Raw genomic sequence first — 72,089 nt, 5'->3', positions numbered from 1 at the left:
TATGCATATTTCCATTCAAGAGTAAGACATTTGTGTGTGTGTGTGTGTGTACTTGCGGGCGTGAGTGCGTGCATGGATGGATTATGAACTTTCGGGCCCCTGGGCCCAGATGTATTAAGGGCCCCCCACTAATTGTTGCGGGGGGACATTTTTAATTTATTTGATGTGATTTCCTGTATTCTGGTGCATTTTGGGGATAGACAATACTTTAAGTCAATCAGATTCATAGCCTACATCCTGATGTGTTGATATTGAAGCAATCATTCCATGCAATGACTTGGGCTTGAGGGCCCCCTGACTCCTTGGGCCCCTGGGCCCGGTAGGCCCATGCAGTAATCCATCCCTGAGTGCGTGCATGTGTGTGTGTTGGTAGTGGGACAGTAGGGCATGTATTCATTAGCCTACTCAAGTCAATGATTGGCTGGTGTTCAGTAAAGTACCGGTAATGAGGAGTGTGTAAATAAGTGGTGAATAATTGTGGCATTTTGATAGGTTGTGCTTGAAGAAGGAAATCAAGTAACATCCTCTTAGATATTTGTGTGTTAGGTAAAGAGTTGTGGGTGGTGTTTTGCAAACAGTGTTAGGGGCAACACATTTGTTTTACAGTTTTTTTCTGAATGCTTAAACGCTAACCGTGATTCTCATAGCACAATTTTCTAAAACTATTAAGTTGTCTAGCAAAACCACTCACTGAGTTTGCAAAACTAAAAGCACAAACACTGCTTTGCACTCAGTTTGCAATTTTGTAACACACACTGTAGGTACAATCCACTGCACAGCACTCTTTTTGCAGAACTGTAAACACAACTCACTGCTTTAATTTCCAAATGATCAACACACTCCTAGCAAAACTATACACGTGTATGTCTATTATTTACACTATTTTGCCAACTGTCTGGCACACTGTCACATCATGAAAACGGTTTTAGACAATTAGTTCACTTTGCAATCAGCCGTGCAGCCGTGGCCTACTGGTTAGCGCTTCGGACTTGTAACCGGAGGGTTGCCGGACCGAACCCCGACCAGTAGGAACGGCTGAAGTGCCCTTGAGCCCCCACCACTGCTGCTGTAGTGCTGTTGTTGTAGTTGTGTGCTTCACCTCACTGTGTGTTTATTGTGTGCTGAGTGTGTTCCACGGATTGGGATAAATGCAGAGACCAAATTTCCCTCACGGGATCAAAAGAGTATATATACTATACTACTACTATACTATACAGCCTAAGCAGTGTAAATAAGCCACAGGTAAGCTGTCCGTGTGGAGTACAATGGAGGGAACAGGAAAAGTAAGAAGAGTGAGAATTAGAGGAGGCCTAGGAAGAGAACGTGCAGGTGAAGAAGTAGGAAGAATAGGAGGAGGAGGAGCACACGGAGGTGAAGAACCGAGAGGGAGAGGATGACGAGGACAAGGAGGTGAAGAACCGAGAGGGAGAGGATGACAAGGACAAGGAGGGGGAAGAGGAGGGATAAGAAGAGTAAGAAATAGCCCTTTTACAGGCAAAAAAAATCAGTCTACATTTGTAGATATTGACCAGGCATTATACGGCATTCCAGAATATATTTTCCCCGGTGCCTTGGACTAGTGGACATTGCATGTGATGTAGACACAATGTTGAGATAGACGACACGATGTTGACTGATGCGTGTGTGTGTGTGTTGTGTGCCTGTATGTGGGTGGAGTGGATCCACTAACGCCCACACTGTGTGTGTGTGTGTTGTGTGCCTGTATGTGGGTGGAGTGGATCCACTAACGCCCACACTGTGTTTGTGTGTGTTGTATGCCTGTGTGTGGGTGGAGTGGATCCACTAACGCCCACACTGTGTTTGTGTGTGTTGTGTGCCTGTGTGTGGGTGGAGTGGATCCACTAACGCCCACACTGTGCGTGTGTGTGTTGTGTGCCTGTGTGTGGGTGGAGTGGATCCACTAACGCCCACACTGTGTGTTGTGTGCCTGTGTGTGGGTGGAGTGGATCCACTAACGCCCACACTGTGCGTGTGTGTGTTGTGTGCCTGTGTGTGGGTGGAGTGGATCCACTAACGCCCACACTGTGTGTTGTGTGCCTGTGTGTGGGTGGAGTGGATCCACTAACGCCCACACTGTGTTTGTCTCCCTCCCAGACAGCCCTGAAAATGCCTTAAGTATTTTGGTCCTTGGACTTTCCTTTTGTTGAATAGAAAAAAAGCAATTCTTTAGAATTTCTTTGTAATGAAAAGAAAACAAAAAGCTGACTGACTTTTTTTATCAGTGAAATTGCTATTTTGCATTTTGACTTGGAAAACCACACTTGTGTTTGTTTTGATGTGTGTAAATAAGCACCAATACTTGAAGTTTGGATCCCTGTATGTTTACAGAACTATGACAAAAGTATGACCTCAAACTGACATAGCCTACCTTTGTGTGAGAAAGCAAAAGCCAGATGTGTTTTCTATTCATACCATCAGTGTGTAGTCGGCACATTGTATGCTTATTATTGTGATGGCTTGGGTTTACTGTTTGATACGAAAACACATTTTTTACGAAGGTGTGAAGAGTTAAGCAAGGTGTGTTAGCTTTTGCAAGAGAACTACAATGTTTTGCTGATTTGGTGAAAGGTTTTCCTATTTGTGTGTAGTTTTACAAAAATAGCCAATAGCTAAATGTGCTTAAGCAATCAGAAAAAACTGTAAGAGTGTATTAGGCCATAAGGGCAAGGTCAAACAGGAGCCAAGATAGGATTTGTACATGTGTATTTTGTTTCCTATGTGCCGTTAAGTTGAAAAGGATGTTTGCATTGTATATGTTAGTCTCCTCCCTGTTTTTTTCCTCTTGTCTCTCTTTCTTTCTCTCTCTCTCTCTCTTTCTTTCTCTCTCTGTGTGTGTCTGTCTTGCTGAGATAATGGCCTATCACAGAGAATGAAGGCTCTGAATGAAAAGGACGTGGGGTCTGTCTCAGGGACTCAATCTTGGTCCAAGGTGCCAGAGAGTACCCTGCACCCAAAATGTCAAAAAGCCCTAATCGAATAGACCCCCAGCAGCATCACTTCAACCAACCATTATCCGTGGAACATTGGCATCGACAGCCCCAACTATATTTTGTCATCAAAGCCTCATATGAACATAACAGTAAAAGGCTGAAAAGCAGCACTCATGAAACTAACTGTTTTGTCCCTATCTGGACACAGATGTGTGTTAAAAACAACACAGTTTGCTTTGCTTTTGTTATTCGTTACACAGTTTGTGTTGAAAAATAACACCACTTGCATGAAAACATGACTTTTTTTTTCAGACTTTTATATGTTCCTATGAGGCTTTGATGTAGTGTTATCAACCTCATAGAATGTATGAATACACAGGTAGAGTGATTTTTTTAACATTCTGAGCTAAAATGCTCATCATTCCATATAATAATATTCAGGACCACATGCACTCACAAATGAATTAATGCACTATAATATAGTCAGCATATGGTCAGGCAAATACTATCAGCATGTGATTATTTTCTGCAATGACAGCAACAATCATGCCACTTTTGTGTAATTAAGCTATTGGCAGTGACTGCTACAAAATATATCCTGCAATAATGTATTTTAAAAAGTATCTTTTTTTCCAGAAAATTATGAAATAATATCTGGGAAACAAACATAACTTTGTGACAGGCTTTTACATTTTGTATGACTTGGAGTCTGTAAATTGATGTTGCTTACACACAGGCTTGGAATTTCACCATTTTAGGGGCAAGGCCACTTGGCCTTCAGTTGGGCATATTTGGTGGGGGGCACAAAGGCCAAAGTTAACTATACAGTAGTATGCTATAAAAATGATCAAAGTTGTATTCACTGCAGTAGACCTGCATCACTGTATGAAACATTACAAAAACATGAAACATGACATATTACATATAACTGTAAATCATCTGATCATCTAATATTTTCAGATATCTAGGCTATATATAACATTTATTTTATATTTGGCCTGTTATGAAATCATGTATTGAACAATTTAAGCACAGCTCAGCTTTAAGAAACTCAAATAGCCTAGATGCATGCTTAGCATTTTGTGATCATTAAGGCTACTTTCACAAACTCTTATAGTCAGCTGTCCTCTGATTTACCGATATCTAGGCGACATTTGTAATATTTATTTTGTATTTGGCCCGTTATGAAATAATGTGGAACAATTTAAACACAGTGTAAAACTTAAATCCCAAATTTGGAGACATCCATGTATGTTGAAATTTACTGCAAATTCAAAACGGGATTAGTCTGAAACTGTACAGGGGACTGCTTTACACCTTTCTGTTCGGTAAGGTCTGCTGTTTATTCTGATATTTGGTTTGTCGTATGTTAAACGAAGGGTTCGTGGAGTATTCCACCGATATGAATGGGTAGGGAGATGGACGCAAAACCTTCAGTAGAATTTATGATTAAATTGAATGATATTATTTACTTTTCTCGCAAACCGTTCACCACAGCAATTAGCAGCTAACATCGTTTAAAAGCTGAGAAAAAGTTCTTTCATGTGATACTTGTGATGTCTGTGTGATGAGTAGGCTACTTCGCGAGTAGTTCAACTTAGAAGAATGGGTTAATTTGGACGCACTTTCTTTCTTGCGCGGTCACTTTCTCCACTGCGTAATTTGTAATTTGCGCTGTGAATGCTAAGATTATTTTGACAGGCCATAGGCTAAATATATGTCGCTATTAGTAGGACGCAAAACAGAATATTTAAAGAAGGGGGCACCAAGGCCACCGTGGCCTGTAAACCTCTGATTTTCAAAGGGGCGTCACGGCCAATGCAAGGGGCTACGACGGCCATGGTATCACATCACCATCATCACCAACATCACCATCAAATTAGAGGATATTTCAGAACTATTAACGTGGACAGCTCCCCTTAAGAGCATCTTAAAGGAGAATTCCGGTGTGATATTGACCTAAAGTGTGTTGAAACATGATACCGAGTGTGAACGTATGTCTCATAGCCCATCTCGGCTTGTCCCCTGCACTCCAAAATCTGGCGCTAGTTAGCCGATGCTACCAACAGCTTTTTCAATGGTGGTGCTTCGGCATCGGGCTAGCCATGCAAAAAAATCACTGTTTTACACCATTTATGAGGCTCAATGTATCTCCACACTTCATTGGTAGACTTCCGATGGCCCTGACATTTAAAACGAGACATTGAGAACTTTGAAAAAGCACTGGTAGTTTACTTACAAGACGATTTATACAGACAGTATCTTCACGAAGTTTCGCGTTTGCGGCCATCTTGAATTTAGTCACGATAAGTCGAGCAACGAGTAAGAATGAACAGGTATGATAAGGGATCAGATTCCAAATATAATTCAGTGGAAATCCATGGATTCCAGTTTCTTCCAGTAGCAGCAATTTACAGTGATTTATTTGCATGGCTAGCCCGATGCCGAAGCACCACCATTGAAAAAGCTGTTGGTAGCATCGGCTAACTAGCGCCAGATTTCTGAGTGCAGGGGACAAGCCGAGATGGGCTATGAGACATACGTTCACACTCGGTATCATGTTTCAACAAACTTTAGGTCAATATCACACCGGAATTCTCCTTTAAGAGCAGTGCACGTGTGTTCACGCTACAAGCATGCATGGGAAACAGTCGGAAAAACCAAACGAACGATCGTAAGATGAATCGTAGAAAACCCTCGTAAAAGCGTGTCTCCGTCGTTATTGGGAAACTGGGCCCTGACCACAATCAGTCAAAAAAGTTAGCACAAGGCCAAAGTGATAGCAAACAATTGTTCCTGCCTCAAAACCCAGATTGCTGCTAAAAAGGTGCGGTCTAAAATCATTGTGGAGACATGGAGAGGGTATTATAAGAACCATTTTGAGAGCTTTGATGGTAAATAAATATTTTTCCATTGATTATTTATATGAATAATTTTGGACATGCCATTTTTCATAAAAATGTTTAAAAAGATAAAAACGATTATTTTTTTGATTCCATGTTTCTACCACATTGTCTTACAACCTTTTGGCATGTGGCAGTGTCACTTTCAGTCAGAACAAACATATTGGTCAAGAGAAAATCAACATTTCATCAATATTTGCCAGGTGTATGAATAATTTTGTTCTTAACTGTACAGTATATGTAGTCTATTTGCCAACTAAATGGGAACTATGAGTAAAACAAGCATTCAACCCTTGGTGTGTCCCACAAGTTCAAGGTGCAGGCTAGCAGATGCCAGTTTAACCAGACATCTATTTACTTAAAAGGGCGAGGTTTGCAAAAGAGAAGTGTGGCGGCATGCATGTAATTCCGATCATGCATATTTACCAAGAACGCTCTAATATAAGGATGTCTAGATTTAGATGAAGGGATTGGGAACTATTTGGAAAATATGACCGCCGCCCAGTCCAGCACATTTTTTCCACAAAAATAAATCACGCTGAAAGGCCTATAGGATTCTAACTGTCTCACTAAATTGCATTATCCACACTCAATTCTCACTGGTATCTGCTAGACAACAAGTACCAAAACATGATTAGTTCATAGATTTCACATGTAAAATTCATTTTATACAACCCCACCTCCATCTTGCCTATTCATAATTCTGAGAAATTGTTGAATTGTGTGCATGTACATGTTTGTTTTGTGTGTGTGTGCGTGCTTGTGTGTGTGCCTGCGTATGTGCCTGTGCATGCATGCGTACATATGTCTACTGTGTACGTATACGTATGATCACTGTGAATGTATGTGTGTGCGTGTGTATCTGTTTGTGCACATGTGTGCACATGAAATGGGTTAACATGACCCCTGGAGGCAAACATATGGAAAAAAATGGTCATCCTAGGCCCTACAGTTCTCAAGATATTCACAGAGAACTGTGTCTGCCCTACCCTCCTTTCGGGGGGGTCCAGTCCAGCGGGGGCTACAGATCAAAACGAAAAACGACGGTTCCATGCTATCCATGTGGGGTTACATGCCCACCAAGTTTTGTGTACCCCGGTCTTTTAGTGTCCCGGGAATCCTTGATGGAAATTTGGACATGCGAAAAAGAAAAAGAAAAAAAATCTGACTAAATCTATATGACCGCCGCTTCGCTGTAATTAAGGAACTAGAAACAGAGTTATACATCATTATTGCCTTGTTTTTGTATTTCAGGAACCTCTGACACAATGAATGTAGGCGGCCCTTACAAAAACTATGATCACTAAGGGCGTAGCAAGCGTGGGGGATGTGGGTGTTATAACGTAGGCTACACACTTTTGCTGGAACACGATTCTATCCCCCACATTTTTTGTCAGATTAAAACGACCATATCTACCGTAACCACCGTGACCGTATCTACCGTAACGCACACACAGAGAGACACAGGTCTGTTGATTTGACTGAACGGTCATCCAGCCAATCACATCAAGTTAGCGTCAGTGAAGAACCAGAGCCGCTCTGATCAAATTAAATGTGTGCGTCTTTCAAGGCTGTGCTGCTGCTTGGGTCTGTATTATAACGTCTGCAGTCAGCAGATTTGAGGTGGAATTGAAATTATAAATGTTACGCATTATGCTAATTTAGTAAACCAAAATTCACTGTCTGACTGACAGTTTTTGTCACGAAAATAAAGAAATGCAGGGAGTCAAAGTGAAAGCGCCACTTTTTGTTTCTGCAGAAAAGCCCTTGGCTACTGTTCTCAGAGCATTATGCTTTCTCTGTCTATGATCTGCAGCTTTTCTCAAACTATGGGCCTCCTTGACAATTAGGCTACTGGTCCACATAGGCCCAAAATTAAGTTATGCCTTGTGTTACATGGCAACTGGCTCCCATATTAACTGGCTGCGTTGATGACGCTTCATGATTGATGACGAGTCTTTGCCAGATTTGGCCGCTTGCAGATTTGTCACTTTCTGATATAGGCCTACTAGAGACGCACACAAATATGCATGACATGTTTAAAAGTCAAAATTGTATGTAGTACTACATGCACTGGACCATGAATATGCAACCCAAAAAACAAACACCTAAATAGCATAAATGAACTCCACATGGGCATTGAACCACGAATAATTAATTGACTTTGCTTGGTAATCAGACGTCTATCCACTTGCGCCACAAACCAGCTGACGACACTCACAGAAATTGACTTCAGTTGTATGATTAAAAGAAGTCAGCTAACGTTAATTGTAACAAGTTAACATAGCTGTTCATGTTATCTGGCTACCATGTTATCATGCTATTTAGTAGTAGTATTTAGTAGGCCTTCAAAGTATCATGGTTAAGTTTTACAAACGTTTCACTGAGGTTAGGCTGTGGCCGCCCCTACCTGAAGTGTCTGTAGAGCCACATGAACGTCAGAATGTGTTGCCTAATTGTGTATCCTTTTGTCCAGCCTATTCTTTTAAGAATTCAGTTCATGAAACACAGGCATTGAAACGCACACTGCAATGGGCAGGAGAAGTCTATAACGCGTCCATATTTTACACAAAATTTTGCGCTGGGGAGAGTCAAAACTCTTAGGCTTATAGGCTATTAACGTTAATGTTACTGACATGTAAACATGGGTTTGATGGGTTTTTTTTATACTTTATTTCCTAATTCTCGCGTTGGGTGCTTCTCCTGTGGCGCAACAGGTTAATGCCTATACATTGCTTTTTCATGCAATCGACATGGGTCCAGTCCTCCCCATCACACGTTTTTTTAAATTATTATTTATTTATTTTTAGACCAGCAACGCTTCCTCAATTTAGGCTACAGATACTAGGTGGCCACAGAGAGCATGACCAGCAGTCAGTGAAATGTTTGAAAACTTAACCATAGTACTTTGAAGACCTACTGGCTTGGGCAACTGCTGTAGCAAGACAACACCATCAGCCGTGTTAACTTGCTACAATCATTACCTGACTTCTTCTAATTGAGTAAGTCAAGTAAATTGCACTATGACTTATCAGCTGGTTCGTGGCGCAAGTAGGCTACGTAGATGAATGGTCATTTAAGAGGTTTCATTTAGGAAGCAGGTTCGATACCCACGTGGAGTTATTATTAGGCTGTTTAGGTATTTATTTTTTTGGTGGCATATTCATGGTCCAGTGCATGTAGCGTACTACAGACAATTTTGACATTTAAATATGTCATGCATAGTTGTATTTGTTCGTCTCCAGTCATGGGCGGATTATGAGCTTTCGGGCCCCTGGGCCCAGATGTATTAAGGGCCCCCCACTTATTGTCGTATATGTGGGAGGGGGGGGTTTGGGGGTCCTCCCCCAGAAATTTTTTAATTTTTCTGATGGGATTTCCTGTATTCTGGTGCATTTTGGGGATGGCCAATACTAAATTCAATCAGATTCATAGCCTACATCCTGATTGGTTGATATTGAGGCAATGATTCCATGCAAAGGCTTGGGCTTCAGGGCCCCCTGACCCCTTGGGCCCCTGGGCCTGGGCCCGGTAGGCCCGTGCAGTAATCCATCCCTGTCTCCAGTTTCCACCAGAAAGTAACAAATCTGCAAGCGGCCACATCTGCCAAAGAAACGTCACCAACGCAGCCAGTTAACATGGGTGCCAGTTGCCATGTAACACCGGTGCTTCACACGTCTGATCATTTGCAGCAAGATTGAATGGAACCGCGGACTGAAAGAAAAATAAACTAGGCTAAAAGTTTCCCCAATCAGAAATACTTATTAATTTGGTGTCAACATCTGAACAGCTTATTATCACGTTCCATTTAGAACGTCTTACTTTATCTTATTTATCTTACAAACGTCGGCAGCATTTCACTGTCAATGTGTGTCGTAGTTCTACATCTTAATGTCTTAAATATGATCGTGTTCCATTTACAGTAGAACATCTTATTTTGATCTTACAAACGGCGGCCTCAAGACACATTTGAGTTCTACATCTGAGAACTAAGATTTCCAGCATGTAGAACTCAAATAGAGCTGCACAGTCCCGCCCACAGCCGATACCGGATGAAAATAATTTAATGCAATTTCTCCATTGACAATTGCGGTATAAGCAGATCCTGTCTACGGAGAGCCTTGCCACTCCGTATTAAGTCCCATTGTACCGAATTTTGGATGCAGTTCCACCAGAGTTCCATTGGGAGCGATCGCCATGAGTGCAGAATGAATGGGAGTCAATGGAGCTAGACAGCTAAATTTGTCTCTTTTACCTGATTGTCGTTGACAAATCTCAGATTTGATTGTAGTTTGATTGTACTGTTGTCAGTGATATAAGTATTTGAAATGAACATGATTTCTTAATGTCTAGTGACATATCAGTGCTATTTTATGATTAATTGAAATACATTTCTTCATACGGTTCCTTTAAGTTATTTACTTTTACGGTTCCTTTAAGTTATATCAATAGCCTAGACCTACTGTAGGTAAAATAATGTTACTGTTAGCATTGGTTGAGTGATGGAGGCCAATTTGATTATTGATGTATTTGTAGAAAACCATAGGCTACCAAGAAAATTGATAACAGCACTAATTGCATCTTTCGACTGTCATCTCATTTGCTTATGACCATAACCTAGGCTACTAACAGGAGCTAAGTGAGTTAGCCACAACACGTTCGCTACGTGATGGTTTTCTAATGGAAAATAGGCTACCTGAAAGGTAACCTGTCTATGATGCATCCTAAACACCGGGCTGGTAGCCTGGCGGGCCATCCTATTTCATTGAAATGTATAGTCTGGCATCGAACCATTCACCTCGCTTAATCCAAGGGGCGGGCAGAGAATTGTCTTTCAAACTGCCTAGGCATGCAATAGGCCAGCGCTCTGACCATATCCGTATCCGGGTCGGCAAAATGGCAAATACATCCTTCTTCGAAAAGGAATGACTTAAGTGCATTGTGTTGCTCAACTTTCAAAGAAAAGCACAAGTCCAACTTCTCCAAAGTTGACGCCAGCGCCGATTCAAACAACCGGCTCTTCGCTCGCCATAGCCACCTTCCTTGTTGTTCACCGTCGCGAGGACTGTCGTTATCCTGTTAAGCCCGCCTTTAAGACTCTCTAACAAAATAGAGCGCTGTGATTGAATAACATCCACGGTGTTAGCCAATAGAAATCCTTATGGTTTGATACTAGACGTACAGGCTGAGCAAATTTATTTGCCGCCGCTAGGGTGCGTCTAGATTTCTAGGCTACCGGGCTGGGACATTTAGCTCAAAGTCTTAAAAAGCATCTGAGTCAACGTTCATTCCCAAACACCCATATTGGCTACTTCAATCCTCTATTTTCAAAGGTGATTCAAGTAAGGAAGAGCATGGCTCAAAGTAAAGTAACTAGGACTGAAACTACATAAATTCGTCAAAGTGAATCATTTGTGTCAACTCGCCGCAAAGCAGATTTATTAATGCACCCGTGATCTACATCTTCGTTTAAAAGTGTTTTAGAGCGCACGTTGAGATATGTATCCAGGGCAGGGCTGTACCTACGCATATTTGTTGCACGTGCTACAAAAATCATTCTTTGCGATGGATGATTTAGTACCAACGTTACACCAGTCCAAAGTTTGTTTAGGGTGTGAGAGGGGAGTCGATGTGCTTTGATTCCAGCTTGGTAGTAGTAGTCTATGCGATTAAAAAACACGTGTGTGTGAAGTATCCAAACAATGATCGCTTTCATCATGGCTGCTTTAGCCACAGACCTTGAGCTACTGTAGAGTGGGTTGGGTTCCATTTAGACGTGTCGCTTTCCTTGATTCACACAGCTGCGTGACATGTATTGATATGCAAAACTATTAACTTTTCGCCAAGAGGTGGCAGCTTAAGTCCGCTTGATACTGTAAGCCATTGGTTCCCAAAGGAGATTTATTTGGGTCGCCAGCATAGCCTAATGACAATTTATGTTGTGTAATAGGCCTAGCATAGGGCCTATACCTTATATAGCTTATAGTTCCCAGTCACGGTTTTGTCATAACTCTCTCTATGCATTTTTTGCATTTAGAATAGCTCTATAGGCAAACACGTCGCACGTCGCAAAATGAAACAATATTTCTATCGGGCGCCTACCATAGGCTGGGTGAACTCAGCCTGATCTGCCGACGATTTCTTTTCGATTTCTTAAAAGATTGAGCTTGGTCTGGCGAAAGTCAGACTAACCATGGACCTCAAATGCAAGGGAACATGAATCAGCATATTATTTGCACAAACAATAACAGACAGTAGCTCTTCAACTTGGCCCGTTAAAATGTGTATGAACAGTCTAGCAACGCATTACATGAAGGCCCTTTTGGACATGTCAGTTATGTGCACCACTGGGTATAACGCCATTTTGTTTTAGACTACTGGTATTTAATTTGTGCATTGACAATAAAGCTGAATATCATATGAACTATTCAGGGGCGCCGGAACGAGTTTCAAAGTGCAGGGGCCAGATAACGAAACCCCCCCCATATCATTAATCGTTCACATTTTACTATACGCTAATGACAACACAGCCCCTCAGATGGATTTGCAGAGGGGTCTCCAAAGTACAGGGAGACAGAACGCGAATGACTTAAGTATGAACTTTTTGAAAAGGGAAAAAAAGATGAAGACAATGAGTAAAGGGCGAGGCTAGAGTTGGAGGAATTGTGTCTTATTGCTGTAAAGGAGAACGCGAGAATGACTGCCGCTGACGTAGACTCACAAGTAAGAAGCATAAATCAAAAGTTTCAAGAGTGGGGGATGGAGTAGAAGATGGAGACAAATTCATTAATATGATTTATTTTCACGGAATGGATGTACAGGACTGAGCGGCGGTAATATTTTGTACCGCTTTGCGGTACATCTAGTTTATATTCCCTTTGCATATGTTTGGGTAGACTTCAAACGATTTTGAATTTGAGCTTACAGTTCTGTCATTATTCTGTGTCCTTTACATTTATTTAATAGGTATTATAGTTAGGCATATTAATAGCCCAGTGATACCTCGAAATTTAGGCTGTTGTCTGTTAGGCAATTTACTGTAGCCTGCTAACCCATGTGCACAAAACATCATTTCTGAAATGATTTCTTCATTTATAACATGAGAGCCTATGTCTCATGTCTGTAGGGTAGTGTCAAATAGTGAAGTGATAGCAGGTAGATCATGTAGACCACATGAGCCACACAGATGAGGGACGCTGCTTGTTCTGTCCCTCCCAAACTGCATTAAAATGGTGTGTTTAGCCTAAATGTAAAAAACCTTTCGGGGGAGAAACTCCCTGACACCATAATTTGGCAGAATTGTTTCACTTCCCTATCCCACAACCCCCACACTTTTAAAAGGATTGCTTTTTCATGTACCTGATGGGAATGAAACAGCAGTTGTAGAGAGAGATGTTGAAGGTGAGAAGTACTTGTTCGTCAGACAAACAATATATGACATACAGGTAGGAGAGGTATCAAGAAAGACAGCCTGTATTTCATAACAATCTATCCTTCAGGACTGATGCGTTGTGATTTCTGAGACTGAGAAGTCTTCTTTTTTGAAACCGTGTGATTGATAAGGTAGGCCTATTGTGAATCAAGTTATGTCTTCTGCATTATTAGGACAGTTATTAATGTAACATGATTATAAAACAACAACATTTGAAATAGAAATACATTGCTACAATTGTACTGTTGATTGTTAAAATGTCATAAATGCTCTATGATATGGGCAATTATTTGCAATACTAGGACTATTGCTGCTACTACTCAGTGCCGCCGCTACCACCATGCGCATCACGCACTGTGAGGGCACCAACATTTAGTCAATAAATATAAGTACCTATCGCAGCTTTACTTCAAGCTGCTTTTCATTCTTCCGAACGTTTACAATGTCAAAATACAGCAATAGCAAGTTACATGCAATGATGATATGGGTCCTCTCAATCTCCACTGAAGTAGATCTAACGTCATGCTACTCCATTTAATTGGGAACGCATCTTGAGCGGGCACGAGAGAAGAGAGAGGGGGAGAGAGAGAGAAAGTGGCAGGTTCCAGCTACCTTGGCATTTTTAATAATTGATATCTCCTTTTTTTGATATAAGAAAGTTTTTAAAGGAAATCATGAAGGCAACAAAGATAAGTCTAAAGGAGATTTCGGAGTTATCCGGTTCCCACTATTGACCATTTATAAACTGCGAGCATGCCGTACCAGGACACCGAGATATGTCCTCGGTATTTCTTTCTTCAAGTTCAGTTTAATTTATTAAGTAAAAATAGCCGACGAGACAATTATCATTGCCTAACGTGACACGTAGTTTCAGATAGGCCTATAGGCTACCTCTGACATGTCAAAACGAATGAGAAAGCTAATGTTTACAATGAAGATGCAATAGGGCCACCAATGAGATACTGTACTGGAAAATGTTATGCTGAAATTCAGTGGAGAAGCCCCTACTGTATGTAACCTGAACTGAACATTAAGTTATATTAATTTTATATAGGATGAATATTTAATGTTGTGATGTATATAATCTAAGCATGGCCCAAACATAACCTATTGTCAAATTATATTATTGGTTATTTAGACTTGTTTTAAAAACACAACACTTGAGACAGGAGAGATAAATCAGACAGAGGACAAAGAGTTAGGAGGAGGAGAAGAGAGGGACATAGATGTGACACTCACCGTGTCAGATAGGCTATTCAACATTTCTATTTGAAATGTATTTGAAAAATTCTGGCTACGGCCTTGACTGCGAGAGGGCACTATAACAGGCTGCACTCACTATGATTTCAATGATTTGTTCCCTTAAACTAAGCATTTACACGAAGCACATGATGATATGTCGATTGAAATGCATTCCACTCAGACAGGCTAGGTGGCTACCAGGCTCATAATTAACTTCTAATTGCAAACAGAAAATGTCTAGATCACATCATGTCATCATGACATGCTTCCATTTCCAAAGCAATGAAGGCTGTTTATACCAACTTAATATTATACATATCATTGTTAATATTGTGCTATAAATGTAGGTCCTAACGCTTTGCAGTGCTTTGTTCTATTTGCTCCATCCATCTAATCCAAATAAAAAATGTGTTTAATAATCCAATTTTCAAATTTTTTAACTGGTCAGAAAATAAATGATTGCTGCTATTTTCTAAATGTGTCATTAGTCACGCAAGATAAAGAAAACAGAAACTGTTTTTTTTTTTTAACTGTTTTTGTTGGGCTGAACCAATGCGGGGGGGACCTGATACATATTGGCTGATCACATTTTATCAGCAGATGTAGAGATGGAGGGCCATCAAACACAGTTCAGCTTGCATATCAAGGTGCCAAGCGATTGATAACGTCAGCTCGAGATCAGAACTTCAGATGCAGAGGGAGCACCACAAAGCAGTTCTGCTTAGGGCACCCAAATGGCCAGCAGCGGCACTGCTACTACAACTACTGCTACTATTGAATATTTAAACTGAACATTAGAGGCTGATCATTTGATTTGGTTGATAAATTGCCATCCAAGAATTAACAAAGTCAATCTGATATGGAAAATCCAGAATGAATTAACCACCATTCTATGAAACCTATTTTCATATTTTTTTCATTTAAATTATTTTATAAATACCATACATCTTTTTTTATTTTGCACCACGACAACCATGGCAGACCTACCCATCAGTGGAGCAAGGGGCAAGGGCACTCAACCTAGTAGACCTTCCCTGTTTAATGTTGACTTTTACTAAATTCTTATCCATACCCTTCATCTTTTATTCCAGGATGGATGCTTCCCTCTCGTCTTCTCTGCTGTTATCCTTCCTGCTTATTGCATCTGTGTGGATGAAGGAAGCAGCTGGCACATGCATCATGCCTGATAAAGATCGAATAGATCTCTCCGACCAAAATCTCACCAGCATGCCTTCAAACCTGCCAAGAAATGCCCAGTATATCTCTCCTTCAACACCATCTCCACACTGACGTCAACTGACCTGGCCAGTTTGTCAGCCTTATGCATCTTTAAAATGTCCAACTGTGGCCTGATCTCAATCTCGCCGGCAGCATTCCAAGGAAACCTTCACCTGCAGGAATTGGACCTCTCCTTCAACATGCTCTCCACGATCCCTGAAATACAAGGACTTCCCAAACTCAGAATTTTAGACCTTTCTGAAAACCTCTATAAATCTTTCACCTTGGGCCAGTCCTTTCAAAATATACAGTGTCTCTCTTCCCTTTCTCTGGGAGGCCCACAAGTGTCACATATGGACAAGTTCGACTTGAAACCTCTCACACGTTCCCCACTGCGGGAGCTAGCTCTTCAAGCTGGGAATGACCACCTCACACATTTCAACACAGACTTTCTGGGTTATCTTTCAGGGCTAAAATCATTAACACTTCAGATCAATTTCTGCAAAACACCAAAGCTATTTAAAGACGTTCTCTTAGACCTGCAGACGTCTAGTGTGGATACACTAATAATTGAGAAATTTCTCCCAGAGTCCCAGTGCGATGTCTCAGCTAATCTCACAGATGATCTCAGAAACCTGGGGAAGCTCCGTCACCTTACTCTGAAGGACACCTGGTTTACCAGCTCACTAGCCTCACAGGCTCTTGTCAACATCATCCAGTCTCCACTGCAGATTTTATCAGTTCTAAATTGTTCATAAGAAGAAGACACAGAGGGCCTTGAACTCCTCTCTGTCCCAGACTTAAGTAAAATTGGCAATCTGCGAGTTGCGACTCTAAACACTTTTCACCACTATTAACACAGACTGTTGCACACAGATGTGAATCTATCACTATTTCAGGGTGTAGTAAAAGCGGAATTCTCGGAAATTGGACTGAGTGTACCAGGTAATATTTTGCGTAATGTCATAGGTGATTTTACAACCTTACAGACTCTGGATGTCTCAAATAACAACCTGGCCTGCAATAATGTGTTTGTAAAATTAAACAGATTTCCTTTACATTTCCTCTCATGTTTGAAAGAGGTTATTATTAGAAATAACAAGTTACGGAGCCTTAACACAATAATTCAGTACATAAAACTCTTCTTAACACAACTGGAGACTGCGGATCTGAGTTTCAACCCCATCAAGCTGCCTGACCATACAAAGGTGATTTGGCCCTCGCACCTGAAAAACCTCTCACTGAGTGGGAACCTCCTTGGGAATCACCTGTTTGATCATCTCTCTCCACACTTTGTCAGCCTCAACCTGACCCACACCGATATCACAAGTGTGAACACAGATGCTCTCCAGCCCATGAAGGACCTCAAGCAGCTCCACATGGGCTCCAACGCAATTCGAGAACTTCCCCCTGACCTCATGTTACCGGCCCTAGAGGAGCTGCATGTGGACCGCAACAGTATCAGCATATTTAAGCTTGAGACTTTCAGAGGACTGCCGAAGCTGAAAAAACTTAATGGTGCAAACAATCCATTTGTTTGTGACTGTAACCTCTACCGGTTCGTGCGTGACTTTAATAAAACATTGCTGGTAGATTGGCCAGCTGCAGTATAATTGCTACTCCTCCACATACCTTAGCGGAACACTGCTCAAGGATTTTCCTCCCTGTCAAGTGGCTTGTGACCCACCGTTCATGTTTGCCATTTGTTTTACTGTAGTCTTGATGGTATTGATTTCTTGTGGAATTGTGTTTCATTTCATGGATGGAGCCTGGTACGTAAAGATGCTATGGATCTGGCTAAGAGTTAAACAGAGGAGTCGGAATAAAGACAGGCGGCTGGAAAGTTCCACTTTCAATTATCTCGCATTCATATCCTTCAGTGTAAATGATGCACAGTGGGTTCAGTCCGAATTGGCGCCCCATCTGGAGGCTTCAAATTTCCAACTGTGCCTCCATGAGCGAGATTTTGTCCCGGGCGAATGGGTCATTGACAACATCATCAACTGTGTGGAGAGCAGCTACAAGACAGTGTTTGTACTGTCACAGAGCTTCGTCCACAGCGAATGGTGCAAACGAGCTGTTCTTTGCACAGCACCGGGCCATCGATGTTCAAAGGGACTCCCTAGTGTTAATTCTGCTGGAGCCCATCCCGCCAGACTCTCTTTCCACAAATTTCCTGCGCTGGCGATCCTTGCTCAGGCAACAGACTTACTTGCCGTGGCCCCAAGAGGAGCCTAAATGGCAGCTGTTCTGGGCCAGTTTGACAGCCATGTTGAGGACTGGAGATAAGAGTGTGGCAGGAGACATAGCAGATCTGTGCCATAATGAAAGTATGCAGATCATGATCAGTTATTGAAAGACTGAAATATTAGATATAAATGCATGCATGTGTATAATATGATTTATTTTGTGCCTTGCCAATATGCATAATGTTTTGAAATCCAGTCATAAAGAGGAATTTTGATGATTTTTCACATAGAAAATGCAGGCAGCTACAGCAATACACTCTGGGGGCATGTTCGTGAGAACCCATTTTGAAATGTTTAGAGTTTAGCGCTAGCCTGACGAGCCAGACCCACATTAAAATGTAGGGTCTGGGCACTCACTGTTGGCAGTGCTCAGTCGGAGGGGTGGGATAATCGGTTGTCTTTCAAATTCCCTCTGCACGCAATAGGACAGCGCCATGAGTCCCATGCGTTTTCCCACCAGCGGAGCTAACTTTTGCCAACTTAAAAAAAGCTTAACTCGTGTCACGCTGTTCGCCAACAGCAACATCCATCTTCTTTGCTTTCAAGTAGCATGGAATTCAAGCCAAACCGTTGCAACTCTGCCATCAATCATTATGTTAAGCCCGCCTAACGTCACTATACACGATGTGATTAGCCCTATCAAAGTTTCATTTTTCCAGCTTGCAAGCCGGGTGCGTCTAGATTTCTAAACTAGTTTAGTGCTGTCTGCCTGGAAATCACCAGAATTCCCCTATAAGACTAAACTGTTCTCAGATGCTTTCTGCTAACTAATCGGATGCATCTGTCTTTCAATGTCTTTTAATTACTCTACTTTATGTATTTGAATTATTCCATTTCATAAAATGTAATTTTTTTACTATTTTTAAACATTTATGTTATACATTTATTTACTATTAGTCTTTGCTTTTTGTTTATGTAAAGCACATTGAAATACCCCTGTGTATGTATGAAATGTGCAACATTCATAAATTTGCCTTGCTTTGCTTTGCCTTGCCTTGCCTTACAAAGACTCACAGCATCACAAATAAATAAAAATACCCACTGATGGTGCAGATCTGATGTTATAAGGGAGGCTGTTCCAAAGCTTGAGTGCTCACCCCTGGTTGACTGTTTACTTTCTGGAACTAGAAGTCACAGGTGATGTGCAAATATGGTTATGTACAGTGTAATAATGATGTAATCTTATATGACAATGTTGTAATAGATTAAAAACTATAAATATTTCTCTTTTTCTCTCTGTGAGTGTGTGTGTGTGTGTGCGCGTGCGTGTGTGTGTGTGTGTGAATGTGTGTGTGTGTGTCTGTGTGTGCCTGTGTCTGTGTGAGTGTATCAGATGTGTTACATCCACATGAGACTATACACGTTTGTTCTTCCACACTGTCCACCTTGAGTTAAAGACATATTGATTACACGTCGTGATTTGGAAACAGATCATGTCACACCCCATGTTATGCACGCACCTGTCACTAAAATTACGATACACATCCTTAAATATGCATATGGGTCTCTTAAATCCCCCTTTAGATAGTGACATGCAATCAATAGTCACTCTCACCTACACACGGAATAAAGGACTCCTTACTGTGTGAGACTGGTTTGTTGAGGGATAAAACCCTTACATCCCAGGGTATGTTGAGGGATAAAACCCTTACATCCCAGGGTTTGTTCACCTGCTTTCTAGCCTCACTGCGATCACAGCACAGATCCCAGAAGAGGCTTGTGTTCCATGACAAAGCAGCTATGGGAGCAATTTCTGAGGAACCCTAAATGCTGGGTGAAGTTTCTTTGCCCATACAAGAATCTTCTATGTGATCTATCGAAGGTGTGAGTGAGTGTGTGGTGGATAGGTAATGCAAATATACACTTGTGTTACTTGGATGACTCAGGTGTGGACGAGAGATTAATTATCCTTCAGATTGTGTTTGCAAGTGTGTTTCTCTTTATGAACAATTATCAAGGATAATTATCAAAATGTTTGCCTGATGATTGTTAGGATAATTATCAAGATATTTGTTTGAAGTTGAAAATGCATGTTATTTTAGAAAAATTCAGTTCAGTTATTGAAGCCGAAGTTCCATATCAGTTTGTTAATGCCCAAGCATTGACAGCAATCCAGGTTGCACTAGGTTTTAGTCCTACTGTAGGTTTTGCTTCTGATGGCCTGCAGAGCTGTTTACATATCACATTAAAAACCCACCTTGATCTTCAGAATGTCCAATTACTTTCATCAGATCTGTATGCCTGTACCCCGTATATCCATCAAAGCAGGCATTAAATATAAATGAAAAGGATTGTATCATTGGCGATATAAAAACGTACACAGAGACATTAAGGCATGACGGTTGGATGTAGTTCACCTAAAAAGACATCTCAGAAAGGGTCTCAGAAATATTCCTGATAGAAAGCACACGCTGGAATGCCATTTCATAACAATTGTCCTTTTTGCCAATGATTGTCAAGAATGTGTAGAGTTGGTTTTGGCCATTTAGTTGTTTGACAGAAAAAAAACATTTAAGTGCTACTCTGTGTGAAGAAGCTATTTTTGTGGTCAAGGTGCCTGTGTCATTCTAATTGGACAATTACAGTTATTCAGTGCAATGGTTGCATTTATATCTTTCTTCAGACTATGATTATCATGTAAGGCATGATTAAACACTACCAAGAAATCGCACCCTAGAATGTGTTTGGAGGCGAAATTGTATTGTTGATGAAGGAAACGAGCATGGACACAGCGCACGCAGCCGCTGAATGATTGTTTCAGAGGATCCGACACGCCACGCTGTAAGTGGATGTGGGAAGCCAACCAAGAGGAGAGACTAACACATTTGAAAAAGAAAATCGTGTTACTCCACCCCCTCCTCTCACATCCCTGTCCGTCTACGAAGAGACTAAACTTTAGCGCGGTCTATCCTGTCAGGTCACACCGTCAGTGTCTCGTGTCTCAACTAGACTGGAGGTGTCAGGAGTAACGTGGATAATATCACAGTTAAGACACGAACGTCCTCTCCTCAAGGTGCGTTTACATTCATTTGTGTTTCAATTCGAAATGTTCCTCTATTTCAATAGTATAAATTTGATCTATTTGCACGATGTAATGAGAATGTAAGTTAACTATTTTATGTAGCCTATCGACAGTTTATGGTAGGCTAATAGACTGGTTGAATGATGAAATAGGTTAGTAACCCAGAAATCAATTATCAGATTTCTGATTGAGACAAATAGAATCCAGAATACAGTCCAATGTCCTCTGTAGAATAAGAATGCAATTATATTAGATTACGTTGGATCATGTTATCTTCATAGTCAATGATTTAATGCATGGTTGTGTTGTTGTAAAATCCACATACATTCAAACAAAATGGCTTGCTGCCAGTGGGTTTATGCTTTTCAACAGTGTTTGTCTTTTCATTATTTCATATTGCCTCAATAGTGTGCTTATTTTGTACAAAATGTAGATAAACAAACAGACAAACACAGGGTTATTACATGGTTCTAAAAAAGATGGGCTCAATATAGCCCCTTGTCACAGCAACAAGTGCATCTTCTATGATTATTAACCCTGCAAATTACCTCCCATGACCACACATTGTTCCCTGATTAAAGGAGTGAGTGAACATGTGCTCTGACTGACCAACCACTCATTTGTCTCAAAAGACCATTTTGATGTTAGTGACACTGATTTCAAAAGACAGTTGCTGAGTCTTAGGGTATGTAAAATAGCCATCCACTGATAAAATCACTTGATCATTTCTCTCTCCCCTATCCTAGACATCACTTGATGTGCATCACCTGTGGTGTACATTGTGGTCAGATCGAGGATTCTCCAAGCATTTACTTGACAGGTGTGGAGATTGTGTGCGTGAGTGCGTGTGTGTGTATGTGTACATGTGAGTCAGCAAGCAGAGACATCATATAACAGCCATCAAACTGCATAGCACCCTTGTATGAGCAGCAGACTATTGAAATGTCAGTCCTCTGTCGAGCCCTCTCGGGTAGGGGATATTAATTTTCCAAGAGGTGCTTTTTGCATATCAGCATTTCTTCGAGAAAGAAAAGGGTCTTTGTAGGTTGAATTGTAAGCTGAAACTTTTTTTTTTTATTTAAAAAAATATGTTTTCATTTTTTTTTTAGCCATTGTATTTGTTGAGCTGCTTGGAGGCAAACACATTTTCAATGCACTTGTTCTAAAGAATCAGGAATACTGCTGACGGGTCTATTCACACCAATGTCTATAAATTCACTGATTCACACCATATGTGTGTCTCGTTATTTGATATAGTTGAAAACTATGCATTTTGCAACTTGTGCATTGAGCATAATATGAACTGTCCTGCTGAGCAAAGGACACCAAGACCATAGATGAGACATGATCAGTTTCATCAGTTTCATTTTCAAAATATATTTCTTCTATATTTAATGCATTTGCTTGTTTTGATATCCCCTATATGTTGTGTATGGCGACTGAGCCGGAGAAGAACTGGTGACTTTATGAGTTCTGTGTGATGGTGCTCTGCTGAATGAGCCCAGACTGATGCAGTGAGTGTGTGTTGCCCGTGCACCGACTGGAGCTTTATGTGTCCTGAAATCCTCACAGGGCTCAGTCAAGAGCAATGCCTAATCATATCACAGCATGGTCCCGCCTGACAGCAACGCAGGTCTCATTTTTTAGAGCCTTGAGACAAATACCAAATACCAACATTGAGATGGGAGGGTGATGGGGGAAAAACAAGGCGTCTGGGCCGCGAGGAGAGGAGCGGAGAAACACATCTCTGGGGGATTCAGTGAAATGGGATTGTCAAACAGATACATCAGCCACCTGCATCCCACTACCCAACCCCTCTCCCCTCCCAGCCCTCATAGCACTGGAGAAAGTCTAATGTGTCATTTTCTACTCTCTTTAGACCTGTAGGAGTAGAGTGCCATGACCCATCTTCCCCTTACAGTATGCAATTAAATTAAATGGACAGGGAAATTGCTGGTTAGGATGTGCATTAATACATTTATCAGGGAATTGGTCAAATGGAGACCACACAGGCTGCTGGGTCCTAAAACATAAACAGTAGATTTCATACTAAGCCTCTGCCTATATAGCTCATAGCTCATCATTCATTTTTGTTTCACCTGACTCTCTACTTCCAATGTCTGTCCATTAATACCGGGGTTTCACAAATGGAAATGTAAGTTCTCTTTTATCCGTGTAATAAGTGCTGCTCATTGTCTGCCATTTTCTGAGGAACATTTTTTAAAACCTGTTATTAAGCTCTACTTAGTCCCCTTTTGAAAGGGAGGCGTGACCAAGGGCTGCCTCATGGTAACCTTCGTCGTAAACCTTTTTTTAAAAAAAAATGTCTGTCCGTGCCCACGTGTAGCAGCGCTGCACAGTAAATTATTTGTAAAAACCCAATGTGCAGTTGGAGGCTCTGAAGAAAGCCATTAGGCTGGTCTATTAGTCCACTTTCCTGTTAGAGATGAGAAGTCCGTCTGCATGGCGCACTACAGTCCACCTCCCCACACAAACAAGGGGAATGAGCGCTATTCTCTGCCCACAGAGGCACTAATCTCACAAATCATGTAATGCACATGTGCCTCACAGCGTCTGCACTTTTGTTTTACACAAATACCGTAGACTGTAGTATGCGGTTGTAACAAGTAAATTGGCAGAGGGCACAAAACAGAGATGCAGAAACCCAAATTTATTTGTAGTTGGCAGTTTGTTGAGATATTGCCGAAGGCCAAACAAATTTGAAGATGTGTGCTTTGTCATTATTCACAAGATAACCACAGACGGATCATATTTTTTTGAAACAAAAAGACTGTTGACAACATGAATGAATAGCAGAAAGTGCTAGGAGCTTAAACCAAGACATCCTAATCAATAACCAACCCATTTTCTAGCCTTAAAACGCATTAGCTGAGCGGTGCTTTGCTGCACAATGACATGAATAGAGATGCGAACAATAATTGAATGAATGTCTGCCACTGATTCATGTGAAAATGACACAGAGCAAACCACTAGTATGAAGCTTTTACATATGCTTTTTCTCTCAAAGACAGTCCACTGGTCCTATTCACTCGGTCTAAATGGTGACATTGTTCAGAAACAGTGCAGTGGTTGTTGTTCACCATAGATTGCCAAACTACTACAATGAGGTTTGAATGGAGATGTGCTGCTGCTATATAAAATGACTCACAATGTCTGAGGGAACAGGCACAGCTGGTTGTGGTGTTGAACATTCACAGTGGACAGGGGACACTTCAGTCTGATGTTAGACCCCCCCACACACACACCACACACACAACACACAACCTACATCAAATTCAGATATTTCCAGATTCCATTTTCAGGTGGTGATGCATCTCATGGAAAGACATGATGTGTTGCCCCATCTCCTCACACGGTGTACAACACACACACACACACACACACACACACACACACACACACACACACACACACACACACACACACGTGGGTAATGGTGCCCTTTGAGGTTCATTCAGGGAAATCTAGTCATAATGTGTTTTTGAAAGTGTAATTTTGTACTGTTCCCAGCCAAGCTTTACGCCTCTTTGGACCCAAGATGCTGGAGTTTACACCCTCCTCTCACAAAGGCTGCTTTCTTTAGGCCTTTTCACACAGAGATCACGCAAAATTTGCGGGAAGAGAAGACGTTTTCTTTGCCGCATCGTGTGTCTGGAAAACGAGATAAAAATTTGCCGGCCTGCTGATCTGTTCACATGATCCGGCATTTTGGAGTCAGGACCAGCTAGCGTATTAAAACGTGACGTGCAACAGTGGGAGTGTAGAGTGACAGTCGTGTGATTTTCAAAACCATGGCGGGAGAACCGACTGCACTTTGGTTAGCTTCTGTGCACATTTTTAGTAGCCTACCCTATAAATGCAAGTGAAGTTGTTTTGCATTATTGTGCATGTGTCGATGCTTAGAATGTCGATTCTTGCAATTGCGTCTTTGGACAATAAAAAGTAATTTCGAAGGGAAATTGAAGAGAAGCAGGGAGCAGTTCAGATGAAAGACTCAATGATCTTAAACGCAGTAGACAAAGACGTTTGGCTCTTGGTCAATTTGCGTTGGGATCTAAAACAGTGGCACATAGAAATATTCAAATGGGTGGGCACAGAAGAAAAAAACGGGTGGGCAAAGCGAATTTGACTGAACATAAGAGAGGCCTAGATTAGATACACTGTATATGAATCATAGGCATGTTATATTTATGACATAAAAGTGGAATTTACTGAACGCATTTGATCACAGCTGACAAATTACACAGAAACATTTTCAACCGGAGCAAAACAATGAATGTAGCTTTAGCACGTCACATTTTCTGCCTTAACGTTTTCACACTGGTGCCGGAACTTATTGATTCGGCAAAATGTCTAGGGTGCTTGGTAGTAAATTTGCCGAGACACTTCGTCCTGCCGTTCCGCCTCGGCCTATGTGAAAAGGACAGGTGTTCAGGCAACCAGTTCATCTTCACTCATCAGGTTTTCATTTTCACATACATTTTCTTCCCTTACTGTTTGTTGAGGCCAGAAACACTGTTGTTTTGAACTATTTTTTTAACTATGTTTTGAGGATAATCAAGACAGTCTTGAAATGATGGAACATCAATCAGAGAGAGGATTAGTTTGGATGTTGATTAATTGAATTTATTTGGTAACACTTTACGGTAAGGGTACATGAATGAATTCATGATTTCTGTATTGCTTCATTCCTTAATATCTCATGAATCATCAGGAATTTACATGAGTTAACAGCACATGACCTAAAGTGTTAGGAACGGTGGGCAAATCATTATGAATTATGATTTATTAAGCATGATCATGATTATTTATTTTTCTGCCACTGTCTCTAAACAAATGTTACTATTCACCACCTTAGTTGAGGGTCCACAGACATGATGAACTGTGAAAATACAGCCCTTGCGGTCAATACCCACACACAGGATGAGCGGCTAGGACTCACTGAGGTGAAGTGATGATGGGGTGAAGACACAGCAAGCAAACATGGATTTTGGTGGAGAGTGCAGATTTATTTACAGTGCGAAAACAGTGCAAACAAATAGCAAACAAAAAGACTTGACAACAAAACAAAACAAAATTAACCAACCGGTTTCTTAAGCACTAGCATTTTCCACAGTATAAACATTCCATATACAACCTCTCATCTAGTTGACACTCTTCAGTCTCTCTCTTGTGTGTGAAATGAGCCTGTCTAAGTAGGCCAGCCAACTATCCAATCAAGACTCGGGCTAAACCAACTTAGAGGGGGGATTGATGGTCTGTACCAATATCCCTGTTAAAATCTTCCCTATATGAGGACACATATATACACAAGACATAAACACATACCCAACAACAAAATGACACCCTTCAAACACAGAAGTAAAGGGTGAGTGCATGTGAGTAGTTGCACAAGGCAGTCTTCTAACAGTTTAAAAAAATACATATTTAGGGGAAAGGAGAGGTCTCCTTTTCACATGAACTCATGAGCAATTAACCTTAAATTCATGTAATCATGATGATCATGATGAAATCATAAATCATAATGATGTACCCATCGTACCTAATGTTTAGTTGATGTGTTGTTCATGTATGAGGTCATGAATGAGAGACTATGAACTCATGTCATTTCCTGATGATTCATAAGATATAAAGTAATGTATAAATCATGAATTAATTCATGCATGAATTCATGATAATTCATGTACCCTTACACGCCACTCATGGTTAAGTGCCTTGCTCAAGGACACAAAGGTGGAAGCTGGGAATTGAATCCACAACTTTACAGGCTACTGCATGCTAGCACAGCTTATTAACCACAATGCTACCACCACCCATTGATTCCTTATGATTCCTCTGTCTTCATGATTCTTCTGTCAGTGAAATGAACATTTGCCCTATTCACAGTATGGCACTCTCACCCCTCTTTAGACAGCCTGCCCTCCAGCTGCTATGAATGACAGCGGAAGCGGGTGGCCCATCAACCTGCTGCCATCCTGTGGGCCAGCTGGTTCGTGTGTGGGCATGGACAACACCAGCACGGGACACGTGTTCGAGGTGGCCGTGCAGCAGAACGTCTCGTCCAAACACAGCCCCCAGTTTGTCGGGGTGGAGCTGCTGCAGTCCTTCAAGAGCCTCATCATCCCCTGCTACGCCCTGGTGGTGCTGGTCGGGGTGTTCGGCAACTACCTGCTGCTCTACGTCATCTGCCACACCCGTAAGATGCACAACGTGACCAACTTCTTCATCGGGAACTTGGCTTTCTCCGACATGCTCATGTGTGGCACCTGTGTCCCCTTCAACCTGGCGTATGCATTCAACCCCCGTGGATGGGTGTTTGGACGGTTCATGTGCTACCTGGTGTTCCTCATCCAGCCAGTCACTGTCTATGTGTCTGTGTTCACTCTTACCGCTATTGGCATTGACAGGTAATTTTGGAGTGTGCGTGTGGACGCCTGTGTTTCAGTGTGTGGGAGTGTCCAGAGGAACATGCTGCATACAACAGCTGTCTTTGTCTCACAGAAATAAATGAGCTCTTATTAAGAGATTACGGAATTCTTACTTGTTTCTCCTAATTCCACTTTAGGAGAAATAAGGAGCATAAACATAATATTATAAATATAATATTTAGCAAAGGCGTGTTGAACTTGGATTGGACAAGAGGAGGGCTTCTTCATAGGAGGTGAAATTAAGAAATATGAGACAATGGTCAAAATCTTATATTGATGTTAAATTGAGTTTTGTTGTGTCAAGGGGATATAGGCTGGACAAAAAGGTTATTTTGATTTTTCCTTTCCTCTTGGTGTATGATTTCATCTAGAAGCTTAAGGTGTTGAGGCAGAAATCCAGGTATTATGTGATGGCTTTGTTTTTTAATAAAAACATTTTCGGTAACACTTTACTTGATGGGTGAGTCCATAACACATGAATGTTGAGTCATGTCTCATGAAACAGTCATGAATGCTTTATGTGCAGTTTATGACAGCTGCTATGAATGTGTTATGAACTCACCCATCAAGTAAAGTGTTACCACATTTTCAATCACATTTTAATATTTTTTTCAATCACATTGAAATGTGGTTGAAATGGAAGTGATTATCAATATAATTACACAATTAATATCCTGGATGTAATTATTAGATTCTTATTATTATCATTCTAATTCTGTGCATCTAATTAAACTTTGACCATTTACCACACTTTTTTGCATGTCTTTTAAAGGAAACTTGAGCTCTGTCCCTCTCATTTTTGTGAACTTTATATAATACAAAAAAAAAACTTATTTGTCTCATTTGAGTTTCCATTGGTCACAATGACATCCTAATATGGCTCAAGCTCACTTCCACCTAGGAGTATTGATATAAGGCACCTTCCATACTCATCCATCCACCAATCCCATCATCCACCTACATCAATCCATTCTCCTATCCACTCAGCTATCTATCTATCAACATCCATCCATCTATCAACAGTCCACATCATTTATATATCTCCATCTCTCCATCTATCCATCTCCCCATCTAACTATATCCATTCATTCAATCATTTATCTATATCCATTTACTCAGCCATCCATCCATATCCATAACATTTTGTTATGTTTCAGACTCATCTTAAAATGGATTCAATTATTTTTTTTCTCATTAATCTATTCTACACACAATACTCCAACACTCAAAAAACAGGTTTTTGGAGTGTTTTGTAAATTTATAAAAAATAAAAGAAATATTCCATTTACATAAGTATTCAGACCCTATATGGCACTTGCAATTGAGCTCTGGTGCCTTTTTCTCACAATGAAAACAATTAAACTTTGAAGGGAAATAAAGATTAAGACTAAGATTAATCACCAAAATGTCATTTTTTGAAAATGTCATCTTTTTACTGGACTTTACCAAAGGTGCCAATAAATGTGGAGGGCACTGCAATCCATCCATGAATCTATCTATCACTCATCCATCCATTTCTCTATCTATTTATCCACACCAATCCATCTTTCTACTGTATCTGTCCACATCCATTTTCTACCAACATCATCCATATATCCCCATCCACCCATATAGCTACACCTGTGTATCCATGTCTCTATCTGTAATCCATCCATCGGTATATCCATTCATCCATACTCACTTAAGGCGTCCTTTGTCTGTGTGTCTTTGTCTTCACGAGACTTCTCAAGTAGAAGTAGTGATTAGAGGGAGCTTCCCTAATCTACTTGTTTTTCTTTCTATCTCTTGATACATCCAACGTTTAGCATGCAATGGTATTTCCTTCAGGAAATGCATCTCTAGTTATTCTCTTTTGAACTGACAGGAAAATGATTCATCAAAGGTTTCAGCTGGTGTGAAAAGCAAGCAGATGGTTGGCAAAATCCCACAGGAAGTCTAATAGATGTTATATCTAAGCTTTGTTAGCAGACAAGGTCATTTTCAACCACACTCTCTAAAGCAGCCAGCTGTGCAACTCTAAATGACTATATCACTCTCTGACTGTTGTGCTGACGACTGTTGTCCTTGTCCTTGTTTGACGGTTTTTTATATTATCTCACTAGATACTACGCCACTGTCCACCCCCTCAAGAAGCGCCTGTCTGTGGTGTCCTGCACCTACTTGCTGTTGGGGATCTGGCTGCTCTCCTGTGGCCTGGTGGCCCCGGCAGTTGCCCACACCTACCACGTGGAGTTCAAGGACGAGGGCTTCACCATCTGCGAGGAGTTCTGGATTGGCCAGCAGCGCCAGCGTCTGGCCTACGCCTACAGCATGCTCTTCGTCACCTACGTGCTGCCGCTGTCAGCGCTCTGCGCGTCCTACCTGTGCATCTCGGTGCGGCTGCGCAACTGTGTGGCGCCGGGCCACCGCACACAAGGCCAGGCGGCGCAGCAGCGCGCGCGCAAGCGCAAGACCTTCAGGCTGGTGGCGCTGGTGGTGGCGGCGTTCGCCATCTGCTGGCTGCCCATCAGCGTCTTCAACGTGCTGCGCGATATCAACATCGGCCTGATCGACAAGCGCTACTTCCTGCTCATCCAGCTCCTGTGCCACCTGTGCGCCATGAGCTCTTCCTGCTGCAACCCCTTCCTGTACGCCTGGCTGCACGACCGCTTCCGCGGCGAGCTGCGCAAGATGTTCACGTGCCACCGGCGCATCGGCATCCCCTCGGCCAACCACTGTGCCACCGGAAGTGTGGTCCTTTGATGAGAGCACGGTGACAAGGAGAGCGTGGCTGTGAGGTTGTGATATTGCTATTATGAATGTGCTACCACTGACACTGTAGCAATGATGCTAAGTCCCAGCACATAGACAGACAGTAGACATTCAGTCTTTAATCTTTATTTAATGGTATTATTCTTTGGGAGGATGATTCAAAATGAACTGAAGTTGGCTGACCTGGGAAATATCCAAGCAAGACCTTTGATAAAAAAGCAGTGTTAAATACTCTGTATTGAGTTTGCATTGTAAAGATACTTGTGCATTAGAAGGTTGTAAACACCTTTGTGTGCGAGACATAGTCAGAAACCAGAAAATACAACGTGGTCGGTAATTGACAGTGAAAACCTTCAAATCCACCCAACTTGTTTGGTGTTGAAATGGAAACTGTTAGCTGGGAGCTACCTTGAGGCAGAGGTATCAGTAACAATTTTGTTAACACTTTATTTGACAGTATCGACATAAGAGTGACATGACACTGTCATGAACATATGAAAATGTCATGAACATATGACACTGTCATGACACATGAACCCTAACCCTAATCCTAACCTCTAACCCTAACCCTAATGAATGTCACTTAACAGAAGTGTTATGTCATAAACGTTTATGACTTGTTTATGACACATTCATGACAGTCTCATGTCACTCTTATGTCGATACTGTCAAGTAAAATGTAAAAAAATTGTCTTACAGTTGTATTGAATACACATCTTGGCAGATTATTGCTGTCTTATTTATTGGAACCCCTAATTGAAGCAACTTCTTTTTGTATATTTCAACATGAATGCAATCTGAGGACCATAGTTACACTCTGGAAAAAAAAAAAAAAACTCGTCTCCTTTAATAAGGGAATCCGGGCGGAACTGAGCTCTGAAAAAACTACAACAGCAGATTGAAACCTTTTCAACTATAAATTGGATGAGTCTGACATGGTCATGACATGAAACATAATTTCCTGTGAGCTGCGAGATTCATCATCAGAGACAATGAAGAGAGCAGAGGAGGGAGACGTGTGCAACAAAAAGAATAAAAGCAAAAAGAACAAAAGCTGTAGACATCTGTTGGTGTGGATCTATCTTTTCATCTTGTTTAAGGTGTACTGATCTTCACATTCGAGTTGAATCTTGTTTTTTTTTTATTTGGAGATGTTCTGAAGTCATGCTTGCATTTAATTTACCTGTATAATGGCCTTAAAAAGCAAGCTATTTTCATTGCTATTTTCATGAAGTGGTTTGTAATCACACGGTAGAAACAGCAGAGATAATTTAAATGTGCAGATGAACAAGATGTATTTTAGCTATAAAAGATCAACTGTACATGTAATGATAATACAGAACCCAGCTATTGTGGTGCAAGTATATGCGTACGATTTTCAGAACCACATGTGGACATAAGGGCTGAACAAAGGCTTAGGATATTTCCACTCAAAAGACATAGAAAATACCCTACAATGTTCATGAAGCTATTTTAGTAATGACAGTTGTTGTTTTACCATTACTGTTTGATGTGGATGTATTTGTGCTGTATCAATACTGAGCTGTTTCTTGATGCGAACAAAATTTGTAGTGTTCTTAAACATCTAAAGTATTTTTCTGTCTTTCTGTCTTATGCCCTGCATATTGTTTCTAATTCTAGAACAATGAAATTTGTCATGTCCTCACAGCAAAATGTATGAAACAATTTTCTGTCAGCCCTTTATGGATTGCTTGTCTTGATGATTGCTTGGGACAAAAGCATCTGCCAAATACCATGACCATAAACATAAACCATGAATATAAGATGGCTAATAAATGTTTTCTGCCCACCAACACTTCTCCAAAACCAAAGATAACTTACATATACATCTGTTCTGAAAACAAGAATATGAGCTTTACTGGTGGTGTGAATCTGGTGTTTGAATAACACTTTTTTATAAACAGTCTGTGTTCAGACCTTAATGAACACACAAATGTCTAGGCCCGTATAATGGACAAAAGTCACAGTGCATCCTCCCTCCATCTCTCTTCCGGCCTTTCACTCGGACTCTCTTTCTCACTCATATCCTGCCAGGTTTGTTAGATGGCCAGAAATTCAATGATGGGCATTTCACACACATCAAAGTCCAGCTGTAGCCTAAGGTTGGTGACTCAGCTGTGGTTGAGATAGATTATCTTTATAGGTGTGCACAAGCTCAAGGTTTGACACCCACACAGATACATCAACTCACTCAAAAGCACACACGCTGGCATTATATATCAAAAGCCATTAACTTTAGTCATTTATCAGGTCAACACTAGACACAACACTCAGTACACAGTAATAGATAAGAAGCTACCTGAGGCAACAAGATTTTGTTTATCCCTTGTAATAATGTAACATACTAGAATCTAGATAAATACTGTCTCAGTGTTGTCTCAGTAGAAGTGAACAACTATTATGCCAGATTTTTGTGACAAGAGAAGAGGGTTTGGGTTAGAGACCAAATCCATAACTTTTTGATCTTGCAAGAAGAAAATTGATTTGTTTTCAGTATGAAACAACTGAACCAAATATTCATTCAGTCAACATTCATTATATTGGTTCTACAGCTACTACAAAAGTAGACAACTTGTGTTTTACTTTTTGGGTGAGAAAACATTTGGGGAATCCAGGATAGGCTTTCTCACTGAACAGATTCTACCATTATTCTTAATAGACAGAATTAACAACTTGCAGATATTACTATGCCAACGTTGATTGTTATTTCAATTGTGCAGTAATTTACACAAAGAAAATGTTGAATGTCTTTGAGGAATAGGAATTTCTTTGAAATGATGAAAATACATGGCAAAAAAACAAAGCTTACTCTTTCCAGTCCAGATAGTGAGGAAATTGCACATAAGGAATTGTCACAAGACCACTGATTTATCCTACATTTAAAAACTTTAACCTTTTAAGATTTTGTAACTTTCAGAAGCAGTTTCACACCTTGGTGTTCGTGGTTACTCTGCATTGCTTTGGGATAATGAAAAGGAGTTTCTCTGGAAGGAAAAGATTTGAGTGGCCTTTTACTAAAACATATCCTCAGGGGTGAGTTTCTCCTCAGCCACAAGAGGTCAGGCAAAATAACTATTCAATTAAGCTAGATGCACCCACAAGTTGGAGAGCAGAATGTGTTTTAACAGAGGTTACAAATTTATGGAAGACATTTAAGTGGGATCTTTCAAAGTGAGTTCAGCCAATGACAATTGTGCAGATACATGATTGCATAGAATCACTTTATTCATACATTCATCATTCCATCAAGACTGTGCTCATATCTATATTCGAGATTAAGTCCAGTGTGAGATCTACAAAGTGTTACAAAGGCATGATAAGAATTAAATAGCCATTTTTAAACCAATCAAAATAACGTATTAACTTAACATTTTATGTGAAAAGTTAATTATCAGCGGATAGTCATTGTATTGCATATGTACAAACAAACAAGGCACGGTCCCTGACATGATAATGATACTGACTTAAGGCAGCATGACTCTACCTTTAGGTCCGAGATATTACAAATATTTTGGTTAATTATCAATTCACTTTAAATCAAGTAGTGTAACATTAAAACTCAATGTAGCATGTTAGCATCATGTTAGTCATTCAAAGATATTCAGTGTCCCTCAATAAAATGCACAATTTCATCTAAATAATTGGATACTTGACAGAGCACCAGAACAAAAGACAAATGTGGAATGTTTTGGTTGAATTAGTAATGGCTGTTGGGAAATTACTAACACAACCAGCAAGTCATCATGAATGTGACTTTTCTCTGTACTGATATTGCAATATTTCAAACAAAAATATAACAGTCATACAACAAACAGCAAAGATATCATGTCAGACACTGATATCCAACATTCTTTAAATGTAAGGCCAAGGTAGGAACACAATCCAAAGGCCCTGAAAAAAAGTGTTCCTAAACCATTAGCTAAATTAATTTTTGGTACCTGAACAGTATAATAAAATGCATTGCTATAAAACGGGCATGACCTTACAGTGAAATAATTTATATGAAGACAACATTAAAACTCAGCTGTGCTATTGCTGAACGAGAGATCACAAACTCAACCAGAACAATCAATCTGATGCATTCAACATTGTTCGACCAAGCACAAGACCAACAAGTTACTGGTAAGGCCTGTATATCAACGATGACTGCAGTAAACAAGAGAAGCCATGTTACTCATGATCAAAAGATAATTAAACATGCTGCAGTAGTGACACTGACAGACAGCAGTAAGCCTTAGAGCAGTGTAATAAATATTGGTGATCCTTCCAGTTTTATATACTCTTAAGGACACCTTCCAGCACAGCCATTCAGTCAAAAGCTACAATTAAGTTAATAACCATTAAATGTCACAAATGAACTGTCTGCCATTTTGAGTGTTACAATTAAGAGCACAAGGTGACACAGTTTTCATGTACAAGTTTCTGAAATACTAGGTCAACCACTTAACTTCGGTAGAAACAGAAACATGTAAATAGTCAGTTTCTTTATTATAGATTTCTGACACCAGTCAGTATCTTAGAGTTTCTTGATTACCACCACTATAGATTTCCACTCCTTCATGTACTAGCCTTCATGAAAAGTTCATTAACAGATATTCCATCAAAAGTGCATAATACAGCCAAGGGTAGTGCTAGAGAATGATACTCCAGCTGGAAGCAAAATCTTTGTGCAAAGTTTGATTTAATCCCCCTAACACAAACAAACAGAAGCCTGACAGATAGTGAGAGATAATTAAGACAAGCCTTCAGGCCCACAGTTCCCATTCACACAGTCGACCACTAGTGGGAGCCCTTGGCGGCTGCAAGTGACATGAGAATGCTGGGCTGCTCCTCGATGACCCGCACCAGTAGGTTGTCAATGTACTCCTCCAACTCCATAATCTTCTCATCTTTCCTGGTGAGTTCAGTCTGCTGCTTGACCACCAGGGTGATGAGCTCCTCCTGAGTGAGCTGAGTATATGGACCACTACCAGTACCCTAGAGAGAGAGAGCGAGAGATAGAGAGAGCCTTACGAGAAGTTTGAATTTCAACTACTTTGTGAAAACATTTGTGTTGCCATGGTTACCCTAATTATGTAAGACTAATAAGACGATTACTGTTTAATAATACATTTCTGTTTCATAATTTATGGTGAAATTCATTGCCATGAATTCAGCACCAATGTCAGAGCCCTACCTTGACTTTCTCTGGCATATCAGTGATGCTAATGGACTTGAGGTCCTTGCTCACTGCAACGCTGCTGCTGCTGCTGGGGTGCTGGCTTTCTTTAGAGCTTAATGGTTTCACTGGGTGAGGCCTGTGGAAAGAAAGACCATCTGTTCATTCTTTTTTTCAAACCAAGAAACACAACATATATAACGGCACAAATACCTCAAATGAGTGTTCATTCCATTGCCTCCTGTGATTAAAGGAATTATCCGGAGTAAAATGCACTTTAGATCAATTTACGGATGATTGGGAGTACATACGTTGAGTTGACATCAAAATCATGTCATTCGGATGAATTCCTTTAAGTCAAGTAAAGTAAAAAAAAAAAAAGACAATTATATGGCCTCAAGATAAAAAATGATTAGAGTAGAAGATGATGTTGGAAAAGGATGAGACTAGGCTATTACCCATGTACAGATTAGTGTTCACAGCAGAGCTACCTGTTACATTTTGCTCTAATGCAAAATGGGATGATCACAAGCATTGCTCAAATCACCACAGATTGATATTCTGGTTTAAAAATTGGCTGAGAATAATTGGAAACAATTCAAATTCAAATCAAGCAAAATAAACAAAGAAAAAATATAATCTGCTCAGCATTATTCAACTGTCCAGACACAGTACATTTTGACAAGCAAAGTCGTGTACTTAAATATCAGAGAGAAGCAGAAAGTAAAAATGGAAAAACGATACTCACTGGTCTGTCCAGATAAGATACATGTTCTAGTCTACACACAGCAGAGAAACTCCATCACTCTTTTTCTAACCAATTCAGTTCAAATAAAGTGTAGCTGTCAACATAGGCAGGTGGCATAGATAACTACAGGCATGGCAGCTGCTACATCTTCTGTTAATATATCTCACATTCCCCCTCCTAAATGTGCCTGACGTATTCTAAACCCCATTACCCTTTCTTCAAAAATGTCATGATGTGTTCCCACCCAGAGAAGAAGAGGGAAAGGTGAACTCCAGAGATAAGACACAGCAGTGGGCTCACCTGAGTGGGATTGATGCCAACCCCAAACCAATGCCATCTGGGACACCAGCCTGTACCTCTAACGGTGAGATCCGGGCATACACAGGGGACTCACGTCCTGCCCTATGTGTCTCTGTTGTGGGCATAGAAGGTGGAAAAGTTGCTTTTGGGGGAAATGATGTGGGGAAATGATGTTCCCCCCAAAGGTTCTCTTTGGGTCTGACTACAGTGGTGTCTTCCTCCAGGATGGCATCAAGAATCCCAGCTCTAGGCTCCCATTGCAATATTTTTCCTGCATTCTCTGGTACAGGTTTGGAACTACTTCCTTCATCGGTTGATGCGATATGGAGCTCAGGCACTTGGGGAGAGAGACTAATTGTACTTGAAATGTAATTGTCATATTTATTTTGATGTGGTGACCTTGTAATGTTTGTTGAAATACAAATTAGAGATTCCTCAGAATCGCTATCCCAATGAGCATCAGAAGTGGTCATAGTGGGGGCTGAGAAAGATGGGGATGTGCCAAAGGTTTTTGCATCCCATGGTCCCTCCATGCCTCTGCCATGAGAGTTCTCATAACTGTGGACAGTCTCCAGGGTGTTATAACTGGACTTTGGTTTCAATACATGAGGCATAGGTCCTCCACTGTATTTTTCTGAATTGGTCTTAGACATACTCTCTGTGACGTGTGAATTCATATGAGACAGGTGGTCTACAGATGGACTAATTTTTGTTTGGTTTGGAATGGGATACATTTTATCCTGTTGTGTGTGAGAAATTTCAGTAGGTGTGTTTTTCTCAGATGTAGTTGTAATTGCCAATGACAAGTTTTCTTCTTTCCATGGATCTGTATTTTGTCTGGACACATTTGAGCTAGTCTCTGGTGTGTCGGGTTTGGCCTCATAGTGTGCACTGAGGTTTCCATGATGTAATGGGTCTTGATGTTCCTTTGATAAAATGGGAGGGGAGAGGCTGATATCTGGGATGATTTCCACAGTTTTCTGCTCTGAAGATATAACAACATCGCTATCAGAAGATACAGAAATCAGATCTCTAGGAATATCTGTTTCACAATTTCTGTCAAACTCATTTGGGGACAAACCAGTTTTGTCTGTATTTATCTCTTCCTTTGTGCTATGTGCAAATGTGTCATCATTCTTGTCATGTAGTAAGTTCCATGGGTCATTGGAAAGGCGTACACCAATAGAAGAAGGACCACATTCAATGTTTTCTGTGTCTACATCAGGGGCATTTTCCAATGACTCAATTTGACAAAGAGTAACATGCTGACTGTGACTCATTGGAATGACCTCCATCTCTTTCAGCGTCTTCTCAGCAGGTTTCATCACCATTTCTATGTGATTTGGTGTAATACCAATTGCCTCAACCTTTCTCCTTAGAAAGGCCCCAGGCTGTGATGACAAGGATGTGTCCAAGGATTCTGTATTCATTGGTTCCTCATTGGGTGTGACTACAAGAGTCATGTTCAAGAGGACAGGATCCAAAGTAATATCAGGCTCTGACTTCTGCTTATCTGAATCGATTGAACTCACAGGAGGTGATGGTACCGGTTTCTTTGGGAGATTTTGAGGAACAGGTGTACCACCATCTATTATAGCCATGGATTTATTTTGCTCAGATAACTTCTTAGAAAAACTGTTAGAAAATGAATCTGCTTGAATATTTGATCCAAAAATATTATCAAAGTCATCCAGAGTCAAACAATCATCTACTACTTTTGTGTTATTTGTCTCTGTCCCATCTGTAAAAATACAGTCATCATGTGTGTTCAGTTCTGGTATATTCCATGGGTCCTTGAGTGGGATTGTATCACTAGGAAAAGGATCAAGCTGGAAAGTCTTCTGTGTATCTGCTGCTTCATATACCTTTTCCATCAGCTCAACTTCAATGACATCTGTCTGATTATCCTCTTTCAATGTCAAAATCTCTGTAGCAGGTCTCATTGCAGTTTGACTGACATATTTTTCGTGTTGGGTACCTCCTAGCTCATCAGGTTGAGGCTGACTGGTTTGCGAATGTTCTGCTTCAACTTGGTGTTTTGATGTTTCAGCAGTTGTAGTCTTGGTATCAGTTTCCATGGCATCAGAGGATATGTCTATGTGTCCTACATTCTTTTGCTCCTCATTACTTGTAAAGGAATTACTATTATCCATAAGGATGTCATCCTTGGGTGTAACATCAGACAATTCTAGGCAATTTTCTGGTTTGGTGTTAATCCTGGAATGGCTTGAAGTCACCGGAGGCAGAGGAGCTAGACGTTTCTTTTGGGTAATTTGGGGAGTGGGTGTGACAACTTTGGAAATAATCTCTGTAGATTTCATCTGTTCAACCATACCAGCTGATTTTGTGTCTAGCACTCTTTCTGTAGCCACAGTTTTCATTACATTCACATTTCTTTTCTGAGCATTTTCCAGTGCTGACATCAGTCTCTTGGAATTTGCTTGGGGATGTTTCTCTGCAGAGGAACTGGTTTGTGAATGTTTTGGTTTGGCCATAAATTCAACCTGTTGTTTTGATGATGATTCAACAAATGCAGTCTTGGTAGAAGCTGGCTCAGTAAATGAGGGTACGTGAGTGTTTTCTGTATTCCCCTGCTCCTCACTAATTATAGAGGAAATACTATTTTCCAAGATATCATTGTTAGTTTTAATATCAGACTCCTGACAACTTTCTCTTGTGTGTCTTTCTAGTTTAGCCTTAATGCCGATACTACTTGAGGTCATGGGAGGCAGGGGAGCTCGATGTTTCTTTAGGGTAATTTGGGGAGTGGGTGAAATTATCTCAACCGACTCGTTATGTTCAGAAGGCCCGCTCAAGTCATTTTTGGAATCATTTAAGAATGGATCGTTTGGAGGATCAGATGCAAAAGTCTTAACAAAGTAATCACGTCTCTCACTCAGGTATGCTCTCTTATCCTCTTTTATTAGAAACATTCCATCATTTACATTCTTCTGTGGTAACTGCCATGGATCATGGGAAAGGAGCTGGTCACAAGGGAAAGGATCCTCTTCAAAAAACATATCTGAATATGGCGCCTGTGTCTCTATCAAGTTAAAATGTGGTGAAAATTGACCATCACAATCTGAAACCACCTCCACTGGTATAGTGGCACATTCTGACTGCTGATTTTGGGTTACTCTCATTGGGTTTTTGGTTGGCATCATAGGTTTGGAATTAACAAGGGGCCCCACTTGTGTGACACTTTCAGTTTTGATCACACCTGTAGGGCTGGTGTCCGAAAGCACTGTTGCAGTTGACACAGGTTGTTCCTTTAGATGATCAGGGTCACTGACACCACCAAGTGCCTTCTTTTCATTTCCATTAAGTTGTTCTGGTTTTGTATAACGCAAATTTCTCTTCTGGATATTTTTGAGTGCAGACATCAATACTGTGTTAGGTGCTTTGAAAGACTTTTCAATAGTTGGAGTAGCAGGTAAGTTGCTTGTCATGGTAGTCACCTCAATAGTCTGCCAAGGTGTGACTGGCTTGGGAGACTGAAGTGCTTGTTTGGAACTGGTACCAACCATTTTATCAGGGAAGACTGGCTTAGGTGGCAGGTAAGCTTGCTTGGTACTGACGTCAACATTTCTATCAGATAAGATAGGCTTGAGGGGTTGGAGAGCTTTTTTGGAACTGGGACCAATCTTTTTATCAGAACTTTCACCTGGAGTTTCCTGTGATTCCAAAGTACTCTGATGAGACACAGGAGGTGGAAAGGTAGCTTTTGATTTATCATGACCACTAGCACTCGTCTCTGCCCCACTGCAGTTAAGAGATTTATTCATCCGCCTTTGATTCACCTCTGCTATGATGCTATCCCAGCGAGTTTGACCCATTACTCCATGCCTCTTCTTTGGAAACAGTGTTTCATAATCAGGGATGGGCAGAACAGGCCTCTCAATTGTTGATCTTTCATTTGGTTTCAGACCTGAATTTTCCATACTGACCGGTTGGTGATGCTAAACAGCTCGTCAGACCTCCTGTGTCACCTGAGAGGAACGGTACTGCCCTTCAGAGCATGTGCTGAAAGGGATGATTCAGATTACAGCAAAGAAGGAAGGCCCCTAGTTTAGGTATGGGCAGTATCTGTGGGGATGGGGGATTTGTTATTTAAGTTTTTATGGTTCTGACAACTGCCAAAGGGCAGGCACAAAAACATACCATGCACTTGAACATTCTACCTATCTGTAATTCATTATTTTTTGTTTGCATGACCTAAAATAAAACAATGCTTAGATAAAACTAGTGCCACAATTGGCTGCAGCCTCTATACTACATGACAAGTGCCCAAATTCTACCCCATCTCCCTCTTCTACTTGCTTTCTGCCGCTGTCCTATCTGAATAAAGGCAAAAGCCCAAAAATACGCATTAAAACGTTATCTAATAGTTGTGCAAATAAAAGTATAGTAAGTTTCCATCACCATTTCTAAGATTTTCCCTTTAAAGATGTATGTAATGAGGGTTTGATGCATGCCCAGTGGTTATGCAGTAAATGTTTGGGTTAGCATAGAGGTCCATGTTCTTCTCAATGGTATTATGGATTTTTAAAGCCGGAACATGTTTACATTATGCTTGGTGATTTTAATCGTGATGTTTATTTGCATGCTCAATATGGGAAGCATTGGCAAAACATATTTCCAAAGACTGACAAAAAAAAAAAAAAAAAAAAAAATCAGCAGTGATGTTTTTGTTCTTCAATTCAAATTTTCCTGATTTTATATTTACATTTATTCATTTAGCAGCAGGGTTGTGCAAAATTCGAATTGCAATTCTGCTTCCTGTTTGCTACCTCAATTGAAATACAAGTGAAATTCAAGAATTGAATTGGAATTTAAAAGCCAGTTTCAATTCAATTCTGGAATTTTGCACAAGCCTGTTTAGCAAACACTTTTTCCAAAGTCATATCATATTGCAAGGGCCTTGTTACATTGTCCCCAGAGCAACTCGGGGTTAAGTGTCTTGCTCAAGAACACGACGGTGAAAGCAGGGAACTGAACCCACATCTTTTCTGGCTACTGCATGCATTACACCAATTTAATCAAAAATGTATTTCCATCATAGATCAAGAGTGCAACTATAGTGGTGGTATAGTCCTGAAAAGTTGAGCATATTAACCATGGCATCTTTAAACCACTCATGGCCATACCCTAATGAAACATGCTAAATATAGCCAGGGCTAGAGCAAGACCAAACTGAAGACACAGAAATCTCAGAGTGGAACTGTTAAATGTTTAGAGAGGCTGAGAGAAACACATGTCTTCAGGTAGTGAATGTAAATATTTTTCCTCACTTGTATCACAGTAAACTGAATAATATAAAAGTATAAATAATATATTTTAACATTAACATTTTTTGACAATAAGGTAATTTGTAAGATATGGTGATGGAATGCTTAACACAACATATAAAAGCGGCCGTCTAACGAGCAACAGAAAATGACTAAGAACCTTCCTTTTAAATGCCAGCATAAAAACAAGTCTACGGTACACACTGCTCTGTGAATTCCCTAGAGGATATTTTAAGTTATCAATGATAAACTGACTCACCATTGGGAAAAAAAACCATCCAAAAGCAGAAATAACAACAAAAATACAGAGCTCCGTAAGCCAAGATGCTGCTTTGACTCATACAGTATACACTGTAAGCTGTGAGTTAGTCACTTGTTTGTGAGCTTCCAACATCCTGCAACAACCAGTTTTGCTCCATACAACCACTGAAATTGCGTTGTGCATAACATGAACCAAAAGTCACCAAACTGGTCAAACTGGTCAACAGCCACATATTTAGGAACAAACAATTCCCCTTATCACAGTAAGACTGTAAAAACCGAAATAAAATGACGATTGTGTCTACAAGGTGAGGAAGATTCCTGACAATTGCTAAAACTATTTGTATGAAAACAAAGGACAAATTATGCAAGGAGAAAAAAAACAATGGACTGTTGTGAAAACTTGAGTACACAGACATGTGGACAGAAACACCATTCACAGGAATCCAGCAACCAGGGTTTGCAGACCTGTGTAAAAAATAACCCACTAATATACCTCTCCCTTTAAAAATCACTTTTTGTTACTCATGACAGTTGACTATTAACACAGCTGGGAAAAAGGTTTAAGCATTTCATCACAAATAACTTGAAATGTCACGATTACTTCAGATAAACAAAGGAATACAAAAGAACACCTGGCCAAGGAAGTAAAAGTGGGGTAGGAGAGCTGCAATTGCAAATGGTAGTCTTGTAATTTCTATGATACACTGAGGGGAGGGGGTGTCCATTTTAAATCAGCCTTAGGGCCCGTCCCAATACCTCCCCTACCCCTAGATTTTTGCCCTAACCCTCGTTTTTGTGCGTGTACGTGTAGGGCTAGGGTGTCCCATTACTTTAGGGAGCAAGGGGAAGTGCTATTTTCCCCTTAAAATCAACCCTCAAAATATAGCCAGGACCAATGCAGGCTTAAAACGAAGTGGGAGATGAAATTACCCAGGATACTGTGCGAGCTCAGTGAGTAGGTCAATGTTTTCATATATTTTCGCAAATAAGCATATTAAAATTTCGAAATATGTTGGAATATGTTAGTTTGATGCACATCTGATGGACTGTTGAGTTTTGAACACTAATGTTAGAAAATCTCACGAAGCTATCTGACGATGTTCATGATATCTGCTGATTGCTTTGAGAGAGTCTGCCCATCAAATAACATTATAAATCAATCTGGGTAGTTTCGTCAATATTTAGGATGTGTGTGCACAGCCCACACAACAATGACCGCTGGAACGGGCATGTTCCTGAATGAAAATAGTAGCAGGCTACTACTGGTAGACACGCGTTGGCTCGCCGCGACGTAGGGTGAGCACGTTAAAGGTCACGCTAATTTGCATATAGTGGTGTCCTAATTCATTGGGAAAGATCTTCACCCCCACTTCCCTTGTCGAAGGGGCTTTAATGTTGAGGACAATCAAAACCAAGTGGAAGTTAAGGGGGGAGAAATGGGACGGGCCCTTATTCTTTCATCAGCTTTCAAGTCAATATCACAAGAACTGTAACATTACATTACATTACATTACATTTGGCTGACGCATTTTTAGCCAAAGCGACTAACAACATGGTAAACAGTTTAGGTTTTAAAGCAATTCTCAACAATTTTAGGACAATTTAAAAAACGGTAGAGTACAGTAAGAATAAGTGCATCAGTGAGTGCTGTTTTTAACAGTTACGTGTCAGTTGAAGACGGCTGGTGAGTGCTAGGATCAGCAAGACTTGTTGTAAGTGGTGCTATGAGAGATGTTCTCTAAAGAGCTGGGTCTTCAGGAGTTTTTTGAAAACCACCTAACTGAGCAAAATATGCAATGATTTGATTTTGACCAAATACTTTGCTTTTGCCACATGCTATACCTATTAATGATGCAGAGGAAGTTTTCAGAAGTGTGAGCCTAAGTGGTTTAAGTGTTGACATACCCTCCCCTAACAGAATTGGCTGTATATTGGTGAGCACTGGTCTGATTTGCATGGCGTCTCCTGACTAACATAGGAACACCTAGTAATTTGTTTCAGACTTTTTTTGGACCAAAGTGTGTGGGTCATTTTTTAAATTGACTTGGAATGACCCAAATACATACGGTCAGCTAAGAGATATTGAAATACTAAAAACAATGGTGTTGTAGCGGTACCAGATCATACCTCTGCCACCCAAGAATGCAGCTGGCATGACCAAACATATCAAAAATTAAATGATCAAAGATGATTTGGAAGACAAGAACGATGGAAGGATTATTTGTATAATGCACACCACAAGGCAAACAGTACCACACCTAAATACATAGGTATATGCAAGCAGGTGGAAGTCATTGTTGAGAGACTGAGTGCAGAAAAAAAAAGACTCTTGACCAAGTCATGGTATGTGCATTATTTCTCACACTGGCTTGACCCACTTCCCTTTCCCTTATGAAATGCTTTTGATAGTTCTCGATACAATGCCAAGTTAAAATACCAAACTAAACTCCAGCAAACAACAGCGAAAATTACTCACCTGCGTAGTGTTGCCGATGGCCCTCCACCACTACTCTGAGTGGCAGTACGCTGCACATCTGAGGGCGACACCCAGGCGCGCGTGGGGGTCTTCAGTCCCACGGGATGGGTTGTAACATCTCCAGCCCCTGCGGTGGGGCTCTCTGGTGTGGCATTAGTAGATGTGGCTGGAGGGCCGGAGGATGTGGAAAAAGGCTCCTCATCAGGTCCCGTTGATTTTGGCCTCTCACTGAGGACAGCATCCTGGGTCTTCATGTCAGGCTTTGACTTCTGAGTATCATACTGTCTTCGTCCAGAATGTCTGCCTACTCTATCCATAAACATGTTCCTAGTATCGCTTAAGCTCGTAGGAGGTTTGGGGGCTCTACGTTTCTTTTGGAAACTTTCGGGGGAGGCACGGACCTCTTTTGGGATGGCTTCCGTGGGTTTGTCTTGCTCTGTAGATCTGGCAGAGCCAGTCTGAGAGCGGTTGGGAAAAGGATCTGATGGGCGAGCGGATTCGAATATTTGGTCAAGATCGCCTGGAGTCAAACCCCTCTCTTCTAATTCCACTTCCTTCTTTGTGCCTCCTGAGAAAAGGTAATCTTGACCTTTGTTCGGCTGTGGCATGTTCCATGGGTCTTTCAACTGAAGACTACTGTTGGGGAAAGTGTCATGTTCGTCCATGTTCTTATCTTGGTTTGCCTTGGTTGGCTGGATGTGGTCCCTTGGTTCTTTCATTGGTGGTTTTTGCCTGGGTTTGACTGAGGGTATCTGTCTGTCAGTCTGTGAGACATCTGTTGATTTCCTGTCAGAATCATTCTGAACCTGACTGGCTCGGCTTGCAGGTACAGGTGGTCCTTTAGGTAGATCATGCTCTATGCTAATCGAATGTATTTCATTACCTTGTGAATGTCTAGGTTTGGCAACAAGAGTTCCTATCTCGGCCTGTTGTCTTGGCATTGCTGCAGCAGTTGGCTTGGGAGGCTGAAGGGCTTGTCTGGCACCAGATACGGTCCTTGCTTCGGGGCTTTTTTGATGCATTTCCACCTGCCTCCAAGAGCTTTGATTCATGCTTGCTGTGGATCTCTCCTGACGGACTGCAGTTTCTAGAACAACTGGAGGCTTTTCGCTGGGACCATCAACACTCATCTCTGGCCCACTCATGTCAGCTTCTCTTTCTAGTCGTCTCTGATTCACCTCGGCTATGATGTTATCCCAGCGATTCTGGCCCATGACTCCATGCCTCTTCTTTGGAAACAAAGTTTCATAATCAGGAAGTGGCAAAGCTGGCATCTGGGCCTGCTGTTGTCCCACTCTCTGCTCATTTTCAATTTGGTCTGGTCTTGGTTCGTTCACACCAGGTGAAACATTAGGTGGAGCCACGGAGGAGGGGAGCTGTAGTACCGGTACATATCTACAGAGTCTGAGGGGACACTAGAGAAGGAGGACCCTGAGAGCAGGGAGGAGGGGGAAACCTGGTCTTGCTCTTGGTTTTGGGTATCTGTAGTATTGGTGGGGGAGGGAGGATTACTTAAATCAGTTTCAGGATTCTGCCACTCTGCCAATCTGCCAGGGACCAAAACAAACAAACAAAACAAAAAAAAAAACAAGAACCCTACACATCAATTCCTTTCCACAAACCACCAATTCCTTTCCACAGACAATCCATTCCTAGCCTTCATCACCATCCTCGCAATAAACGTACTAAAAGCTCAACACCATTTATGTTTAGGTAGAAGAATGCATTAAAATATATCTATGAAGAGTTTAAAAACACCATTGTACATTTATTTTTGTAATATTTATTATTTATTGATTATTGGCTAAAGCCAGACTAAATCAATTTCATTTAATTGCAAAAGGTTTGACATAATGAATGTGTGCATTTGTACTGCTTAATCACATATATCTAGTGAAACACATTCAATAGTCTGTACCAGGCTGTTGTCCTATGGCCATTAATTGAAATAGAATGTTTAAATGAGAACTGTTTCTAGACAGAACTTCAACTTTATTTTCATAAATGATGTTGGACCATAGCATACTGCATATTAACTAGAAACATTCAACAGAGTCTGACCTATACCTGAACAGGTGAACTATACAAACCTGCTAAACCATGAATCGAAATCGAAACCCACATTGCTAATAACAAACACTCCTGGGCCATTATAAAACACAACTAAGTTTAATGTTAAAAAACAATTTTTATAATTTCATATAACTTATGAGAACAAAACTGAACTGACTCACCATTTGAACAACAAATAGATCCAAGCTACAAGTAAACAACTAGAAAAACTAAACAGATCTTCAATCCCAAACTAGAACCTTCACTCACAGAGCGCAAGTTAGTAACTGTCTGCGAGACCTCAACATCCTTAACCAGTTCTACTCCATACCAAAACCACTGCATCTCAGGCACACCCAGTTGCGTTCCACCACCATGGACCAATCAAAACAAGCTACAAAACTAGTCTGATCAGTTGCTCCCAAGCCAGACAGAATGAACTGAGCCATTAGAGCAATTCATTCCATGAATTAGCCTGAGCTAACACAATACAGTCACAAATAATGAAGAGAGCCTGCAGTGAGCTACTTGACCATGAAAACAAATTTCTGGGTAATTTCTAATCATCAGGCCTGTGAAATTAACAGAAGGAAGGAATAAAGTCCATCAGGAAAGGAGAAGAAAAGAGGAAGTATATGATTTCTGTATGAATCAAATGAATGTCAAGCCAGTGTGAGAACACAATGAAAAAGATTTGAAGAAAAAAAACATTTATGCTGGTGCAATCTCTTGATTAAGCTTACATACATCTGTATGGAACATCAACGGTCATTTCACTTTATTAAGCACACACATGCATTGCCCACATTTTTTTTTCATTTCTTGAAATAGGTCTTTAGTATGAGCTGTATAACCACAGGAAATTTGTTTCCACCTACTTAAAAAAAAAAAAAAAAAAAAATCACATTGATTGTTTTGGGGAGGAATATTAACAAGAGCGAGATCAGCCTCTGCTGATGTGACATAATGTTGTGACACCTGGTGGTAGACATGAGTGTGTGAGATGGTGAAGGGTTTTTTGTAACTTTACATTATTTATTTCATTCTGAGTCTAAATGTTTTGTAAATCAACTGTTTTCATAAATATTTTTCAGGTGGTTGATCTCTTTTTATTTCCTGTGATCAAATAATTTTATGGAAGGAGTAAAAGAAACAATTTAATGAAGAAATAATTGAATGAAGATTTTATGAAGATCCCTAGTTGCATCTACCTTGGAAATGGCTTTCACATGCCTCATCTTGTTAGTAAAGATTTACCAGCATTGCACTTTTCTGTATGTGGACAGAGAAGGCTTGTGACCCAGCGTGAACCAAAGCACACCTCTCCTCAGTAAAAGTAAATTGGCTGTTACTCATATTGATAGCAGAGGAATTAAAATAGGATTTGATTGCAGCAGCTCCTCGCCCCACTGTACTCTCCACATGACTAACTAGCATGACTAGATGATTGTAATTACCCCTCATTATGCAACTTCCCCCAACTTATTGCAGGCAATTGTTTCTTGGCAACATACAAAACACCATTCATTGGATAGACATATATGGCATTAAAAGAGAGACACTCACCTTGGCTTGACAGCAGACACCTTGGCTGTGCGACTGGGGAAGCCACTGCTTGGGGCGTGGGGGTTGAGGACTGCTCTTTGAGTCTCTGTTGGGCCCTGGACAGTTGTGGCTGGATCTGGGCTCAGTGAGACCTCCTCAAAAGATGCAGGGACGTCAAGCTCTTTGAAGGAACGGCGAGGAGCGGCAACCAGCTGGTTCTCCTGGTGCTGTTCCTCCTTCTTTTCCTCCTTCTTCCTCCCGAGGCCAAACAGAGACGACAGCCTGTCTGTTACTCTAGTCTCCTCGTGGTGCTTTTGCTCCTCAGCTCTCCGCGCCTCCTCTTGCCTCCTCCGCTCTTGCTCCTCTGCTTGCTTAGACTCCTCCTGGCGTCGTCGCTCTTGCTCTTCCAGCTTCTTGCGCTCCTCCTCTTCTCGCTTCCTCTTCTTCTCCTCCTCCTCCTCCACCTTCTTCTGACGCTCCTGCATCCGCTTCTTCTCCTGCTCCTCCTGGTGGTCCAGCATCTCCTGGATTCTCTTTCCTTCTGCTTGCCTGCGTTTCTCCTCTGCTTGCCTCAGCTTCTCCTCAGCCTGGCTCTTCGCCTCCAACTCCTTCTCTTCTGTAAGGCGCTGCGGTACACTGGTCTTCCTTTCCTGTGTTTCTGGTTTGTAGCTGGGGATGGTCAGGGCCTTGAAAGAGTCGGTGGAGGCATCAGAGAAGTTCCGCTCATGCTGTCTCCTCACGTCCTCCACAGAGCCCTTTCCTGAACTGTTCAGGCTGAGGGTGGAGCCTGTCTTGGGTTCGTGCTCCTCCGAGTAGACGTGGCTGCCATTAATGCACATGGTGTTCTGGTCAGCGGCACTCTGCTTGGATCGGCCCAGCAAGGAGAAGGGACCCTGGGATACCTTGCTGTCATTACTTCCTGTGCGTTTATGACCAAGCCCAAACTTGCCAAGACCGATCTTCCTTTTCACTGTGAAAGGCAGGCAGAGGGGGGAAAACATTAATCACGGTCTTCACTGGTTTCTCACACAAAAGCCTGTTACTGCTACATAACAGAACTGGCACTAATGTCAACTACAAAGAGGACACACTCACCATCAGGGGACTCAACATTGAGGCCAGAGGATCGGCTACCACTGAGGGGAGAGTTCTTTTCTGGGAGGGTTCCCAAGACGGACATAGATTGGGAATGGTTGCGGTGCAGGTTGCTTTTGGGGGCGAACAAAGACTTAAGTTTGGACTTCTTCTTTGTGGCCGGAGATTCTGAGTGGGCATCCCCTTCCCCGTCGCTGTCCGTTAGCACCTGACTGACTGAAGGCACAATGGCAGACGCTGAGTCAGAGAAGCCATCACTCTTCTTTCCCCGAACCTTGTCCTTAAGCTTGCCAAGGCGGGACCGTGGTTTGTCCTTCATGGAGAGGTCAAACATGCTGGCTGTCATGTTGTTCCTCATGAACTGGATGTCCAGCAGAACTTCCCCACGATCTTTGTCTGCCTTCCCATTTTTATCCAGCAGCTTGAACCACCTGCAAGAGTGACAGGGAGAGCGAAAAACATAAGACTAAATAACTCATGGGTCATTCAGTAACCATATATCCTCTTTAAAAACAGCTGCTCCAAAGTCTCTGGTTAATGCTGTCTTCACTTGGTCTCACATGACGACCTATGTTTGTCAAATCACCCGGGTGCAGAAAATGAAATGAAGATGAGGGAAAAAAAACATGGATGATCTCAATAGTTTTGAGGTCAAATCTTGAAATAGACTACACTCCTCCTAACTCTGGCCATAATTGCTTAAGTAATTATGTTACAAGGAGAACAGGGACTTTTCTGTGTGTCCTATTCAATATCAGACGAGCATACTCTGTTGCCTTCTGTGAAGGTCCCCCCGTTCCAGTGAGCTCCGGGGCCACACAAGGCTGCCAGCTGATAAAAACAGACAATTAAGTCTTTGTGTTGCCTCTACACTGATCCTCCTCCCCGGGTCAATACAATCAGCATTGAGCCAGCATGCATGGCAAAGGTAGGGCTGTTCTGGAGAGCACTTTTCATAATCGTGACAAAACATGTAATTATTAACACCGTTGTCAAAACACACTCTCTCTCCAGTGACTCCAGGGATCCTGCCGTGCACAGAAATTAGAAAGGTGTGGACAGAGGAAGTTCAGTAAGCATGTGTTTGGATCATTAAAAGAGTAGCTGTGGACTGCATTTATGTACCAAATAATGTGTAGTTGTGTGTAAATGAGTTTTCACTTTGAAAGATAACACTGTTGTCAAGCTAAAAATACCACAATACTGAATCAACCGATAACATGTAGATGGATTTACTCATGTTTACATGTATGCAACAAACTGCTATCCCATGTAAATGCAAATCCAATAGCTCTCTCTCTCTCTCACACACACACTCACACACAATGCTTTACCTCAGCCCATACAAAATGAGGTAGAGAGAACTGAAACATGGGACTTTACATCAGCCTGACTATCAGCAGGCCTACAGAATATTCATATCGGTTCCGATTATAAGAACTAACAATGAAGAGTTGACTGAAGCACCTAAATATAGGCTTAGGTCCATTGCTATGCTCACTGGCAATCACCAACTGACAATCAACACCGCTTTTCGTTGCTGTGGGAAAGTAGTGTGGGATGCAAAAATCAAAGCAGTAGAAAAGTACCCCTATTTTTTCCATTTACATGTACTTTTCAGCAATAGTATATTATGCTTATTTCTAAATAACCAGATGAGTCAGAATTGAGAATACAGCCATGATTGGTAGACCTCAAAAACTCATAGGACATAGCCGTTACCACATTCCTTACAAATGGCCCAATTTATTCAACCTACTGAAGGAGCAGACATCCATTTTATAAAGCATGACAAATGGAAAGTCAGTAGTAAATTCAAATATCCTTGCACTGGAGGAGGATACCATCAATATTTCATGGTTAGGCTATCTGAGACAGCGCATCCTCACTGCCGCCAGCAACCATGATACTTTCTGGAGTCAGCAACCCTCAAAATTGCTCTAATAAAGCAGGAATAAATGCTGCCTTCTCTGAATCATCATTCCATGGAAAAAGGAATTCAGCAAGGGAAAAGGGAGTAATAGCAAACCTGCATTCCAGTGTGCCCCACAGCCCTGTGGGGAGGCCTTCATGTTAGTTTTACAGAAACGGCCTTCGCAGGGTCACTATTGCGAAAGGCCTTATCTCTCTCCTAAGGTCAGCTAAGCAAAACCAATATACGACTAAGAGAATAACACAGGCCCATCCCCCCCACAACCCACCATTTTTTTACTTGTGCAAGACCGTACAACAACAGTGTTCCTGTTTCAGTAATACTCATGGTTTTGCCCTTCCTAATTTCACAGCGTTAAAGAGAAACACAGCACATTGGGAGGCTTAATAGGAACTAGGCTATGTATTGTCTCCCGTTAATACCGCGTCAGTGTTTGGTAGTTAAACATAGCTCCATGTTTACTGAGAAACATGAGACTGTGGGCTCCAGTGAAGAGACATTGATACCTCTGCAATTCTGTTCCACCAATTCTATGAATAAGATTATAATACATTAAACTATCTGTTTATAAATGTTATCCTCCCTAAAGATGTTTGTGGTATAACTGAATGACACATTTAAATAAGGTATTTCTTTGTGAAATGTGTAAAATAAATAGCCTAAGCCTACATAGGTCCCATCTAAATACCACATCATACCATAGTTGGATCCATGGTAAGCCAGGTAGGTTGGTTACTTTTCTTCTGTAATGACAGTTTACTCTGTATGAACTGTGTGTTCAATTAATTTAAACGATCATCCGAGACAGTCTTAGTTTGGGCTTGTACATCCATTTTGAGCACTGGACAATTACCAGTAAACATAATTTCAGACACTTAAACATATACCGGTACTTATTAAAAATGCCGTTCTATACAAAGCTAATTATTTAAAAAGTAGAAGTACATATCTTATCAATATGTGTACTTTCTAGGAAGCAAATTCATGACCTAGGTGTTGTTCACACACCTTGCTTTACCAAAAAACAGAAACATCACAGGAACAACAAAGCTCAATAACAACAGCTTTCACCTTTTGTGGTATAAAATAAGGGGGTCACTTTTGTTTAACATAGTTAATTGATTATCCTCTGAAACCCATTGTCAACACATTCCACTCTGCTGAGCCCATGTATTGTGAGAACATGCCCTTAGCTGAGTTATATCAATCATCGATACCAAAGTATGGAATTTGATCTCAGATGTTGTACGGCCACAATGTTTTCTCAGCGTTTTGTCCCACGTTGAGGGGTGAAAATACATGCAGCTGAGTTTCCATGAAGGACAAAAGAATCGTAGCGATGAGAACCAGGCCCTCAGTGTCAATGTCAAGTCCTGGGATATCAACATTACACTCAAGTAGGACAGTAATATGATGCCAATGACTATGGGAGAAAAGGGCGGAATTTAATCCTCCGTGAGTGTGTGTGTGTGTGTGTGTGTGTGTGTGTGTGTGTGAGAGAAAAACAGCACTCATAAAATTGCTGCACTCAGGAAACATTGTTCATGAAACATGAAGGCAACTGATAAAAAGACTAGAGCACTGTAAACACAGAGGTCATTTATGACACGCAACGCCCTTGGTACACCCTGCTGTGGCAGCAACAAATGAAGCAGCAAGTAATTATGAAGCCAGATTAGCTTGACTTGGCCATTAGTCCAAATGACAAACAACCAGTTTGAGTGAATACTGCTGCATATATTTTAAAAACATACAGCTTAACACAAACATGTAACACATTGATATTTCGTGTTACAAATAAAATCTATTATTATTAATATTACTAATATGTTGTTCAGTCATACAAAAATAAAGCTCTCAGCAGAGGAGCCATCGATGTTCACGGTCTGGTCCTTCCTGTTCAGCACGTTATGTGAACTAACTAAGAATCACCAAAGGCTTAACGTCTCCTAACTCCTAACGCATGTGACAAACACTGACAAACCCAAACACATCATCGAAGGTGTGTGTGTGTTTTTGCTTTGTTCAATTCCATTTCTGAAAATGTGGCATCATTTGTTTATAGACCTTCAATACCACACCCACTGAAACACGTCAGGGTGTTACCACACTGATTCACTCTGAGCTATATTAAGGCCATTACATGGATGTCTCGGGTGAACTGGCCACCTACACGCCTCACATACTGTAACTCACAAGGCCAGGTGACTGATGTCGCTTTTACATGAGACAATACTATGACGGTGAGACTACCTGGAAAATCCAACGCAAGGAGAAGTATGCAAATACAGGGAATTGGCTGCACGGTGTGAAACTGCTGGAAGGGTGGTCAGCCTTACTGCCAAGCAAGGGTAAACCAGGGCATAGGCATAATGCCAGCCAATAAAAACACTCTTCATTACCTTCAAAAGAAGACAAAATAAATGCATTCAACATCATCTACACCAATGTTTGACTTGACAGCAATAAGTTTAGCCATCCACATGGGGATATATCAACACATTAGAGCTTGTCTATCCCTATTGTGCAGTTTCTAGGGATTTGGCATCATGCATTTCATGGTGTGTATGTAACGTTGTGCATGTTTACTTCCAAAACTAAAACCATGACACTGCCATTTATATTCATGCTCAACTGCTGAACTCCCATCCATACACTGTATTGAAATCATGAGTTAGACTCTGTCAGGCCATTTGCTCACACAAGAGACCATCAGACCGTGAGCAAGCCTTAAAGGGAAATACCAGTATCATCAGAGGTCAACAGGAAAGGCTAAATATGCCAAGACTGGCTATCTTATCAGGCCAATACAACACGTCCCCATCAAAAGAACAGGATGGAAAATGAACAAGAGGCAAGAAGGAAGCAAGTAACTTTTCTGTCATTAGAAGATTATGTAAGAACCTCTTGCATGCTTTTCAGCATTTGGAGACTCAATAGTGAAACACTTTGTGTTTAGCCGACACAATGACACATGTAAGCAAGTACTTCAACAGATTCCACTTTGTTTCCTGGTAAAACACTGGATGGGGATGTTGAATGAAAATACATTTAATGAAGGTAGCAAGGAAGCCTTCAAAGTCGCAGGTCCCAAAACGTCTTATCAAGGGGCATAACCTCTGAGTCACCCTAACTAAGGCCATCCTTAAAAATATTTTTGTTTGCAGTAACAGCCAAAAAAAAATTAAAAATGGGTCGGTTAGGTCAATCTTTTTTTTTTTCAAGATTCAAAGTAAAAAAAAAAAGAGTACAATTTTTGGTCATGGTGATTACGTGAGGAATGAATTTACACAAATGTGCATATCGTGGACGTAACTGACTGGGTCTTCAACCCGTGCCTTCAGGAGCACCATTGCAAACCTCATTCTGATGCAGGTTATATAGACCAGCCTTTCTCAAACTTCTTTGACCTGAGGCCCGGTGGCAGACTTTTTGGGTCATAGGGCTCATCTACATGTACCCAGAAAGAAGGCTGTTTTGGCCACGCCTATGCAATACTCAATGCTATACAGTGTATTATACAGTCTCTGCTCTGTTTCTAAGGAAGTTCCAAGAAAACAACGTCGTTTCTATTAAGTTTCACAAATAAATAAATAGCCTTCCAACAGGTTGAAGCGGAGCTTTGATACCAACGTTATCGATTAGTTTCAGTTTCTCTCGCGCAGACGCGCATTGAATGAATGCTCATACCACCACTTAATTGTAGGGCTCCATGTTTAATGACATCGATAGCAGAAACGTTTGTTTTTTTTTTTTCGTCGATCCGCGGTTTCTTGATCAACTGCGCAGCAAATTATCAGATGAAGCACCGGGCCTAATTTCACTCCACGACTCCGCGGACCAGCAGTCTCCATGTTATTGCGGACCCATATTTTGAGAAATGCTGAATAGACCACAACCAATTTCAATACTCCGACACGGTCACCGTTAGACTAGGGGAGGAGGGATGAGAAAAGATCTGGCCACAGTTCTTCCAGAACTTCGTGCCAAGTAAAAGCGTTATCAGTTTGTGTGAATGAAACGAAGCATAGGCCATAGTGTGACATGCGTAAAACCAATGGTGTAGAGATGACGCCACAGGTTTTTTTTAAGTGAGCCACGTTTGCATGTAGGCAATTTATATTCACAATACTTGGGCCTACTAAAAATAAATATTATTTTATTGCATTTGTATTGGTTGTTTAGAGTAAAAAAAAAAACAATCGGTCGGTATTAACGCAAAGTTTTACAACCGCAAGTCGGTCGGACTAAAAAAGGGGAAAAAATAAATATTTGGGTCGGTTCTAAATTGACAGGGTCGGTCGGGTTACGGCAAACGAAAATATTTTTAAGGATGGCCTAAAGGGACTCGGTGTTGATTAGAGTTTTCAGCTCTGTTGGACAGGGGGAATCCACAAAGTTCAGCATAAAATAAATAAATAAAAAACAGGAAGCCCACCCCTTCCCTATAAACCCCACATATAGAGTTCTGCTATCTTCCTTCTTATAGTTTAGCACAGGCTATCAGACATTGTATCTTTACTAAAAGTAGTCTTTTACCTCAAGGACAGCACAGTTTGGGATTCCTAGATTTCATTATGATGTCTTTGGTGAGGCTCAGGTCTAATAGCATCATGGTGGAATGCTGGAATGAGAGAGGGCAGTGCCCACGGGGGAGTGCTCGGGGTGAATGTTTGAGCATGAGAGACTGCCCTTGACGCAAGTCCAATCTGAGCACATCAGAGTAAAAACGGCAAAAAGCCAGAGATCAGCAAAAAAAATAAAAGTTCAAAACAGGCACGCTCTGTTGTGGATTACTTAAGATGGGTTGTTGCTGGATCATACTAAAATATTATAGCCAGTGAACCTAATCAAATACATTTTTGTAAAATTCAAGGAATTCCCTCACTTCTTGCAGTTGTTTGTGTATGTGTGTTTGTACACAGCTCTCTCTCTGCAAATGATAAATCAAAACAAAAACAAAGTGGCATTGATGAGGCCAAACACTATTCAAGCCAATCCAGCATCCAGCATGCTTCTGGGGCACACATAGGAGGGATGGAATTTGAATGGCTATTTGACTTAACATGAACAAGAGACTGTGCCTTTAACACCTTCATGTACTGCCAGTGAGGACAAATGTTTCATTGTTGACATTGTCCCACCTTTTTAAAATTTCAGACATATGCAGGAAAGGAATCATTTTACTTGTGCTAAGCTATAGGTATCACAGATTCCCTACAGTGGCCGATCATCAGCAAAGCCTATTTCACTTTACACAGCACAACGTGAGATACAAAAAAAGACAGACACATGGACACAAGTCCCAGACCTATTTCTTCAAAGTAATATATCAGCCCAACATCGATATCGGCAGGTATCAGTCTTGTTGACTGATATCAGCAAATTTATATGACAGTTACTGATGGCAGTGGCTGATGTTTATCTATTATAATCTATTATAATACATCAAGTCTGCATCAGCTAAATGCTGTGTTATGCATTGACTGAGGTATTCAAACCTCAGGCCCGAAAGACTGGAAAATGGTTCTGTCATGTATTTTAATGTTTGTTATGTTTGTTTCCTTGCCGCTAAAAGCTATGATTAACAACAAAAATGAAGTAAACAAACAAATATCACCAACGTCATTTGCATCAATTATCGTCCAAATGGTTTTAAATTTTAAATATCAGTAGCCTATCCGTGTCAGTAGCCTACACTTTATACAAGACAAAGTTACTCATGAATACAGCAATGAATTCCTGAATTGAGAAGTAATGGTTTACCATTACAGTAAGCTTCCAGTGGCAAACTTCCCTAATTCTGACCAAAATATTTGGGTGTGTCTGGATGACACTTTAGAACATGTTTTTGTTGAGATTCAGCACAGAGTAGACAAACAGGGGAGTGATTGGAACGGGAGTATGAAAATAATAGGAGGAGTTCAGCTAACTGGTGAAAGGTGTAGGCCTATGCCCTCAAGGCACACAGCAGGTAACACAAGCCTGTTGTTGCCCAGGAGCCTGTTGGCTCAGCCATCCACAACATTGCCTGCTAGGCCTTTTCACATACAGTATGAACACATAGGGAAAACTGAGAATGTTGAGAATACCAAAACAAAACAAAAAAGACTTTCATTCAAGAATTCGTTTCTGGTGCCTCAAAGGCTTCCATAACACCCTTTTCATGTTCGTCTGACCTAAACTATTTACATAGGCTACATCCTCCTTCGATTAGACTAAAAACACTCACTCGCTCTTCTTCCTGGACTTGTTATCTTGGAGGTCCAAGAGGTTGATGACTGCCTGTCCAAGTAGTTTATCCAGACCCACCAGCGCCCGGTGCATTACGATGACATACAAAATGCAGCGGTCGGCGTTGCCATGGTGGAAGAGCGGCAAGTCAAAAGTGGCTTCCTCCTTCCATGTCGGTGCCACACATTTTTCTGCCACTGACGTTGAAAATTTGTCTTTGGCCACTTGCATGATGGCATAAGCGTCGTTGGTACCATTCTTCCCTTTGGTTTTCAAGTTCCTGGCTTGGAACACCGTTACCTGTACACTTGTAGGATACCATTGTTGACTTTGGTCTGCTAAAGACATTCTCCAGGCCCTCAGTTCAGATCAAAGCGAGGATCCAGCCTATTTATTAAAAGGCCGGTAATGAACAGATATTACACTACTTGAACGCGTTCGAATATAACGTTCAGAAAGCGAACTACAACACTGACTGTCCCGTCCGACTTTGATGCACATCGAGTAGTTTCGCAATTCCACCGTAGGCTACAGACTCCTCCTTCGCAGGTTGGATCATGAAAGCATGATTATTCCGGTGACGTAGACGATGAGGGTGTGGAAATTAGACTAGCCTACTCTTAAACTGAATGAATCACAGATAAGGCTACATTTGTCAGTGGTTTAGTGGGCCTAACCATTCATTGGTCTGATTGTTAGTAACGGATTGTACGCACACGTTTTTATCGTCTTATAGCAAAATGTAGCCTATGACTGAAACGTAGCCTAGGCTAGAGACTATAAACACACCAAAGCGATTCAATGGCCAACAACGCCTAGGCTACTTGATTCCAAATTTGTTACGCCTCTCCGTATTAATTGTTGATGCTGCATCAACTGACTGAACGTGGCCCACTCATGTCTTATGGGTTAATTGAATTAGGCTACACTTGAAACACTTAGCCTACCTATCTGTTCATAATCTAGTAGCCTAACAAAAATAGCTGTGGCGCGTTCAGAATAACAACATGGTCGACAGCTTCCCTACCTGTCAAGCCGATTAGTCATACATTTGGACATCTAAATGTAAAGTAATTGCAAATAAATTGTAGTCACTAAATACCCTGAACACAGTCAACGAGGTGGCAGCATTAGAAGTTTACGAAATCTTGAAATGTAGGTTATGCAGAGTAGGCTAGGCTATATGGGGAGGAATCCCCGAAAATGTTGTCGTCCTATCAGTAATTCTGGTAGGACACAAACTGGCCACAGAAAAAGATACTTTCGTCCCTTTGTTTGTTGAAATTCTTCCTGTCTCGTCATACAACGGTTCTGCCCATTCCACAGAGCGCAGCATTTGATTGGTGAACTTCATGTCAATAATTTCTGTCTTTTGCAATTGGTCTGCCAAGCAATCGGATAATCCAATAGGCCTACATGTTGTATTTTACATGGACAGACTTTACGCACGACATAGAATGTGTTCGTGCCGGTGTTACATGGCAACTGGCTCCCGTGTTAACTGGCTGCGTTGATGACGTTTCATGATTGATGATGAGTCTTTGACAGATGTGGCCGCTTGCAGATTTGTCACTTTCTGATAATAATAATAATAATAATAATAATAATCATCTTTATTTATATAGCACTTTTCAAAACAAAGTTACAAAGTGCTGTACAATATCAACATAAATGAAAATGCAAATAAGACATAATAATATAACAATCAAATAATATACTAATTCAATTAGAACTTAACATACATTTGAAAAAGGAAAATAAACTTACACTGAAATAAAACTTGACACTGAAATAAAACTTAGGATACTGAAATAAAACTTGACACTGAAATAAAACTTACTGAAATAAAACTTAATAAACACAAAATGAAGCGTATTACTTAAACAAAACTAAGGAAGGCTTGCTTGTAAAGATGAGTTTTAAGGAGGGATTTAAAAGAGCATACTGACTTGGCTGACCTGATTTCATCAGGCAGGTCATTCCAGAGCCTAGGTGCCCTGACACTAAATGCTCTCTCCCCTTTAGTTTTGAGATTGACCTTAGGAATAGTTAGGAAACCACTACCAGATGATCTTAAAGTACGCACAGGTGTATAAGGTGAGATCAGATATGTAGTTGGGAGACAGGCCATGTAGAGCTTTAAAAGTAATCAGAAGAATCTTAAAATCAATTCTAAAGCTTACTGGGAGCCAGTGCAGTGAGGCTAACACAGGAGTGATGTGATTACAGTACTTTGTCTTAGTAAGAAGCCGGGCAGCTGAATTCTGAACAGTCTCTTGATAGATTTTTGGTTCAGACAAGAAAAAAGACTATTGCAGTAATCCAGTGAAGAAATAAATGCATGTATAATGGTCTCAGTGTCTTTAAAAGTTAAGATGGAACTAATCTTGGAAATATTTCTGAGGTGATAGAAACAAGACTGTATGAGCTTTGTGATGTGACGTTCAAAGCTTAAATTACATTGATATACTAGAGACGCACACAAATATGCATGACATGTTTAACAAACACCTAAATAGCATAAATTAACTTCACGTGGGTATCGAACCACAAATAAATTGACCTGTTTGCTTGGTAATCAGACGTCTATCAACTTGCGCCACGAGCCAACTGACGGCACTCACAGAAATTGACTTCAGTTGTATGATTAAAAGAAGTCAGCTAACGTTATGATAATTGTAACAAGTTAACATAGCTGTTCATGTTATCTGGCTCCCATGTTATCATGCTACCGTTGCCCAAGCCATTTAGTAGGCCTTCAAAGTATCATGGTTAAGTTTTACAAACGTTTCACTGAGGTTAGGCTGTGGCCGCCCCTACCTGAAGTGTCTGTAGTGCAAATAAATCAGCAAATAAATCAAATAAAAATGTGTATCCTTGTGTTGTGTAGCCTATCCTTTTGTCCAGCCTATTCTTTTAAGAATTCAGTTCATGAAACACAGGCATTGAAACGCACACTGCAATGGGCAGGAGAAGTCTATAACGTGTCCATATTTTACACAAAATTTGCGCACAGGGAGAGTCAAAACTCTTAGGCTTATAGGCTATTAACGTTAATGTTGCTGACATGTAAACATGGGTTTGATATTTTATTGATATTTTATTTCCCAATTCTCATGTTCATGCTTCTCCTGTGGTGCAACAGGTTAATGCTTATATAGCCTATTGCTTTTTCACGCAGTCGACATGGGTTCAATCCTCCCCATTACACGTTTTTTTTTATTTATTATTATTTATTTATTTTTAGACCAGCAACGCTTCCTCAATTTAGGCTACAGATACTAGGTGGCCATAGAGAGCCTGACCAGCAGTCAGTGAAATGTTTGAAAACTTAACCATGATACTTTGAAGACCTATTGGCTTGGGCAACTGCTGTAGCAAGACAACACCATCAGCCATGCATGTTAACTTGCTACAATCATCAGCTGACTTCTTCAAATTGTATAGACTAACGGCTCCTACACACAGTTGCGTTCCGTCAACGCATGCCAGTGGGTGTTCCCGACGGTAGCTATGCAAATGACTTGAAGTATAACCGTAATTTGATTGGTTGGTGCCATCCGTCGATTGGCTTGATTGGCCGGTGCCGTCTGTCGGTGCAGCACCAGCTGAACTTCTCAACGCGAGCTACGGGAGAAACGCGACGCAACGGACCCACACATTCACTCGCTCAGTCCATCAGTCTGTGATACCGCCAACAACACGTGGGGTGCACACGCCGCAGGAGCTCACTCAACGGGGAGCCACGTTGCTAGCAATCCAGTGCGGGCGTGCTAGCAGCCACGTGGCCGTCCCCGCTCGTCACCAGCTCCCTCTCAGCAGCCGCCCTCAGGCTGCACTTTCCGTGGCGTGTCACCGCGGCACTCCTCCTCTCCAGACGGGGCCCTAGGTAGCCTTACTACCGTAGACTGTGGCACCAAGCACTGGAACTCACGGGTCAACTGTCGCTGCACCTCCGTCGCTCCACTCCACAGTTGCACCGACCAGGATAGGCAGGCAGCCGGACCACGCTGAGCTCTCAGGCCGTCAGCTACCGGTTTCGGCCTCCCTCTTCGCGCTGCCTCCTTGCAGAGCTGTCCTCCTTTGCTCCTGGCCCGCTCCACTCAGTCATGGTCGCGAAGGCTTGACCCCCCTCTTCTGCCTCGTGCTATCTCCCAACACAGCGAACCTTTATTTTTTTTTCTCTGACGCCAGCCAACAGGCCAACTAGAACAGGCGCCCAAAGTTCAGAGGGCCTTTCCGTCGAAGCTGCCCCACCGTCATGACCGGTAGAATGTTTTGCCTTGTGAGAGCGGCCTGGTTTGGTCCGACAGGTAAAGTGTTCTGCCTTGTGAGAGCGGCCTGGTTTGGTCTGACAGGTAGAGTGTTTGCCTTGTGAGAGCGGCCTGGTTTGGTCCTTGTCTCGGACGCTCCATGAGTATTGCCTAGCCTCAAAGAACTGTCTTTCCATTGTTCGGCAGGTTGATAACTCCACCGAGTTGTTCAGAGTTTTGTGCGTGTTTGGTCTAGTCCAAACCGAACTCCGTGATCGCTTTGCAATAACGAACTGTTTTATCATTGTTAAGCAAGCGATCACGGCAGCAAAGTTGTTGTTCCTGGCCTGTCGGGTCTTCGGTCTTGCCCCATTCGTTCCGTGATCTCCTTGCATTAGAACTGTTTTACCATTGTTCGCAGGAGACACGCGACAGTAGCGAGGTTGTAGCAGCTGGCCCACTTCTCTGTGTCGTCCCGTGCTCTTTAAAAGCACTCTTGTTGTTTAGTCGTGAGCGGCGCGACTTAAGTTGAACATAGATTACATAGGCTACCAGGGAGGGTTTCCTTAGGGGTTTCCTGGGGATTATAATTTTTCCTTTTGGGGATATTTTTATTTCTACATTTTCCTTTCCTCCCGCGCCGGCCTACCTTTATTGTAATCTAATCTAAACTGTAAACTGAAATCAATCCTGTTTGTGCTCTAGTTTTGGAGAGCTTTTCCTTTTGTTACCGTGATTTTGCTATTTATTGTTATTTAGATAGATAGATAGATAGATAGATAGATAGATAGATACTTTATTGATCCCCAGGGGAAGTTCAAATTCATTATTTTGTATTTATTGGTTTATCCACACTGGGAGCTTTGAAGCAGTCGGCTACGTTGTAGTAAGGCAATTAGTTATAGCCTAAATAAAATGTCTGTGCTGCATTTGAGTAGCTTATAGCAGCCTAAATTGTTTAACTTACTGCATACTGCTTTTTTCCTCCTCGTTTTTGGACCTTTTTGCGTCTTGCCTTTTTGCGTTTTTTGTCGCCTCCTAGTGGCCTGACCTAAAAATAGGCTGAATGGACTGCTACTGCTGTTGTGGTTGTTGTTTGCTTGTGTGGTGTTCATATGTGTGTCCTGAACAATATATTCCTTTTTGAACACACCTGTTTGCATTTCTTGAAGTCTTTTAGTTAGAGTTAAAACCATTTAATGTTTTGTGGTGCTTTATAAAGCCATTTAGTTATTATTTCTTAACTTTAGTTTATCTTCACTCTGTCTGAGTGGTGGTGGATAAATCCACCTGGCGCCCAACCGTTACGCTACCCCACTACCGCCACAAAATTAGCCTGCATCGGTCCTCTTTCTTCAAATTCCCATGCGGCACTGTTATTATAGTAGGCCTATTGGTATAACAAATGACTAGACATTTTTATATTCTAAAAAAGGGGCAGGGGCATTTATGTTCAGTTGTGAAGACCAATACTCTACATAGCCTACATAACATGTGTTTCTGGCTGCACTGCATTAAGCCATTCTAACATTTTGAATGACAAAACAGCTATGGGGTGTGTAACATAGAATGGCTTAGAATGCAGTGCAGCCAGCAACATATTTGGGGACATTGAGCACAAGGCTCCAGGCATCTTGGAGGAGAATGCACTGTAGGCTTAGTTCTTGACTTGTTAGGGACCAGTTGCTGAGAGTTTTGATCGTCAAAAGGTCAGAATCGCCAAGCATCTTGTAGGGGCTGTTTTTAAAGAGTAGCCTAGAGATTGTCTGCAGGGATGGATTACTGCACGAGCCTACCGGGCCCAGGCCCAGGGGTCCAAGGCGTCAGGGGGCCCTGAAGCCCAAGCCTTTGCATGTAATCATTGCCTCAATATCAACAAATCAGGATGTAGGCTATGAATCCAATTGAATTTAGTATTGGCAATCCCCAAAATGCACCAGAATACAGGAAATCACATCAAACAAATTAAACAAATTCTGGGGGAGGAGCCCCAAACCCCCCCTCCCACATATACGACAATTAGTGGGGGGCCCTTAATACATCTGGGCCCAGGGGCCCAAAAGTTCATAATCCGCCCATGATTGTCTGTGCTGTGGCGAGTGAGACAAGGTAGGCTATGTGTTGCGGGATATCTCTGCACCCAAGTAGCAGTGCTTCGCCCCAATATACTGTAGTCTCAAGTCAATATATCTGCCTAAATCGCCTCGTCTTCTTAATCTGCATTGCCAGTTGTAGCCTACTCGTTGTGAATACCAGGCCACAAGTAATTAGGGATTTTTTTATTGGCTCACTTTGCTGACACTCACTAACAATGCAATGAGAGATTCCATTCACTAAGCTATAAGACAATGCATGTAAGGAGACAGAAATGCTTTTGCTCACCTATCTAACTCTAGGAGACGGTGAATAGACTAACTCAATTCCACACCATATACATATCACATACTTAGGCTATCACATGCATATTCCATACCACATACATATCGCATACATACTGTATCACATACATATTCCATACCACGTACATATTCGACTTATCGAACTCTGGGAAACACGGCGAATGAGCTAAAGTCACATTCACGTGCGCAAATGAAACTTTCGCATGCGCACATGAAACTAAACTTTAGATTTTATTTTGCTCATGTCCCCTTAGGGGCTCCGTACTTATAAGTGTTTTAAAACACTTCAGTATGTCAAGTATGATATATTGATAAGAATGATCTATAGAAAGCATGATTGATGACATATTAATATGCAGTAATAAGAAAGTGACTTGTTTAGGACTCGAAAAAATAAGGACTTGGACTTGGACTCGACTTGGTAATACTTGACTTGGACTTGCTTGGGACATCTCTGTCTTGACTTGGGACTTGACTTGGACTTCAGCGTTAAGACTTGAGACTTACTTGTGACTTGCCTAACAGTGACTTTGTCCCACCTCTGCTTTTAAGTATTAAAAGTATGATTTTTGAGTAGCCTATCTGTAGACCTACTTACTTGAGTATTAACAATTACAAATTATTGTGACTTTTATTCCATTTTTACTACATTTGAAAGACAAATACTGTAGTTTTGACTCCACTACATTTGAAATATGAGCATGAAGTATTCGTTACTTTTAATCACATTTGAGTCTTTGAATTCAATAATGCGATTGACCATCTTGAAGTTCATTTTTTTTCAATAGTCCAATTTGAACTTGGCTGAATTGTCTGTGGTAATGATGGTGACCGATTCTTCATCAGAACATCCTCCATGTAGCCTGGGAGAACTACAAGAACCTGTTTGCAATAGATTCTTCATTCAGAACATCGATCCTCCATGTAGCCTGGGAGAACTATACACAAAACTGTTTGCTCTTCATCAGAATATCCTTCATGTAGCCTGGGAGAACTACAAGAACCTGTTGGCAATAGATTCTTAATTCAGAACATCCTCCATGTAGCCTGGAAGAACTATACACAAACCTGTTTGCAATAGATTCATCAGAACATCCTTTATGTAACCTGGAGAACTACACAAACCTGTTGGCAATAGATTCTTCATCAGAACATCCTCCATGTAGCCTGAGAGAACTTAATGAACCTGTTTGCAATTGAGACTTGACAAGTGGTCTGGTGTTAACCAGGTTATCCTCCATGATCATAGTGAAATTGGAATGAAATTAGACAATCATCTGACATTCACCACATAGGTTGATCTTCAGCGTACATCATTAAATGATAACTCAATTTTGAGTAGATTATTTATCTGGTTTAGTATTCGGCAGTTAAAATGTTTTTATATTTGTGAACACAGAATGAATAATGATTTAAATTTTATTATTGCATCCATTTGAACAGTGGCAAAGTTATGAACATAGGTAAAATGTTTTTGTTGGATGTAAGTCCTATGAGTGACCAAATTATGTATAATACCCTATTACTGTAGTAACCAAATAAACATTACATTGCAATACATTAAAAAGGACAAATATGTGTACTTCTGAATACTTAAGTATTTTTTAAAAGCAAGTACTTGTTACTTGGAGTAATATTTAACAAGGTGTATCACTTAAGTTTCACTTAAGTAAACGAATTGTGTACTTCGTCCACTCTCGTTACCCGTAGGCTAGTCATATCTAATTAATTTGATAAATAAAAATGAACATCTATTTATAATTAATTTAATCAGCCTACTGTGCATAACATTTTAGTTTGTACATTTTAGTATTCATGATAACAAACAGTCTATGCTGTCTCCAGCTATATAATGTATATTTGTGGAGGTCTAAACAAATATACAATACATATACAAGATCAGTCTAAATAATACAGTACCCTCCAGAATTATTGGCACCTCTACTAAAGTTGACTAAACTCAAGTAGGCCTATAAAAAATAAATCTGTTTGATTAGTTTGATTTGATAATCTGAGTGATTTATTGTAATCTCACAATGAAAACAATGAGGAAAAATCCAGTTTTGAAGGGAAGCAAATTTATTCTGAGAAAAAGGAAAATATCATAAATAAATTAATATTTTTAACAAAAACTCGCCAGCCACAATTATTATCAACCCTGCTTGTAATACCTTCTTAAGCCTCTCTTTGCCAATACAACAGCTCATAATTTTCTCTTATGACACCCCATAAAATTACCAGGGTCTGGATTTTCCAGGCTACCATAAAATTGGAGAATACAAAGCATGGAATTTAACATCATTCATCTTTACAAAATCTCCCAAGATCATCCAGATAGGTTCACACTTGTGCATTCTCCTTTGACTCACCCTACTGTTTTTCTATAAAGTTTAGATCAGGAGACTGAGATGGCAATGGCAAAGACTTGATTTTGTGTTAAACCATTTTTGTTTTGATCTGGACATTTGTTTTGGTTCATTGACCTGATGAATGATCCAATCATGACCCACTTTTAGTGTCTTGGCAGAGATTGACAGATTTCCATTGGAAAGGTGAGGTTCATGATACTTTGAACCTTAATAAGGTTCCCAAGGCCTTTGGGAATAAAAACAGCCCCCACAATAGCACAGCCCCTCCACCATAACTCTCATTAGACATGGGGTTCTTTTCAGTACATTCTTCTATGACATGCAAAAACCCACACAAAGTGTTTCTTGCAAAAGAGGGCAATTTTCATTTCATATGACAATAGACCATAATTCAAGACAGTCACATTTACATTTGTAATTAAATGACAGAAAAGGCTTTTACCTGGCATGCCCTCTAAGTAATCTATTAGCATTGATGTCACTTTAGAAGATTTTCTGGCGGACTTGGTGACCCCATGATACCTTTTTCTGTAACTTTTGAACAGTGATTCTAATGGATGCAAAATAACCATGGGTCTTTGTCCAGCATGTTTGTCACATTTTCAGTTGATTATAACCTTTTAATTATTGTTTTAACTGTATATGTTACGGAAACTGTAATATTTTTAACAAAGTAGTTTTTATAGCCTTACTTACACATTTCAGCACACTTTCCTTTCATTTAAATTTAATGTATTCTCTTCTCTTTCCCATGTTGAAAAATGACTAAGGGATTTAGCCTCTGTATCACTTTATTTTCATTACTTAGTAAAAAAGAACGTCATTAACTACTTCTGAAAGTTCACAGACACTCTGATTAACTTAAATAACTTCAATAACTTAAGTTGAATATAAACAGGAAAATGCTTCTGTTACATTTTGTATACAAGATTTTGTAGGGGCGTCAATAATTGTGGGCGACCTGTTTTTGTTAAAAAAATATTTATTTCTTAATGAGATTTTTTTTAGTTTTTCTCAGAATACATTTGCTTCCCTTCAAGGTTGGATTTTCCTCATTGTTTTCATTTACAATACATCTCCAACAGATTATATTTTATACCTATTTTTAGTCAACTTTAGCAGAGGTGCTAATAATTCTAGAGGCTACTGTATATAATACGCTATTTAAGAGCAGTTACCAATGAAATAATGACATAAAACAGAAGGGAAATCAGGACATTCCTTTGTAAGGGTACATTGGCCTTCATAATGTTCTGCTGATAGAACATCAAATGCTTTAGACGTGCATATAATGGGTGTACTTGTTCTAGTTCTAGTTCAGTCTAGTCAAAAGAAGGAATCAGAATGATGGGCACTAAAAGTATGACTATTGATTATGAAAGATTATCACGGCTATATTCCAACTGGTCACACATATCTTTCCTGCATTTTTTATTTAATATTATGAAATATCAGCGTTATGGCTCTTAGTCTTGCTGCTATGATACTGCTAACTACCACAAACTGTGTGTTCTTTATACATAGCTCAACAATTAAATAACAAAGAGGTTTTTCAAAAGTCTTTATTTTGCATCAGAGTTTGATAAGGCACGGTTTGAGTTTCTAGAACAAATATATTATTGAATAATAAACAATTATTATTTTACTATTATTTAAAACTGATGCCATGACAGATACAAATATAAATACAGGTAACAATTTGATTTCTCCCTTTACACTCTGAGATGAATTTGGACATATGTTTGTGAAAACCTCACATGTAACAACCAACACTGAAATGCAGTTTTCAGTGCACAAACACTGGCAGGTATATTACTTGTCTGATAACAGAAGTTCCAAAGCTACCCACTTTGAAATCCACGAAACACAAAGACAAACAACCACCTAACAATGTATGCAGCTAAATCCATATGTTTAACAAAGCTTGTCTAACCATGACTTTTGAATATTGACTGTCATACCACACTCAAAAACCATGATACATGCCACCACATAACATAGACTTCAAGGGAGATGTAAAAGCTAAGGGGATGACACATAATATGGCACAGAAACTAGTAAAATACTGTGGCATTGAGGTTGTTTTCAACAGTGAACCTTTCTTTGGCACGATATTGTCCCTGAACACACTAATACACTGTTGTGGTAATACTGTAACATGGATGGTGTGCAGTTGTGAACTGATCAGAATGTCCTCTCCGGCTCATATCTACTACGGCAGGCCATGACTGGAAAATCAATTTGCATATTAAAATGTAAACAAAGTGGGGAAATAGATAATTAGGCTGTGGGGAAATGGCTGCTTTGCACATGAATCACAATGGCACTCGAGGATTCAGTGAATGAACACACAATAATTACCTCCGTGGACCAATCAAAACAATACTGATTAGATAAATGCCTCATCCAGAGAGACAGATTTTAACATGAACATTTTAACATGAAATCAGGTATTCTGTTGACAGCAGTGCAAACATAATTACGCCCTCTGTCAAATATATGGATTTGTGGGTAAAAGAGACTGACGTCTCAGGCAGGCTACTATGTCTGCCATGATGTATAAAGAAAATAAGAGCCACAAAGATCATCAAAAGCCAGAGTTTGAAACTCTAATTTCCTTATGTATCAGTGCATGATCAGTGATGCCTTATGTCCTGTAGATGGCAGTGGTGAGCCATGAATACTGACGAGAAGCAAACCGGACATTCCCAGCAAAATGGAACCGTCCAGGAACACAGACAGCCACTTCCTGCTTCACAAAGTTCACAATGCCACAAATTCATTCAACAGAGTAGTTGAGGGTGGAGGCCCATTCACTCTAAATACAAAGATCCATATGCTTATAGCTTGGTCTGCTTGCAAGAGGCAAAAAAGCTCTATTCAGTGCTGGGGAAGGATTGACTCCATCTTAATACTTAAAATGGTTAAGAAGAATATATACACTAGGAGTTCTTGCTCTCTCTCTCATGCGCACACAGACACACAGACACACACACACATGCGCACACGCACACACACACACACACTTTTTATAAACACATTGGCATGCTTGCACGCACAAATACAAGAGAAAATGTCCTTCACAGAGGAGATGTTCATAGTAAAATGGGCTATCTTTGATTCCATTTCCATGCTCTCTTTCTGATGCATAGGGTGAAGCATTCAGACAAAACAGATAAACTCCAAAAGGGTAAAAATGTTCTTTTCAACAAATTCCTTAGTTATCTATGGTGAAATACCTTGATATTAAAACATACAAACATACATTTTTGCATATTTCATAGCAAAACATCAAACCTCGAACTCCAACCTACAGTTCCATGCTCCATTGTGTTATCCTTAGCTAAATGACAGGGATGCAAAGACTGTGCTGACATAAACTATATATCCTTCCCCATGTTTGTTTGCAACCTTCAGTTCAGTTCCTCGGTTGTTTACTTTTATTTTTCTAAAGTCAGCTGACATTGACAAAAGGTGCGTTTTTTTACATTTTGAATAGGGATGAGTGTCTGATTGGTCACACTGTGGTCTCACTTTTCCACACACCGCTCCTCATGCCCACAGAGCTCTGGGAGTGGTCAGTGCCACTAGTGTCCAGCTCCAGTACAGAGTTTTTCAGAGTCCCGTTGAGCGCGTTAGTGTTTGCGTTAGCCGCTGACGTGGCGTTGGTTGTGGCCGACCCTGTGACTGTTCCCATGGCCGCGTTGAGCGGGAAGGAGCTGCGCTTGGCCTCCCTCTCGGCGGCCGCGGCCAGTTTGAGGTTGTCCCGGCTGGCACAGCGCCTCTGGGCGCCGCCGTGCTGCATGGCCACCCGGCTGGCCACCGACGGCAGCAGGGGGAAGGGCTTCCGGCAGCCGCTGCTGCCCCCGTCGCTGCCCTCCGAGGGGCTGGTGGCCAGCGGATCGCCACCGCCGCCGTGCCGGCCGTTGGTAAGCGGGCCTGTCTGGCTCTCGGAGTGGCTGTGGTTGCGCAGGCTGCCGTTCTCGCTGGAGGCGTGCTTGTGATGGCCCACCTGGGAGAGGCCGAGCTGCTCCAGCCCCGGGGGCCCCAGGGCGCCCACACTCCCCCCGCCACCGGCCCCTCTCAGGGCCTTGAGGCGGTAGTGGCCACGGCCCTCTCCACGGTGGTGGTACTGAGCACCGCCTGTTTTAGTCCTGCTGCTGGTCTTCCTCCTCTGAGGCTGCACCGGGGCCACCGAGCTGAGGCTGGGCAGCGCATTGTTTTTGGGCTTGCCGTTGTTCTCCGTGCTGGTGCTCGTGTTGGTGTTGGTGTGGTTGTTGGCGACGGCGACGACGGCGGCCGTCCGGGCGGTGCTGTTGCCGTTCTCCTGGGCCACCTGGAGCAGGTTGGTGAGCTTACAGGGCCCGGGGCCGACGCTACTCGTGCCGCTCGGAGTGGACGAGGACCGGGCCGAGGAGCAGTTGTTCGCCTCGCTGGGCGGCGCGCAGCTCACATAGAGCTGCGAGCCGCGCTCTGAGGCGCTTGCGTTCCCCGGGCCGGCCGCGCATGGGTGCCCGTAAGCCTGCATGGGCTGCGAGCGCCGGTAGGCTGGGCAGCAGCCGAGCCAGGCGGCCTGCACGTCCAGCCGCCTCAGGCAGTGGTGGACCACCAGGAAGACGCCCAGGCCGACCGCGGCCACGCCGTACAGGCAGCTGAAGAGCAGGCTCTCCCGGCCCGTCTGCCACACGGCCATGGCCCCGCAACACCACAGCACCAGGAACAGGAAGTGAGTGGTCACCAGCGCCAGGAACTGCACCTTCAGCGAGTACTGGTCCTCCACCGGCGGAACAGCGTGTCCGGCTCCCGTAGCCGAGTCCGTGGAGAGCAGGCTGTTGCTGCCGCTGAGCGCCGGCTGGCTCTCGGGCAGTGGGGAGGAGATGGACGATGCCGCCAGCTCCTTGGTGCTCTCCGAGCCTCGGCGCCGCAGGCGGAAGATGGTGCACAGGAAGTAGATCCAGGTCACCAGTACCACCAGGCCGGCAGGGACAAAGAACGCCCCCAAACTTGGCCGCCATACCAACCAGCAGCTGCACAAGGGGTCAGAGGCAATACAAAGGTTAGTTGGGGTCACATGCTGTCTGACAAAGCCCATGTCAGGAACACAAGGACACCTCTGTACGCTCAACCCGCTCACTCAAATGGGTCTCACAGGAAGAGCCCTGCTTATATCAGCAGTAAACATGAGAATGCAATGACCTGGGTCACATTGCCCGTGGGCAGAAAGTTCAGGCACTTACTAAGGGCTGTTTTCCCCATAGTTGTTCATGTTGACCGCTGCCGTTATGCCACAAATGATGAGAGGAACTCCACCAGCTATCAAATAGAACCTGAAAACAGGAAGACAAAGTGACAATGAAGTGCAAAATAGAAACTGGGAAATGGACTCACATCCTGTGAGACACCAAACACTTTCACTATGCTGTACTACTGTACGTTTGAACAAAATTGTGGCTCTCTGTGCATGGGTACAATTAGCCAAAAACATACATCATGATTTGTCAGATATATATTAGATTCAATTAATACACATATATACATACATACATACAGTATATAAATATTATATATATATTTATTTACACTGTATATACGTATATATATTGGTTCCAAAATGCTATATCTCCATTTTTAAAAACATTAATAAGTCATGTTATTTAATTGTGTATTTCAGGTAATTGCAGTTGTGTTGTTTTAATTGAGTAAAATGTAAAAAAAATGATTTATGAAAATTCATTAA

At 41.3% G+C, this 72,089-nt stretch overlaps 4 protein-coding genes across 6 annotated transcripts in view; 2 read left to right on the top strand and 2 right to left on the bottom strand.

The window, feature by feature from the left end:
- Nucleotides 1-12,550: 12,550 nt before the first annotated feature.
- LOC125294550 (toll-like receptor 6) lies at nt 12,551-18,102 on the top strand. The gene is given in 4 exon segments (XM_048243394.1): nt 12,551-12,577; nt 16,907-17,347; nt 17,349-17,818; nt 17,820-18,102. Coding segments are annotated over 4 exon segments (1,221 nt in total).
- A 2,838-nt stretch (nt 18,103-20,940) lies between these two features.
- prlhr2a (prolactin releasing hormone receptor 2a) lies at nt 20,941-30,208 on the top strand. The gene is made up of 3 exons (XM_048244085.1): nt 20,941-21,008; nt 26,949-27,445; nt 29,569-30,208. Exons 2-3 carry the CDS (start codon nt 26,970-26,972, stop codon nt 30,206-30,208), a joined length of 1,116 nt encoding a protein of 371 aa, XP_048100042.1. The 5' UTR covers nt 20,941-21,008; nt 26,949-26,969.
- Nucleotides 30,209-33,440: 3,232 nt separating this feature from the next.
- rab11fip1a (RAB11 family interacting protein 1 (class I) a) lies at nt 33,441-58,781 on the bottom strand. 3 transcript variants are annotated; one of them, XM_048243105.1, is made up of 5 exons: nt 57,330-58,775; nt 49,165-49,595; nt 48,091-49,039; nt 35,415-35,535; nt 33,441-35,215 (listed from the first exon to the last, which is right to left on the bottom strand). In XM_048243105.1, exons 1-5 carry the CDS (start codon nt 57,677-57,679, stop codon nt 35,018-35,020), a joined length of 2,049 nt encoding a protein of 682 aa, XP_048099062.1. In that variant the 5' UTR covers nt 57,680-58,775; the 3' UTR covers nt 33,441-35,017. The 3 variants fall into 3 exon arrangements, 2 of the variants coding, with proteins under 2 accessions (XP_048099062.1, XP_048099061.1); XR_007193522.1 differs by lacking the exon at nt 33,441-35,215 and adding an exon at nt 44,473-46,019 and having other exon boundaries at nt 35,450-35,535; nt 57,330-58,781; XM_048243104.1 differs by lacking the exons at nt 48,091-49,039; nt 49,165-49,595; nt 57,330-58,775 and adding exons at nt 36,445-40,530; nt 41,992-42,793.
- Nucleotides 58,782-67,908: 9,127 nt separating this feature from the next.
- The window catches only part of adgra2 (adhesion G protein-coupled receptor A2), a 60,523-nt gene continuing 56,342 nt past the window's right edge, over nt 67,909-72,089 (bottom strand). Inside the window, exons 18-19 of the mRNA XM_048244086.1 lie at nt 71,590-71,679; nt 67,909-71,379 (exon numbers count right to left, since the gene is read on the bottom strand). Coding sequence (XP_048100043.1) covers nt 69,870-71,379; nt 71,590-71,679 — 1,600 coding nt within the window. The 3' untranslated portion in view covers nt 67,909-69,869. The remainder of the gene's footprint in view (nt 71,380-71,589; nt 71,680-72,089) is intronic.

Source organism: Alosa alosa, chromosome 5, assembly GCF_017589495.1.
Source record: "Alosa alosa isolate M-15738 ecotype Scorff River chromosome 5, AALO_Geno_1.1, whole genome shotgun sequence".
In the NCBI taxonomy this organism is placed as follows: domain Eukaryota; kingdom Metazoa; phylum Chordata; class Actinopteri; order Clupeiformes; family Clupeidae; genus Alosa; species Alosa alosa.
The sequence above is the reverse complement of the archived record's forward strand: the minus strand, read 5'-3'. Positions and strand labels throughout refer to the sequence as shown.

Excerpts from the sequence above, each read along its gene's own strand:
- prlhr2a (XM_048244085.1), top strand. The coding sequence starts at position 26,970 with ATGAATGACAGCGGAAGCGGGTGGCCCATCAACCTGCTGCCATCCTGT. Across the intron at positions 27,446-29,568 it reads ACCGCTATTGGCATTGACAG|ATACTACGCCACTGTCCACC; the intron begins GTAATTTTGGAG and ends TTATCTCACTAG.
- rab11fip1a (XM_048243104.1), bottom strand. The coding sequence starts at position 40,385 with ATGGAAAATTCAGGTCTGAAACCAAATGAAAGATCAACAATTGAGAGG. Across the intron at positions 35,536-36,444 it reads TTGGCATCAATCCCACTCAG|GCCTCACCCAGTGAAACCAT; the intron begins GTGAGCCCACTG and ends TTCTTTCCACAG. Across the intron at positions 35,216-35,414 it reads ATATGCCAGAGAAAGTCAAG|GGTACTGGTAGTGGTCCATA; the intron begins GTAGGGCTCTGA and ends CTCTCTCTCTAG.